This window comes from Rattus norvegicus, chromosome 7 (genome assembly GCF_036323735.1).
Source record: "Rattus norvegicus strain BN/NHsdMcwi chromosome 7, GRCr8, whole genome shotgun sequence".
Lineage (NCBI taxonomy): Eukaryota > Metazoa > Chordata > Mammalia > Rodentia > Muridae > Rattus > Rattus norvegicus.
Genome location: NC_086025.1, coordinates 14,242,814 through 14,314,902, shown reverse-complemented (window position 1 = coordinate 14,314,902; position 72,089 = coordinate 14,242,814). Strand labels below are relative to the sequence as shown.

At 37.9% G+C, this 72,089-nt stretch overlaps 1 long non-coding RNA gene and 1 pseudogene across 1 annotated transcript; one reads left to right on the top strand and one right to left on the bottom strand.

Annotated features, from left to right (window-relative positions):
• On the bottom strand, positions 33,547–58,271 carry Vom2r-ps84 (vomeronasal 2 receptor, pseudogene 84; annotated as a pseudogene).
• On the top strand, positions 58,218–60,116 carry LOC134479826 (uncharacterized). Its single transcript, XR_010053577.1, has 2 exons — positions 58,218–58,490; positions 59,941–60,116. It is a non-coding gene; the product is annotated as an uncharacterized LOC134479826 (long non-coding RNA).
• Positions 60,117–72,089: the final 11,973 nt, after the last annotated feature.

Here is a 72,089-nt window from a genome sequence, read left to right as displayed (position 1 = left end):
TCAAATTAACATTTCAATAGACACATAAAACCTATTTGATAACTTTCAACAATAGTCCCTGATTTAAAAAAAAACAATTTTATTTACTCTTATATTTTAAGTGTTTATTTTGTATTATGAGTGTTTTGCCAGCATGTATGTAGCATGGTTAGTTAAATATAACTGAGATGTTGACCAAAGGGATTCCCTGGGTATTTCCAAACAGCCCAGGCTTTTTTCAAGACTTCAGGTTGCTCTTCACAAACTGACAGCGAGGCCCCATTGCTGAAGACACCACCTATATAACTCATTGAACCTACAGAATTGAATTGATGCCCATATATAGCCTTCATCCCTATGTTCTAGTGTCTCTGACAGGAAGGTACTCCCCACACTACCAAAAAAACAATGAATGAAAACATCAACCCAGCTACAAACCCTTTGATCTACAATGGTTCCCCACCTGCAAAACATGCTAGGGCAACAGCAACACAAAGCTGTGGGAGCAACAAACCAATATCTGATTTGACTCCATGAGATGGAATCTAATCCTGACCCTGCTTGCATGACCAAGAGCCTGAGACTAGATGGTTTAGAGACCTAAGGTAAAACCAAATACCACTGTTTTAAAAATTTTTTTAAAAAGAAAAAAAGACCAAAAGTCTAGCAATAAAATGGCTCCTAATGACAGTTTGCTATACTCACAGATCAATATCTTAGTAGGCATCCTTAGAGAAGCTCTAAACAGGATGTCTGCATCAAATCCCTTCCTCTGGGTTCAGGAAACCCTACAGAAGAGGAAGCAGGCTTGAGATGGAGGAGACCAAGAAAACAAGGCCCTCTAAATCAGCACAGTCAATGCACGAATAAACTCACAGAGACTGAGGCAGGATGCACAGGGCCTGCACAGGTCTGCACTAAGTCTTCTGTGTACACATCATGGCTTCTAGGTTAGTGTATTAACTGTTTTCCTGCGTGTGTGAACACGTGGGTCTTTGATTTTTTTTATTTTTTTAAATTTATTTAATACTTAATAATAATTCTTTGGTTTCCGGGCAAACATCCCCCCCTCCCCTTCCTTATGGGTGTTCCCCTCCCAATCCTCCCCCCATTGCCGCCCTCCCCCCAACAGAAGAATTGGATTGGTATTTTGATGGGGATTGCATTCAAGTTTCTCTCCACATCAAACCAGACACACTCAAACTAATTTTATTTTTTTTTATTTTTTATTTTTATTAACTTGAGTATTTCTTATATACATTTCGAGTGTTATTCCCTTTCCCGGTTTCCGGGCAAAAATCCTCCTCCCCCTCCCCCCTCCCCTTCCTTATCGGTGTTCCCCTCCCAACCCTCCCCCCATTGCCGCCCTCCCCCCATAGACTAGTTCACTGGGGGTTCAGTCTTAGCAGGACCAAGGGCTTCCCCTTCCACTGGTGCTCTTACTAGGATATTCATTGCTACCTATGAGGTCAGAGTCCAGGGTCAGTCCATGCATAGTCTTTAGGTAGTGGCTTAGTCCCTGGAAGTTCTGGTTGCTTGGCATTGTTGTACATATGGGGTCTCGAGCCCCTTCAAGCTCTTCCAGTTCTTTCTCTGATTCCTTCAACAGGGGTCCTATTCTCAGTTCAGTGGTTCGCTGCTGGCATTCGCCTCTGTATTTGCTGTATTCTGGCTGTGTCTCTCAGGAGAGATCTACTTCCGGCTCCTGTCGGTCTGCACTTCTTTGCTTCATCCATCTTGTCTAATTGGGTGGCTGTATATGTATGGGCCACATGTGCGGCAGGCTCTGAATGGGAGTTCTTTAAGTCTCTGTTTTAATCTTTGCCTCTCTCTTCCCTGCCAAGGGTATTGTTGTTCCCCTTTTAGAGAAGGAGTGAAGCATTCATATTTTGATCATCCGTCTTGAGTTTCATTTGTTCTAGGTATCTAGGGTAATTCAAGCAATTGGGCTAATAGCCACTTATCAGTGAGTGCATACCATGTATGTCTTTCTGTGTTTGGGTTAGCTCACTCAGGATGATATTTTCCAGTTCCAACCATTTGCCAATGAATTTCATAAAGCCGTTGTTTTTGATAGCTGAGTAATATTCCATTGTGTAGATGTACCACATTTTCTGTACCCATTCTTCTGTTGAAGGGCATCTGGGTTCTTTCCAGGTTCTGGCTATTATAAATAAGGCTACTATTAACATAGTGGAACACCTGTCTTTATAATATGTTGGGGCATCATTTGGGTATATGCCCAAGGAGGTATAGCTGGATCCTCAGGCAGTTCAATGTCCAATTTTCTGAGGAACCTCCAGACTAATTTCCAGAATGGTTGTACCAGTCTGCAATCCCACCAACAATGGAGGAGTGTTCCTCTTTCTCCGCATCCTCGCCAGCATCTGCTGTCACCTGAGTTTTTGATCTTAGCCATTCTCACTGGTGTGAGGTGAAATCTCAGGGTTGTTTTGATTTGCAGTTCCCTTATGACTAAAGATGTTGAACATTTCTTTAGGTGTTTCTCAGCCATTCGGCATTCCTCAGCTGTGAATTCTTTGTTTAGCTCTGAATCCCATTTTTTAATAGGGTTATTTGTCTCCTTGCGCTCTAACTTCTTGAGTTCTTTGTATATTTTGGATATAAGGCCTCTATCTGTTGTAGGATTGTTAAAGATCTTTTCCCAATCTGTTGGTTGCCGATTTGTCCTAACCACAGTGTCCTTTGCCTTACAGAAGCTTTGCAGTTTTATGAGATCCCATTTGTTGATTCTTCATCATAGAGCATAAGCCATTGGTGTTTTGTTCAGGAAATTTTTCCAGTGCCCATGTGTTCCAGATGCTTCCCTAGTTTTTCTTCTATTAGTTTGAGTGTATCAGGTTTGATGTGGAGGTCCTTGATCCACTTGGACTTAAGCTTTGTACAGGGTGATAACCATGGATCAATCTGCATTCTTCTACATGTTGACGTCCAGTTGAACCAGCACCATTTGCTGAAAATGCTGTCTTTTTTCCATTGGATGGTTTTGGCTCCTTTGTCAAAAATCAAGTGACCATAGGTGTGTGCATTCATTTCTGGGTATTCAATTCTATTCCATTGGTCTATCTGTCTGTCTCTGTACCAATACCATGCAGTTTTTATCACTATTGCTCTGTAATACTGCTTGAGTTCAGGGATAGTGGTTCCCCCTGAAGTTCTTTTATTGTTGAGGATACTTTTAGCTATCCTGAGTTTTTGTTATTCCAGATGAATTTGCAAATTGTTCTGTCTATCTCTTTGAAGAATTGGATTGGTATTTTGATGGGGATTGCATTGAATCTGTAGATCGCTTTTGGCAAAATGGCCATTTTTACTATTTTAATCCTGCCAAACCATGAGCATGGGAGATCTTTCCATCTTCTGAGGTCTTCTTCAGTTTCTTTCTTCAATGTCTTGAAGTTCTTATTGTACAGATCTTTTACTTGCTTGGTTAAAGTCACACTGAAGTACTTTATATTATTTGGGTCTATTATGAAGGGTGTCATTTCCCTAATTTCTTTCTCGGCTTGTTTCTTTTTTGTGTAGAGGAAGGCTACTGATTTATTTGAGTTAAGTTTATACTCAGCCACTTTGCTGAAGTTGTTTATCAGCTTTAGTAGTTCTCTGGTGGAACTTTTGGGATCACTTAAATAAACTATCATATCATCTGCAAATAGTGATATTTTGACTTCTTTTCCGATCTGTATCCCCTTGACCTCCTTTTATTGTCTGATTGCTCTGGCTAGAACTTCAAGAACTGTATTGAATAAGTAGGGAGAGAGTGGGCAGCCTTGTCTAGTCCCTGATTTTAGTGGGAATGCTTCAAGTTTCTCTCCATTTAGTTTAATGTTAGCAACCGGTTTGCTGTATATGGCTTTTACTATGTTTAGGTATGGGCCTTGAATTCCATTCTTTCCAGGACTTTTATCATGACGGGGTGTTGAATTTTGTCAAATGCTTTCTCAGCATCTAATGAAATGATCATGTAGTTTTGTTCTTTCAGTTTGTTTATATAATGGATCACGTTGATGATTTTCCGTATATTAAAACATCCCTGCATGCCTGGGATGAAGCCTACTTGATCATGGTGGATGATTGTTTTGATGTGCTCTTGGATTCGGTTTGCCAGAATTTTATTGAATATTTTTGCGTCGATAGTCATAAGGGAAATTGGTCTGAAGTTCTCTTTCTTTGTTGGGTCTTTGTGTGGTTTAGGTATAAGAGTAATTGTGGCTTCATAGAAGGTATTCAGTAGTGATCCATCTGTTTCAATTTTGTGGAATAGTTTGGATAATATTGGTATGAGGTCTTCTATAAAGGTTTGATAGAATTCTGCACTAAAGCCATCTGGACCTGGGCTCTTTTTGGTTGGGAGAACATTAATGACTGCTTCTATTTCCTTAGGAGTTATGGGGTTGTTTTACTGGTTTATCTGTTCCTGATTAAACTTCGGTACCTGATATTTGTCTAGGAAATTGTCCATTTCCTCTAGATTTTCAAGTTTTGTTGGATATAGGCTTTTATAGTAAGATCTGATGATTTTTTGAATTTCCTCTGAATCTGTAGTTATGTCTCCCTTTTCATTTCTGATTTTGTTAATTTGGACGCACTGTCTGTGTCCTCTCGTTAGTCTGGCTAAGGGTTTATCTATCTTGTTGATTTTCTCAAAGAACCAACTTTTGGTTCTGTTGATTCTTTCTATGGTCCTTTTTGTTTCTGCTTGGTTGATTTCAGCTCTGAGTTTGATTATTTCCTGCCTTCTACTCCTCCTGGGTGTATTTGCTTCTTTTTGCTCTAGAGCTTTTAGGTGTGATGTCAAGCTGATGACATATGCTCTTTCCTGTTTCTTTCTGCAGGCACTCAGCGCTATGAATTTTCCTCTTAGCACAGCTTTCATTGTGTCCCATAAGTGTGGGTATGTTGTACCTTAAGTTTCATTCAATTCTAAAAAGTTTTTAATTTCTTTATTTCTTCCTTGACTAGGTTATCATTGAGTAGAGCATTGTTCAATTTCCACTTATATTTGGGCATTCTTCCCTTATTGTTATTGAAGACCAGTTTTAGGCCGTGGTGGTCTGGTAGCATGCATGGTATTATTTTTATCTTTCTGTACCTGTTGAGGCCCGTTTTTTGACCAACTATATGGTCAATTTTCGAGAAAGTACGATGAGGAGCTGAGAAGAAGGTATATCCTTTTGCTTTAGGATAGAATGTTCTATTAATATCTGTTAAGTCCATTGGCTCATGACTTCTCTTAGTCTGTCTATGTCTCTGTGTAATTTCTGTTTCCATGATCTGTCCATTGATGAGAGTGGGGTGTTGAAATCTCCCACTATTAATGTGTGAGGTGCAACGTGTGTTTTGAGCTTTAGTAAGGTTTCTTTTACGTATCTAGGTGCCCTTGTATTTGGGGCATAGATATTTAGGATTGAGAGTTCATCTTGGTGGATTTTTCCTTTGATGCATATGAAGTGTCCTTCCTTATCTTTTTTGATGACTTTTAATTGAAAATTGATTTTATTTGATATTAGAATGGCTACTCCAGCTTGCTTCTTCTGACCATTTGCTTGGAAAGTTGTTTTCTAGCCTTTCACTCTGAGGTAGTGTCTGTCTTTGTCTCTGAGGTTGTTTCCTGTAGGCAGCAGAATGCAGGGTCCTCTTTGCGTATCCAGTTCGTTAATCTATGTCTTTTTCTTGGGGAGTTGATACCATTGATGTTGAGAGATATTAAAGAATAGAGATTATTGCTTCCTGTTATATTCATATTTGGATGTGAGGTTATGTTTGTGTGCTTTTCTTCTCTTTGTTTTGTTGCCAAGACGATTAGTTTCTTGCTTCTTCTAGGGTATAGCTTGCCTCCTTATGTTGGGCTTTACCCTTTCTTATCCTTTGTACTGCTGGATTTGTAGAAAGATATTGTGTAAATTTGCTTTTCTCATGGAATATCTTGGTTTCTCAATCTCTGTTAGTTGAGAGTTTTGCAGGATACAGTAACCTGGGCTGGCACTTGTGTTTTCTTAGGGTCTGTATGACATCTGTCCAGGGTCTTCTGGCCTTCATAGTTTCTGGCGAAAAATCTGGTGTGATTCTGATAGGTCTGCCTTTATATGTTACTTGACCTTTTCCCCTTACTGCTTTTAATATTCTTTCTTTATTTTGTGCCTTTGGTGTTTTGACTATTATGTGACAGGAGGTGTTTCTTTTCTGGTCCAATCTATTTGGAGTTCTGTAGGCTTCTTGTATGCCTATGGGTATCTCTTTTTTTAGGTTAGGGAAGTTTTCTTCTATGATTTTGTTGAAGATATTTACTGGTCCTTTGAGCTGGGAGTCTTCACTCTCTTTTATACCTATTATCCTTAGGTTTGATCTTCTCATTGAGTCCTGGATTTCCTGTATGTTTTGGACCAGTAGCTTTTTCTGCTTTACATTATCTTTGACAGTTGAGTCAATGATTTCTAGGGAATCTTCTCCTCCCAAGATTCTCTTTTCCATCTCTTGTATTCTGTTGGTGAGGCTTCTATCTACAGCTCCTTGTCTCTTCTTTTGATTTTCTATATCCAGGCTTGTATCCATGTGTTCTTTCTTGATTGCTTCTATTTCCATTTTTAATTCCTTCAACTGTTTGTGTTTTCCTGGAATTCCTTCAGGCATTTTTGCGATTCCTCTCTGTAGGCTTCTACTTGTTCTCTAAGGGAGTTCTTCACGTCTTTCTTTAAGTCCTCCAGCATCATGATCAAATATGATTTTGAAACAAGATCTTGCTTTTCTGGTGTGTTTGGATATTCCATGTTTATTTTGGTGGGAGAATTGGGCTCCAATGATGCCATGTAGTCTTGGTTTCTGTTGCTTGGGTTCCTGCACTTGCCTCCCACCATCAGATTATCTCTAGTGTTACTTTGTTCTGCTATTTCTGACAGTGGCTAGACTGTCCTATAAGCCTGTGTGTCAGGAGTGCTGTAGACCTGTTTTCCTGTTTTCTTTCAGCCAGTTATGGGGACAGAGTGTTCTGCTTTCGGGCGTGTAGTTTTTCCTCTCTACAGGTCTTCAGCTGTTCCTGTGGGCTTGTGTCTTGAGTTCACCAGGCAGGTCACTTGCAGGGGAAAAGTTGGTCTTACCTGAGGTTCCGAGGCTCAAGTGTGCTCGTGGGGTACTGCCTAAGTCCTCTCTGCGGCGGCAACAACCAAGAAGATCTGCGCCGCTCTTTCCGGGAGCCTCCGCGCACCAGGGTTCCAGATGGCGCCTGATGTTTTCCTCTGGCCTGGACGTGCTCAGAGTGCAGTCTCCTCTGGTTTCCCAGACATGTCTGCTTCTCTGTAGGTCCAGCTCTCCCTCCCACGGGATTTGGGTGCAGAGAACTGTTTATCCATTCTGTTTCCTTCAGGTTCCGGCGGTGTCTCAGGCGCAGGGGCCCTGCCGCTCCTGGGCCCTCCCCTACGGGAACCCAGAGGCCTTATACAGTTTCCTCTTGGGCCAGGGATGAGGGCAGGGGTGGGCAGTGTTGGTGGTCTCCTCTGCTCTGCAGCCTCAGGAGTGCCCACCTGACCAGGCGGTGCAGTCTCTCAAGTCATTGTTTTTGATAACTGTGTAATATTCCATTGTGTACATGTACCACATTTTCTGTATCCATTCCTCTGTTGAAGGGCATCTGGGTCCTTTCCAGCTTCTGGCTATTATAAATAAGGCAGCGATGAACATAGTGGAGCACGTGTCTTTTTTATATGTTTCGGCATCTTTTGGGTATATGCCCAAGAGAGGTATAGCTGGATCCTCAGGCAGTTCAATGTCCAATTTTCTGAGGAACCTCCAGACTGATTTCCAGAATGGTTTTACCAGTCTGCAATCCCACCAACAGTGGAGGAGTTTTCATCTTTCTCCACATCCTTGCCAGCATCTGCTGTCACCTGAGTTTTGATCTTAGCCATTCTCACTGGTGTGAGGTGAAATCTCAGGGTTGTTTTGATTTGCATTTCCCTTATGACTAAAGATATTGAACATTTCTTTAGGTGTTTCTCAGCCATTCGGCATTCCTCAGCTGTGAATTCTTTGTTTAGCTCTGAAGGCCATTTTTTTAATAGGGTCATTTGTCTCCCTGTGGGCTAACTTCTTGAGTTCTTTGTATATTTTGGATATAAGGCCTCTATCTGTTGTGTGATTGGTAATGATCTTTTCCCAATCTTTTGGTTGCCGTTTTGTCCTCACCATAGTGTCCTTTGCCTTACAGAAGCTTTGCAGTTTTATGAGATCCCATTTGTCGATTCTTGATCTTAGAGCATAAGCCATTGGTGTTTTGTTCAGGAAATTTTTTCCAGTGCCCATGTGTTCCAGATGCTTCCCTAGTTTTTCTTCTATTAGTTTGAGTGTATCTGGTTTGATGTGGAGGTCCTTGACCCACTTGGACTTAAGCTTTGTACAGGGTGATAAGCATGGTTCGATCTGCATTCTTCTACATGTTGACCTCCAGTTGACCCAGCAACATTTGCTGAAAATGCTATCTTTTTTCCATTGAATGATTTTGGCTCCTTTGTCAAAAATCAATTGCCCATAGGTGTGTGGGTTCATTTCTGGGTCTTCATTTCTGTTCCATTGGTCTATCTGTCTGTCTCTGTACCAATACCATGCAGTTTTTATCACTATTGCTCTGTAATACTGCTTGAGTTCAGGGATAGTGATTCCCCCGGAAGTCCTTTTATTGTTGAGGATAGCTTTAGCTATCATGGGTTTTTTGTTATTCCAAATGAATTTGCAAATTGTTCTGTCTAACTCTTTGAAGAATTGGATTGGTATTTTGATGGGGATTGCATTGAATCTGTAGATTGCTTTTGGTAAAATGGCCATTTTTACTATATTAATCCTGCCAATCCATGAGCATGGGAGATCTTTCTGTCTTCTGAGGACTTCTTCAATTTTTTTCTTCAGAGTCTTGAAGTTCTTACTTTACAGATTTTTTACTTGCTTGGTTAAAGTCACACCGAGGTACTTTATATTATTTGGGTCTATTATGAAGGGTGTCGTTTCCCTAATTTCTTTCTCGGCTTGTTTCTCTTTTGTGTAGAGAAAGGCTACTGATTTATTTGAGTTAATTTTATACCCATCCACTTTGCTGAAGTTGTTTATCAGCTTTAGTAGTTCTCAGGTGGAACTTTTGGGATCACTTAAATATACTATCATATCATCTGCAAATAGTGATATTTTGACCTCTTCTTTTCCGATCTGTATCCCCTTGACCTCCTTTTGTTGTCTGATTGCTCTGGCTAGAACTTCAAGGACTATATTGAATAAGTAGGGAGAGAGTGGGCAGCCTTGTCTAGTCCCTGATATTAGTGGGATTGCTTCAAGTTTCTCTCCATTTAGGTTAATGTTAGCACCTGGTTTGCTGTATATGGCTTTTACTATGTTTAGGTATGGGCCTTGAATTCCATTCTTTCGAGGACTTTTATCATGAAGGGGTGTTGAATTTTGTCAAATACTTTCTCAGCATATAATGAAATGATCATGTGGTTTTGTTCTTTCAGTTTGTTTATATAATGGATCACGTTGATGGTTTTCCATATATTAAACCATCCCTGCATGCCTGGGATGAAGCCTACTTGATCATGGTGGATGATGATGATGTTTTGATGTGCTCTTGGAGTCGGTTTCCCAGAATTTTATTGAGTATTTTTGCTTCGATATTCATAAGAGAAATTCGTCTGAAGTTCTCAATCTTTGTTGGTTCTTTGTGTGGTTTAGGTATAGGAGTAATTGTGGCTTCATAGAAGGAATTCAGTAGTACTCCATCTGTTTCAATTTTGTGGAATAGTTTGGATAATATTGGTACGAGGTCTTCTATGAAGGTCTGATAGAATTCTGCACTAAACCTGTCTGGATCTGGGCTCTTTTTGTTTGGGAGACCTTTAATGACTGCTTCTATTTCCTTAGGAGTTATGGGGTTGTTTAACTGGTTTATCTATTCCTGATTTATGTTCAGTATCTGGTATCTGTCTAGGAAATTGTCCATTTCCTGTAGATTTTCAAGTTTTGTTGAATATAGGTTTTTATAGTAAGATCTGATGATTTCTTGAATTTCCTCTGAATCTGTAGTTATGTCTCCCTTTTCATTTATGATTTTGTTAATTTGGACACACTCTCTGGGTCCTCTCGTTAGTCTGGCTAAGGGTTTATCTATCTTGTTGATTTTCTCAAAGAACCAACTTTCGGTTCTGTTGATTCTTTCTATGGTCCTTTTTTTTCTACTTGGTTGATTTCAGCTCTGAGTTTGATTATTTCCTGCCTTCTACTCCTCCTGGGTGTATTTTCTTCTTTTTGATCTAGAACTTTTAGGTGTGCTGTCAAGCTGCTGACATATGCTCTTTCCTGTTTCTTTCTGCAGGCACTCAGCGCTATGAAATTTCCTCTTAGCACAGCTTTCATTGTGTCCCATAAGTTTGGGTATGTTGTACCTTCATTTTCATTAAATTCTAAAAAGTCTTTAATTTCTTTCTTTATTTCTCCCTTGACCAGGTTATCATTGAGTAGAGCATTGTTCAATTTCCACGTATATTTGGGCATTCTTCCCTTAGTGTTATTGAAGACCAGTTTTAGGCCGCGGTGGTCCGATTGCATGCATGGGATTATTTCTATCTTTCTGTACCTGTTGAGGCCCGTTTTTTGACCAATTATATGGTCAATTTTGGAGAAGGTACCATGAGGTGCTGAGAAGAAGGTATATCCTTTTGCTTTAGGATAGAATGTTCCATAAATATCTGTTAAGTCCATTTGGCTCATGACTTCTCTTAGTCTGTCTAAGTCTCTGTTTAATTTCTGTTTCCATTATCTGTCCATTGATGAGAGTGGGGTGTTGAAGTCTCCTACTATTAATGTGTGAGGTGCAACGTGTGTTTTGAGCTTTAGTAAGGTTTCTTTTACGTATGTAGGTGCCCTTGTATTTGGGGCATAGATATTTAGGATTGAGAGTTCATCCTGGTGGATTTTTCCTTTGATGAATATGAAGTGTCCTTCCTTATCTTTTTGATGGCTTTTAATTGAAAATTGATTTTATTTGATATTAGAATGGCTACTCCAGCTTGCTTCTTCTGACCATTTGCTTGGAAAGTTGTTTTCCAGCCTTTCACTCTGAGGTAGTGTCTGTCTTTTCTCTGAGGTGTGTTTCCTGTAGGCAGCAGAATGCAGGGTCCTCGTTGCGTTTCCAGTTTGTTAATCTATGTCTTTTTATTGGGGAGTTGAGTTCATTGATGTTGAGAGATATTAAGGAATAGTGATTATTGCTTCCTGTTATATTCATATTTGGATATGAGGTTATGTTTGTGTGCTTTTCTTCTCTTTGTTTTGTTGCCAAGATGATTAGTTTCTTGCTTCTTCTGGGGTGTAGCTTGCCTCCTTTTGTTGAGCTTTACCATGTATTATCCTTTGTAGTGCTGGATTTGTAGAAAGATATTGTGTAAATTTGGTTTTGTCGTCGAATATCTTGGTTTCTCCATTTATGTTAATTGAGAGTTTTGCAGGATACAGTAACCTGGGCTGGCATTTGTTTTCTCTTAGGGTCTGTATGACATATGTGCAGGATCTTCTGGCTTTCATAGTTTCTGGCGAAAAGTCTGGTATAATTCTGATTGGTCTGCCTTTATATATCAATTGACCTTTTTCGCTTACTGCTTTTAATATTCTCTCCTTATTTTGTGTGTTTGGTGTTTTGACTATTATGTGACGAGAGGTGTTTCTTTTCTGGTCCAATCTACTTGGAGTTCTGTAGGCTTCTTGTATGCCTATGGGTATCTCTTTTTTTTTAGGTTAGGGAAGTTTTCTTCTATGATTTTGTTGAAGATATTTACTGGTCCTCTGAGCTGGGAGTCTTCACTCTCTTCTATACCTATTATCCTTAGGTTTGATCTTCTCATTGAGTCCTGGATTTCCTGTATGTTTTGGACCAGTAGCTTTTTCTGCTTTACATTATCTTTGACAGTTGAGTCAATGATTTCTAGGGAATCTTCTGCTCCCGATATTCTCTCTTCCATCTCTTGTATTCTGTTGGTGAAGCTTGTATCTACAGCTCCTTGTCTTTTCTTTTGATTTTCTATGTCCAGGGTTGTTTCCATGTGTTCTTTCTTGATTGCTTCTATTTCCATTTTTAATTCCTTCAACTGTTTGATTGTGTTTTCCTGGAATTCTTTCAGGCATTTTTGCGATTCCTTTCTGTAGGCTTCTACTTGTTCTCTAAGGGAGTTCTTCACGTCTTTCTTTAAGTCCTCCAGCATCATGATCAAATATGATTTTGAAACTAGATCTTGCTTTTCTGGTGTGTTTGGATATTCCATGTTTATTTTGGTGGGAGAATTGGGCTCCAATGATGCCATGTAGTCTTGGTTTCTGTTGCTTGGGTTCCTGCACTTGCCTCCCACCATCAGATTATCTCTAGTGTTACTTTGTTCTGCTATTTCTGACAGTGGCTAGACTGCCCTATAAGCCTGTGTGTCAGGAGTGCTGTAGACCTGTTTTCCTGTTTTCTTTCAGCCAGTTATGGGGACAGTGTGTTCTGCTTTCGGGCGTGTAGTTTTTCCTCTCTACAGGTCTTCAGCTTTTCCTGTGGGCCTGTGTCTTGAGTTCACCAGGCAGGTCACTTGCAACAGAAAAGTTGGTCTTACCTGTGGTCACGAGGCTCAAGTTCGCTCGTGGGGTGCTGCCCATGAGCTCTCTGTGCCGGCAGCTACCAGGAAGATCTGTGCCGCCGTTTCCGGGAGCTTCAGTGTACCAGGGTTCCAGATGGCATTTGGTCTTTTCCTCTGGTGTCTGAGATGTGTGTGCAGAGTGCAGTCTCTTCTGGTTTCCCAGGCATGTCTGCCTCTCTGAAGGTTTAGCTCTCCCTCCCACGGGATTTGGGTGCAGAGAACTGTTTATCAGGTCTGTTTCCTTCAGGTTCCGGCGGTGTCTCAGACACAGCGGTCCTGCCGCTCCTGGGCCCTCCCCCACGGGAACCCAGAGGCCTTATACATTTTCCTCTTGGGCCAGGGATGTGGGCATGGGTGGGCAGTGGTGGTGGTCTCTTCCGCTCTGCAGCCTCAGGAGTGCCCACCTGACCAGGCTGTGGGGTCTCTCTCCAACAGAGTCTGGGAGCAGAGAGCTCGAACATATTCTTTCAAAACAAAGAGCATGGTGTTCACAGATAATACGCTTGAACATATTTGTACTCTGCTATGTACATCTGTCCTATCAGGACAGCAAATATAACAATCATGTATGACAGACTGCATGGCTCTCCAAACTCAAATACCATTGTCTGTTAACCCGGCCACATAGTCTGAGGTGTACACGTAATAGAGTGTAATTATACATGTTTGCCATAATAACATATAAACAAGTACTGTCACAGTGACATTAAAAATATAGAATAATGGAACTAGAGAGCAGAATCTGTAGTTAAGGGAAGTGATTACTCTGGAAGACACCCTGAGAAAGATTTCCAGCACACTCACCAGTTAGCCTAAAATGTATATCCACTGGACCCATATCCACAGGTCTGCTTACTGCAGGCACTGCATACACACAACATAATTCCATACACATTCATGCATATGTGCCATTTTTGAAAAGATATCTTCAAAATTTTAAACATATACAAAAGCCCATATTTATGGCATAAAAAAAAAAAGACTCGGGGGTTGGGGATTTACCTCAGTGGTAGAGTGCTTGCCTCGCAAAGCCCTGGGTTTGGTCCCCAGCTCCGAAAAAAAGAATAAAAAAAAGAAAAAGAAAAAAGAAGAAAAAGACTCTCTGAGGGGCTGAAGAGAAGTTGGGGAAGAAAAAGGAGAGAAGAACAATTAAACTGGGGGAATACTATAAGCAAATCATAGTCACAGTCACAGTCACACACACACACACACACACACACACACACACACACACGGACACGGACACATTTTTTTATTTATTTGTTTGCTTGTCTTATAAAGATTTTTTATTTTTTCATTTTTTACACTCCAGATTTTTTTATCCCCCCTGAACCACCCAGTTATTGTTCTACATCCCGTATCTCCTCCCAGTTCCCTGTCTCCAGAAGGATGTTCCCAGCCCAATCCCTCTCTTCAACAGACCTCTAAACTTCTCCAGACTCTTGAAGGTTAGGTGCATATTCTCTGACTGAACCCAGACCCAGGAGTCCTCTGTTTTATACGTGTTGGGAGCCTCATATCAACTGAGTTATTCTGCATGGTTGGTGATCCAGTATCTGTGATAACTGGGGTCCATGATAAACTGAAACTGCTGGTCCTCCTCCTAGGCTTTGTGCAGCTTTTTCTGAATTTTACCACAGGGATGAGCAGCTTCTGTTCATTAGTTGGGTGCAAATATATGCATCTGACTCTTTCAGCTACTTGTTGGGTCTTTCAGAAGGCAGTTGTAATAGTTCCCTTTTTGTGAGCACTCCATAGCATCAATGTATTGTCAATCTTTGGGACTCAAAGTGAAATGGATCCCACTTTGGGCCTGTTGCTGGACCTCCTTTTCTTCAGGCTCTTCTCTGTTTTCATCCCTGCCCTTCTTTCAGACAGGAACAATTATAAGTCAGAGTTTTGACTGGGTGAAAGTATCCCCATCCCAAACATGATGGTTTTCTTTCTCCTGGATATTGGTTCTAAATTTCCCTTTCCCAATTCTAGGGCATTTCACTTAGGGTCCTGCCTCCTTAGAGGCAGCTTCACTTAGAGTCTCTCACCTCCTACGTCCCCGGTACATACTTGAGGATACTTCCAAATTCTTACTTGACAAGGTTGTTTGTTTCCATTTTTATCACATGAAAGAAAACATTATTTATAATTGGTTTTACAGTGTACTTGCTTTTTCCTGTCAACTGAGGTTGATAATTTTCTCAATATAATAGTCTGGACGGCATCTGTGTTGTTTCTTAACTTGTAGAACATTTGTGCAAAGCCTGCTGGTTTTCATAGTCTCCACATAAATGTCAGGTCTCAGTCTGATGGTCCTGCCTCTCTCTATATTAATTAGTCCCTTTCCCTTGGAGCTAATGTTATCATTTCTTGGTTCCATTCATTTGTTGTTTTATTACATGTATGGTAATTTTTTCTGGTCCTGATTCTTGAGTGTTCTATTTTTTTTTTTTTTTGCATCTTGCTAGGGCATTCCTTTCTTTTTTTCTTTTTTTATTATTGGACATATTTCTTTATTTACATTTGAAATTTATTCCCTTTCCTGTTTTCCTGTCCATTACACCCTTATTCCCTTCCCCTCCCCATAAGGGTGCTTTCCCGTCTGCTCCTCCTACTACTGCCCACCCTGACATTCTCCTGCACTGGGGGTCCAACATTAGCAGGACCAAGGGCTTCTTCTTCCTCTGATGCCCAACAAGAGTACCATATGCAGTTGGAACCATGGGTCAGTCCATGTTTAGTCTTGGGTATTGGTTTAGTCCCTGGAATCTCTGTTTGGTTTGGCATTGTTGTTCTTATGGTGCTGCAAGCACCTTCAGCTCTTTCAATAGTTTCTCTAATTTGTCCAACAGGGGTCCCCTTCTCAGTATAGTGGTCTGCTAGGGTTTGTCTCTGTATTTGAAATGTTCTGGTTGTGTCTCTCAGGAGAGGTCTTTATCCAGTTCCTGTCAGCATGCATTCATTGCATCAGCAACCTATCTAGTCTTGGTGGATATATACATAAAATCTCGATGGGCTACATGTGGGGAAGGCTCTGAATGGCCATTCCTTCAGTCCCTTCTCTAAACTTTTCTTCCATAACACCTCCAATGGATATTTTTGTTCCCCCTTTTAAGAAGGTGTGAAGCATCTGCATTTTGGTCATGCTTCTTCTTGAGATTCATGTGTTCTGTGGATTATATCTTAGGTAATTTGAGCTTTTGGGCTAATATCCACTTACCAGTGAACACATACCATGTGTGTTTTTCTGTGATTGGGTTACCTCACTCAGGATGAACTAGAAAATATCATCCTGATAATGCTTGTGAATTTCATGAAATTATTGTTTTTGATCACTGCGTTGTACTCTGTTGTGTAAAAGTACCACATTTTCTAAATCCATTCCTCTATTGAAGGGCATTTGGTTTCTTTCCACCTTCTGGGTATTATAAATAAGGCTGCTATAAACATAATGGAGTATGTGTCTTGGTTGTATGTTGGAGCATCATTTAGGCATATGCCCAGGAGAGGTATAGCTGGGTCCAATTTTCTGAATAATCTCCAGACTGATTTCCAGAGTTGTTGTACCAATTTTCAATCCCACCAACAATGGAGGAGTGTTCCTAATTCATCACTTCCTGGCAAGCATCTGCTATCACATGAGTTTTTTATCTTAGGCATTCTGACTGGTATGAGGTGGTATCTCAGGGTTGTTTTGATTTGCATTTCCCTGATGACCAAGGATGTTGAACATTTCCTTATGTGATTCTCAGCCATTCAATATTCCTCAGCGGAGAATTATTTATTTATTTCTGTAGCCCATTGTTAATAGGCTTATTTGGCTCTCTGGAATCTTACTTCTTTTTTTGTATATTTTGGATATTAGCACTCAATCAGATGTAGGATTGGTAAAAAACATTTTCCCAATCTGTTGGTTGCCATTTTTTCCTAATGACAGTATCCTTCCTAATGCCTTATCCTTTGTTTTGGAGTTTTATGAGGTCTCTTTTGTTGATTCTTCATTTTAGAGCATAAGCCATTGGTGTTTTGTTCAGGAAATTTTCCCCAGGGACCATGTGTTCGAGATTCCTCCCTACTCTTTTTCTACTAGTTTGAGTTTATCTGATTTTGTGTGGAGGTCTTGATCAACTTGGACTTAAGCTTTGTACATTTTGATAAGAAGGGATTGATTTGGATTCTTCTATATGCTGACCTCAAGTTGAATCAGCACCATTTGCTGAAAATGCTTTTTCTTTTCTTTCTTTTTTTTTTCTTGTCATTGAATAATTTTTGCTCCTTTTTCAAAGGAAAGTGACCATAGGTGTGTGGTGTCATTTCTGGGTATTACATTCTATTCCAGTGATCAGTCGGCCTGTCTCTGTACCAATAGCATACAGTTTTTTTTTTTTTTTTAATGACTATTGCTCTGATAAACTGCTTAAGGTCAGAAGTTCCCCCAGAAGGCCTTTGATTGTTGAGTTTAGTTTTGTGTCCTGGGTTTTTTGTTATTACTAATGAATTTGCAAATTGCTCTTTCTATTTCTATGAAGAATTGAGTTTGAATGTTGAGGGTGTTGCACTGAATCTTTAGGTTGTTTTTGGTAAAATGGCCATTTTTACTGTGTTAATCCTTCCAATACATGAGCATGGGAGCTCTTTCTGTCTTCTGAGATCTTCAATTTCTTTCTTTAGAGACTTGATGTTCTTGTTATACAGATCTTTCACTAGCTTTGTTAAATTCACAATGAGGTATTTTATATAATTTGCAACTATTGTTTAGTATGTCATTTTCTTAATTTGTTTCTCAGCCTGTTTATCCTATGAGTAGAGGAAAGCTATTGATTTTCTTCATAGAAATAGAAAGAGCAATTTGCAAATTCATTAGTAATAACAAAAAACCCATTGATTTATTTGAGTTAACTTTTTACCCAGACACTTTGCTGAATTTGTTTATCAGGTTTAGTAGTTCTCTAATTAAGCTTCAAAAGCTCTAGTGTTAAATCATGTGTGTTCTTTACCTTATGCTAGTACCCACTTATCAGTGAGTACAAACCAGGGATGTACTTTTTGACCTGTGTTAAAACATTCATGGTGATATTTTCTCATTTGACCTATTTGACTGAAATATTAATGTTGGCATAATACTTAAAAGCTGAATAATGTCATTTTGTCAGTGAACAATATTATTTGTCCATTAATCAAATGAGATTTGGGATGTTTCCAGCTTCTGAACTTTACAAATAAGAGTACTATGAATATAGGAGTTGTGCTATAGTGCAACATCGTTTGGGTATATGTCCAAGAGAGGTATAGGTAGAAAAATTTATGTATATATTAGTGTTAAAGTAGAATTATTTCTAAATTTCTGAGGAAGCAGCAGATTGATTTCCGGTATTTATACTACTTTGCAATCCCATCAGCAACGGAGCAGTGTTCCTCTTTATCTACATTCTCCCTAGCATGTACTTTCAGAAGTGTGCTTTTTTAATTTTTTATTAAATACATTTCTTTTCTTACATTTCAAACGTTATTGTCCTTCCCTGTTTGCTGTCCATAATCCTCAATTCCCTCCCCTCCCTCACCCCATATGGGTATTCCCCCTGTACATCCCCCTTATTGCCTCCACCCCATATTCCCCTCTACTGGAGTTCCAACATTGGCAGGACCAAGGGCTTCCCCTTTCCCTGGTGCCCTAACATGGCTATTCTTTGCACATGTATTTTTGATATTAGCCCTCCATATTAATGAAAGGTATAATTTTATGTCATCATTTTGATTTGCCTTTTTCTGATGAGTAATGATGTTGAACATTTCTTTTTATTGTATATTTTAATTATTTACATTTGAAATTATATTCTCATTCCCCTCTGGACACCACATATCTTATCCTTACCCCTGCTTATGAGGGTTTGTCCCAAGCACCTACACACTCTCACCACCAAGCTCTGGCATTACCCTATACTGGAGAATCAAATCATCACAGAACCAAGGATCTCTCTTCCCACTGAATTCCAACAAGGCCTTGCTCTCCTCTATATACAGTTGAAGCCATGGGTCTGCTTTGTGTACTGTTTGGTTGGTGGTTTATTTTGCGGGAATTCTGAGGGTACTGGTTGGTTGAGATTAGTGTTCTTCCTATGGTGTTTCAAACAACTTCAGCTCACTCAGTCCTTTCCCTCAATGCCCCATTGAGGACCCTGTGCTCAGTTCAATGTTTGGCTGGGAGAAAATGCTTTTGTAATTGTTAGGCTCTGGCAGATACTCTCAGGGAACAGCTATATCAGGCTCTTGTCAGCATTCACTTCATTGTATCCACTGTAGTTAGTACTCCCAGGTCATTAGAGATTCCTTTGTTGGAAATTCTCTTTTTCTTAAACTGGATTATTTGACTTTTTGAAGTCAAAATTCTTGAATTCTTTGTATATTTTGGGTATTGATCCTGTATCAGATTTAGGGCTAGAGGAGATCATTTTCTAATTTATAATTTGCTGTTCTGTCCTATTGTCTGTTTCCTCCACTTTACCAAAGTTTTTCAGTTTCATGATGTCCTAGTTGTTGATTTTTGATCATAAAGCTTGAGTTGTTGGTTTCCTGTTCAAGAAAATGTCCCCTATGCCAATTAATTCAAGGTTCATTCCCATGTTCTATTCTATTAGATTCTTTCTTTTTAAAAAAAATTAGATATATTTCTTTACTTACATTTCAAAGGTTATTCTTCTTACCTGTTTCCTGTCCATAAGCCCCCATTTCCCTCCTGAACTCCTTGATCTACTTGTTCTTGACCTGCGTACAAGGTGATAAACATGCATTTATTTTTATTTTTCTACACGGATATCACCAGTTCGATTGGCACCATATGTGGAAATGCCTTTCTTTTATTCAACAGTATAAATTTGAATTTTTTTAAAATGAAGTGATCATAGGTATTTTTATGTCTTGGTGTTCAATTTTATTTCATTGATCGACTTCACTTTCTTTACATAGATAAAGTTGTCTTGCCTACAAAATATCTTACAACAATGGTAGTAAAATGTTTGGGGAGGGAAATAAAATGATATGTGAATTGTCTTAATAAAATTTCATCAGTGGACCCTTTATTTGATACTGCTAGAGTGAGCATTATCTGGAATCTTGATAGACCAGAGACCTAGAAAAAAACAAACTATTTCTAGTCTTTAACAAACATGTTAATGATATAAATTAAATCTGATGATATTCTGCCAAACTTGATTAGATAGGAACACATTCAGAAAGCAGACATTACAAAGAGAGTTAGATCTTGGAAAACACAGCTTTAAGAGTGAGGTCTAAATTACATTCCTCACCTCATAGCTGAAGTTCCCTACAGCACATGGATGAGAAAGAGGGTGTGTGTCAGAGTGGAAGGAGAATGCCACGAGAACAAGGGCCTGTAAATCCACTTAGAAAATCTTAAATTAACTCAAAGAATCTGAGGAAAAATGCACAGTGAACAGTATAGCATGGATGATATATACATCATACTAAAGTTACCTCATTTATGCTTGCGAATAGAACACTCTGAGTCCACATGAGCTCTTGTCTTTATACTTTAGTTCACTGCCATAACTTCAGTTTTAACACTGGATATTCTGATACGATCTACTCACAAAATTTCTGAAGGATTTTACAAACCCACAACTTGTTGACTCTGACCGGTAACAGGTTTTCCAATGAATTCTTCTTCCTTGGGGCCTCAATTTATTACTATATAAATGATATTACAGGAATAAAAACTTATTTACATTTCCTCAAATGTATTTTCCAATCCCCAAATTTTCACCTCTACTTTGGACTTTGGAGGCAGATCCCAAATGTAGAGTGTGACAGGCATTCCTCAGAGAATATAGCAAACTGTAAAGAACACCATCTCAAGTGAACTCTCCAGTGGCAGGGCTTGACATAACCATTGTATATACGACAGTGTCCATTTGATATAATGACCTCCATATACAATACACTCTCCATGGTTTTAGATGCATGTGAAGAATCTCACTGTAAGTTTTTAATATTTCTTCAGAATGTCTTGTACTTCATGCTGAATATCAACAAGAGTGATTTAGGAGAAGGAAGCAAATTGAACAATGGAAAAGACTCATAGTAAAATTTGTGCCTTACAGCTCTTAAAATTCATTTAAATTTATGATAGACATGCCATAGTTATATTAGTAATTTCTTTGTTAATTTGATTGTGGAAAATGAATACAACAACTGCAAATGGGCAGAGAATGCTGAATTTTGTTCATGTTCTTTCAACTGAAGTCCTATGTATATGTGGAAACCAAACTATGTTCTACTCAATGATAACTTGGTCAGGAAAGAAATAAAGAACAAAATTAAAGACTAATAGGAATTCTAGGAAAATTATGGCAAAACATACCCAATGGGGCACTGTGCTAGCAGTGCTAAGAGAGAAAAATTTACAACCCTACGTTCTCTTGTGAAATAATTCTAGGGATAGTATTCTAGGAATTTAATAGCACACCTGAGAGCTTTAAAACAAAAAGAAGCAAACAAATCCAAAAAGGAGTCAAATTCAGAGCCAAAATCAACTAAATAGAAACAATGACAAAGATACACAGAATAAATCACAACAAAATTTTGCTTTTTGAAAAATCAAGAAGATAGATAAATAATTCCCTAGCCAAACTAATTTGAGGGGCTCGAGGCAATATGCAAATTAAGAAAATCAGAAATCAAAAGGGAGACATAACAAGAGAAAAATTGGAAATTAAAAAGGAATCGTCAGATCCTACTAAAAATGCCTATACTCAACAAACAAACAAACAAACAAACAAACAAACAGAAAAACCCTGGAATATGCAGATGAAATGTTTGGTTTTCTAGTAGAAAATCCATAAACAGGACATATAGCACATATCGCTTATGGAAAAACAAGGGGTCATTAAGTACACAGACACACACACACACACACACAGACACACACACACTCACACACACACAGAGAGAGAGAGAGAGAGAGAGAGAGAGAGAGAGAGAGAGAGAGAGAGAGAGAACCCTCAGGACCAAAATGCTTTACTACAGAATTCTACCAGAACATCAAAGAAGATCCAACACCAACACCAGTATTTCTCAAATTATTCCATAAAATAACAACAGAAGGAACACTACCATATTTACTCTCTGAAGCTATAATAACTCTTATACATAATAATACATGAATACAACAAAGGGACTTTCAGACCAATTTCACTTAAGAATATCAATGCGAAAATACACAACATCCTTTCAAATAGAACCCAAGAACACATCAAAACAATCGTTCACCATGATCAAGTAGGCTTCAACCGAAGGATGCAAGGTTGGTTCAATATACAAACATCATTGAATATAATCTGCTATATAAAAAATCTCAATGAGGAGACACCGCCGGAACCTGAAGGAAACAGACCGGATAAACAGTTCTCTGCACCCAAATCCCGTGGGAGGGAGAGCTAAACCTACAGAGAGGCAGACACGCCTGGGAAACCAGAAGAGACTGCACTCTGCGCACATCCAGACGCCAGGGGAAAACACCAAAAGCCATCTGGAACCCTGGTGCACGGAGGCTCCCGGAAAGAGCGGCGCAGATCTTCTCGGTTGCTGCCGCTGCAGAGAAGACTTAGGCAGTACCCCACGAGCACACTTGAGCCTCGGAACCTCAGGTAGGCCCAACTTTTCCCCTGCAAGAAACCTGCCTGGTGAACTCAGGACACAAAGAGGCAAAATTCCTCTAGGACCGGGCACTTCCTGTGTTTACCGGAAGTCCCACACCAGCGGATCCCTGCCCGCAGCAGCTCTCTGCCCCCAAACACCGTGTGAGAGAGACCTCACCGCCTGGTCAGGTGGGCACTCCTGAGGCTGCAGAGCGGAGGAGACCACCAACACTGCCCACCCCTGCCCACATCCCTGGCCCAAGAGGAAACTGTATAAAACCTCTGGGTTCCCGTAGGGGAGGGCCCAGGAGCCGCAGGACCCCTGCACCTGAGACACCGCCGGAACCTGAAGGAAACAGACCAGATAAACAATTCTCTGCACCCAAATCCCGTGGGAGGGAGAGCTCAACCTACAGAGAGGCAGACACGCCTGGGAAAACAGAAGAGACTGCACTCTGCACACATCCAGACGCCAGAGGAAAACACCAAATGCCATCTGGCACCCTGGTGCAAGGAGGCTCCCGGAAAGAGCGGCGCAGATCTTTTTGGTTGCTGCCGCCACGGAGAGGACTTAGGCAGTACCCCACGAGCACACTTGAGCCTGGGAACCTCAGGTAGGACCAACTTTCCCCTGGAAGTGACCTGCCTGGTGAACTCAAGACACAGGCCCACAGGAACAGTTGAAAACCTTTAGAGAGGAAAAACTACACGCCCGAAGGCAGAACACTCTGTCCCCATAACTGGCTGAAAGAAAACAGGAAAACAGGTCTACAGCACTCCTGACACACAGGCTTATAGGACAGTCTAGCCACTGTCAGAAATAGCAGAACAAAGTAACACTAGAGATAATCTGATGGTGAGAGGCAAGCACAGGAACCCAAGCAACAGAAACCAAGACTAAATGGCAACATCAGAGCCCAATTCTCCCACCAAAATAAACATGGAATATCCAAACACACCAGAAAAGCAAGATCTAGTTTCAAAATCATATTTGATCATGATGCTGGAGGATTTCAAGAAAGACGTGAAGAACTCCCTTAGAGAACAAGTAGAAGCCTACAGAGAGGAATCGCAAAAATGCCTGAAAGAATTCCAGGAAAACATAAATAAACAAGTAGAAACCCATAGAGAGGAGACACAAAAATCCCTGAAAGAATTCCAGGAAAACACAATCAAACAGTTAAAGGAATTAAAAATGGAAATAGAAGCAATCAAGAAAGAACACATGGAAACAACCCTGGATATAGAAAATCAAAAGAAGAGACAAGGAGCTGTAGATAGAAGCTTCACCAACAGAATACAAGAGATGGAAGAGAGAATATCGGGAGCAGAAGATTCCCTAGAAATCATTGATTCAACTGTCAAAGATAATGTAAAGCAGAAAAAGCTACTGGTCCAAAACATACAGGAAATCCAGGACTCAATGAGAAGATCAAACCTAAGGATAATAGGTATGGAAGAGAGTGAAGACTCTCAGCTCAAAGGACCAGTAAATATCTTCAACAAAATCATGGAAGAAAACTTCCCTAACCTAAAAAAAGAGATACCCATAGGCATACAAGAAGCCTACAGAACTCCAAATAGATTGGACCAGAAAAGAAACACCTCCCGTCACATAATAGTCAAAACACCAAAGGCACAAAATAAAGAAAGAATATTAAAAGCAGTAAGGGAAAAAGGTCAAGTAACATATAAAGGCAGACCTATCAGAATCACACCAGACTTTTTGCCAGAAAATATGAAGGCCAGAAGATCCTGGACAGATGTCATACAGACCCTAAGAGAACACAAGTGCCAGTCCAGGTTACTCTATCCTGGAAAACTCTCAATTAACAGAGATTGAGAAACCAAGATATTCCATGACAAAACCAAATTTACACAATATCATTCTACAAATCCAGCACTATAAAGGATAATAAAGGGTAAAGCCCAACATAAGGAGGCAAGCTATACCCTAGAAGAAGCAAGAAACTAATCGTCTTGGCAACAAAACAAAGAGAAGAAAAGCACACAAACATAACCTCACATCCAAATATGAATATAACAGGAAGCAATAATCACTATTCCTTAATATCTCTCAACATCAATGGCCTCAACTCCCCAATAAAAAGACATAGATTAACAAACTGGATACGCAACGAGGACCCTGCATTCTGCTGCCTACAGGAAACACACCTCAGAGGCAAAGACAGACACTACCTCAGAGTGAAAGGCTGGAAAGCAACTTTCCAAGCAAATGGTCAGAAGAAGCAAGCTGGAGTAGCCATTCTAATATCAAATAAAATCAATTTTCAATTAAAAGCCATCAAAAAAAGATAAGGAAGGACACTTCATATTCATCAAAGGAAAAATCCACCAAGATGAACTCTCAATCCTAAATATCTATGCCCCAAATACAAGGGCACCTACATACTAAAAGAAACCTTACTAAAGCTCAAAACACACATTGCACCTCACACAATAATAGTGGGAGATTTCAACACCCCACTCTCATCAATGGACAGATCATGGAAACAGAAATTACACAGAGACGTACACAGACTAAGAGAAGTCATGAGCCAAATGGACTTAACAGATATTTATAGAACATTCTATCCTAAAGCAAAAGGATATACCTTCTTCTCAGCTCCTCATGGTACTTTCTCCAAAATTGACCATATAGTTGGTTGAAAAACGGGCCTCAACAGGTACAGAAAGATTGAAATAATCCCATGCGTGCTATCAGACCACCACGGCCTAAAACTTGTCTTCAATAACTATAAGAGAAGAATGCCCACATATACGTGGAAATTGAACAATACTCTACTCAATGATAACCTAGTCAAGGAAGAAATAAAGAAAGAAATTAAAAACTTTTTAGAATTTAATGAAAATGAAGGTACAACATACCCAAACCTATGTGACACAATGAAAGCTGTGCTAAGAGGAAAACTCATAGCGCTGTGTGCCTGCAGAAAGAAACAGGAAAGAGCATATGTCATCAGCTTGACAGCACACCTGAACGCTCTAGAACAAAAAGAAGCAAATACACCCAGGAGGAGTAGAAGGCAGGAAATAATCAAACTCAGAGCTGAAATCAACCAAGTAGAAACAAAAAGGACCATAGAAAGAATCAACAGAACCAAAAGTTGGTTCTTTGAGAAAATCAACAAGATAGATAAACCCTTAGCCAGACTAACAAGAGGACCCAGAGAGTGTTTCCAAATTAACAAAATCAGAAAAGAAAAGGCAGACATAACTACAGATTCAGAGGAAATTCAAGAAATCATCAGATCTTACTATAAAAGCCTATATTCAACAAAACTTGAAAATCTACAGGAAATGGTCAATTTCCTAGACAAATATCAGGTACCGAAGTTAAATCAGGAACAGATAAACCAGTTAAACAACCCCATAACTCCTAAGGAAATAGAAACAGTCATTAAAGGTCTCCCAACCAAAAAGAGCCCTGGTCCAGATGGGTTTAGTGCAGAATTCTATCAAACCTTCATAGAAGACGTCATACCAATATTATCCAAACTATTCCACAAAATTGAAACAGATGGATCACTCCCGAATTCCTTCTATGAAACCACAATTACTCTTATACCTAAACCACACAAAGACACAACAAAGAAAGAGAACTTCAGACCAATTTCCCTTATGAATATCGACACAAAAATACTCAATAAAATTCTGGCAAACCGAATCCAAGAGCACATCAAAACATCATCTACCATGATCAAGTAGGCTTCATCCCAGGCATTCAGGGATGATTTAATATATGGAAAACCATCAACATGATCCATTATATAAACAAACTGAAAGAACAAAACCACATGATCATTTCATTAGATGCTGAGAAAGCATTTGACAAAATTCAACACCCCTTCATGATAAAAGTCCTGGAAAGAATAGGAATTCAAGGCCCATACCTAAACATAGTAAAAGCCATATACAGCAAATCAGTTGCTAACATTAAACTAAATGGAGAGAAACTTGAAGCAATCCCACTAAAATCAGGGACTAGACAAGGCTGCCCACTCTCTCCCTACTTATTCAATATAGTTCTTGAAGTTCTAGCCAGAGCAATCAGAAAACAAAAAGAGGTCAAGGGGATACAGATCGGAAAAGAAGAAGTCAAAATATCACAATTTGCAGATGATATGATAGTTTATTTAAGTGATCCCAAAAGTTCCACCAGAGAACTACTAAAGCTGATAAACAACTTCAGCAAAGTGGCTGGGTATAAAATTAAATCAAACAAATCAGTAGCCTTCCTCTACACAAAAGAGAAACAAGCCGAGAAAGAAATTAGGGAAACGACACCCTTCATAATAGACCCAAATAATATAAAGTACCTCGGTGTGACTTTAACCAAGCAAGTAAAAGATCTGTACAATAAGAACTTCAAGACACTGAAGAAAGAAATTGAAGAAGACCTCAGAAGATGGAAAGATCTCCCATGCTCATGGATTGGCAGGATTAATATAGTAAAAATGGCCATTTTACCAAAAGCGATCTACAGATTCAATGCAATCCCCATCAAAATACCAATCCAATTCTTCAAAGAGTTAGACAGAACAATTTGAAAATTCATCTGGAATAACAAAAAACCCAGGATAGCTAAAACTATCCTCCACAATAAAAGGACTTCAGGGGGAATCACTATCCCTGAACTCAAGCAGTATTACAGAGCAATAGTGATAAAAACTGCATGGTATTGGTACAGAGACAGACAGATAGACCAATGGAATAGAATTGAAGACCCAGAAATGAACCCACACACCTATTGTCACTTGATTTTTGACAAAGGAGCCAAAACCATCCAATGGAAAAAAGATAGCATTTTCAGCAAATGGTGCTGGTTCAACTGGAGGTCAACATGTAGAAGAATGCAGATTGATCCATGCTTATCACCCTGTACAAAGCTTAAGTCCAAGTGGATCAAGGACCTCCACATCAAACCTGATACACTCAAACTAATAGAAGAAAAACTAGGGAAGCATCTGGAACACATGGGCACTGGAAAAAATTTCCTGAACAAAACACCAATGGCTTATGCTCTAAGATCAAGAATCGACAAATGGGATCTCATAAAACTGCAAAGCTTCTGTAAGGCAAAGGACACTGTGGTTAGGACAAATCGGCAACCAACAGATTGGGAAAAGATCTTTACCAATCCTACAACAGATAGAGGCCTTATATCCAAAATATACAAAGAACTCAAGAAGTTAGACCGCAGGGAAACAAATAACCCTATTAAAAAATGGGGTTTAGAGCTAAACAAAGAATTCACAGCTGAGGAATGCCGAATGGCTGAGAAACACCTAAAGAAATGTTCAACATCTTTAGTCATAAGGGAACTGCAAATCAAAACAACCCTGAGATTTCACCTCACGCCAGTGAGAATGGCTAAGGTCAAAAACTCATGTGACAGCAGATGCTGGCGAGGATGCGGAGAAAGAGGAACACTCCTCCATTGTTGGTGGGATTGTAGACTGGTACAACCATTCTGGAAATCAGTCTGGAGGTTCCTCAGAAAATTGGACATTGAACTGCCTGAGGATCCAGCTATACCTCTCTTGGGCATATACCCAAAAGATGCCCCAACATATAAAAAAGCCACGTGCTCCACTATGTTCATTGCAGCCTTATTTATAATAGCCAGAAGCTGGAAATAACCCAGATGCCCTTCAACAGAGGAATGGATACAGAAAATGTGGTACATCTACACAATGGAATATTACTCAGCTATCAAAAACAACGGCTTTATGAAATTTGTAGGCAAATGGTTGGAACTGGAAAATATCATCCTGAGTGAGCTAACCCAATCACAGAAAGACATACATGGTATGCACTCACTGATAAGTGGGTATTAGCCCAAATTCTTGAATTACCCTAGATGCCTAGAACAAATGAAACTCAAGACGGATGATCAAAATGTGAATGCTTCACTCCTTCTTTAAAAGGGGAACAAGATTAACCTTGGGAGGGAAGAGAGAGGCAAAGGTTAAAACAGACACAGAAGGAACCCCCATTCAGAGCCTGCCCCACATGTGGCCCATACATATACAGCCAATTAGACAAGATGGATGAAGCAAAGAAGTGCAGACTGACAGGAGCCGGATGTAGATCGCTCCTGAGAGACACAGCCAGAATACAGCAAATACAGAGGCGAATGCCAGCAGCAAACCACTGAACTGAGAATAGGACCCCCGTTGAAGGAATCAGAGAAAGAACTGGAAGAGCTTGAAGCCGCTCGAGACCCCATATGTACAACAATGCCAAGCAACCAGAGCTTCCAGGGACTAAGCCACTACCTAAAGACTATACATGGACTGACCCTGGACTCTGACCTCATAGGTAGCAATGAATATCCTAGTAAGAGCACCAGTGGAAGGGGAAGCCCTGGGTCCTGCTAAGACTGAACCCCCAATGAACTAGACTGTTGGGGGGAGGGCGGCAATAGGGGAAGGCTGGGAGGGGAACACCCATAAGGAAGGGGAGCTGGAGGGGATGTTTGCTCGGAAACCAAAGAATTATTATTAAGTATTAAATAAATAAAAAAACTGAAAATAATAGAAAAAAATCTCAATGAAAAAAATCACATGATCATCTGCTTAGATAGAAAAAAATCATTTGACAAAATACAATACCCCTTAATGGTAAAGGTATTGATTTGATTAGGAATTCAAGGTGAATAGTTAAGCATAATAAAAGCATTTTACTGCAAATCAACAGCCATTATCAAATTAATGGGAGAGAGACTTGAAGCAATTCCAAGAAAAAACTGAAAAAAAAATGGCCACTCTCCCCATATCTATTCAACAAAAAGAGACTCCGGAGTTCTCTTAAAATCAAGCAAATGTATCACTGTCTGTAGACGATATAATAAAATACGAATGCAACCTTAAATTCTCCCAGAGAACTTCAGCAGCTGAAAAACATCTTCAGAAATTAGGTGAATACAAAATGAACTAAAAAAAATCAATACCCTTCTTATATTCAGATAAAATAAAGAGGTTGAGGAAGAAATAAGGGAAATGACACCCTTTACAAAAGCCACAAATAATATAAAGTATCTTGGGGTAACTGTAAACAAGTGAAAGATCTGTATGACAATAACTTCAAGTCTCTCAAGAAAGAAATTTAAAATGGGGAGATCTCCCATGCTCATGGATCAGCAGAAGTAACATTCCTACCAAAGAAATCTCAGATCATTGCAATCTCCATCAAAATCAAAACAATTCTTCAAAGATATGGAAAAACAATTCTCAAATTCATCTGAAAATGCAAAAACAAACAAGCAAACAAACAACAAAAACCCAGAATAGTGAAAACAAGTATTTACAATGAAATAACTGCTAGAGAAATCACCATTCCTGACCTTAAACTATACTACAGAGCCATAGTTATAAAACCTGTATAGTATTGGTAAAGAGATGGAGTCTTTGATCATTGGAATAGAATTGAAGACCCAGAAAAGAAACCACATACTTAGAGATAGTAAATCTTTGACAAAAAAGACAAAAAATATAAAATGGAAAAAATAAAACATCTTCAATAAATGGTACTTGTCTACCTTGCAGTCACTATGTAGCAAAATTAAAATGGATCAATATTTGTAACCTTGCATAAAGCTCAATTCCAAGTGGATCAAGCACCTCAGCATAACACAACATACATTGAATCTAATAGAAGAAAAATTGGCACAGCACATTGGTTTTATTGGCTCAAGGGGAAATTTACAAAGTTTCTTAAGCAGAACTCCTATGGCTTAGACTCTAAGGTCTAGTTGATAAATGGCACCTCATGAAACTGGAAAATTTGTTAGAAAAAGGGCATAGTCAATAAGACAAATCTGCACTACAGATTGGAAAAATCTTCATGATTCCCACATCCAATAGAGGGATAATATCTAAAATATATAAAGATTTTAAGAAGCTATCAACCAAGAAACCAAAAACACAATACAAAAATGTGGTATAGAACTAGACAAAAAATTCACATCAGAGGAATCTAGTCTGGATGTGAATCACTTAAAGAAATGTTCAAAGTGCAAAGTGATCATGGAAATGCAAATCAAAACATCCTTGAGATTCCACCTAACACAAATGAGAATAGTTAATATCAAAACCTCAGGGGACAGCACATATTATTAAGGATGTGGAAAAGAAGAACACTTCTCCATTCCTGATGGAATTACAAATGAGTAAAACCACTTTAGAAATCAGTCTGGAGATTTCTCAGAAAATGGGAAGTAGAACTACCAGAAGATCCAGCTACTCTACTCTTGGGTATATACCCAAAAGCTGCCCCACAATGCCACAAGCCTATATGTTGCACTATGGTCATAGAGCCTTTTTTGTGATAGCCAGAAAGTAAAAACAACCCAGATGTCCCATAACAGAATAATGGATAGAGAATACATGGTTTATACAATGGGATACTATACAGATATTAAGAACAAGAACATCATGAGTTTCCACGGAAATTCATGGAACTAGAAAAATATCATTATGAGTGAGGTGACTCAGAACCAAAAGTACATGGATTGTATATAGTTGCTAATAATTGAATATTAGCAAAAATAATAGAGAAAACAGAATAAACACCACAGAACTCAAAAAAAAGTTGATAAACGAAAGTTCCCAATTTAGGATGCCTCGATACAACTTACGAAGAAGAATAAAGTTATTTAAATCCAGTGCCCTACAGTAGGAAGAGGGAAATTGTAGAGTCCACTTCCAGCAGAAAGGCAGTGAGGGATAGGGTCGTAATTTCATATTCAAACCTCTGACCCATAATTATTCCTTTCTAAAAGAATTGTAGAGACAAAAAGAGAGAGGATCCTGAGGAAAATTAGGTCCAGTTATAGGCCCAAAGTAGGATCTAGTTCAAGGGGAGACCCCATGGCCTTATACTTTTACTGAGTCTATGGTCTTCTCACAGAAAGGGGCCTATCATGACTGTCTTTTGAAAGACACATAAAGCATTCAGATGCTGACATTAGTACCCAACCAATGGAATTGGTTCAGAGCTACTGATGCATGTGTATATTAGTACGTGAAAGAATGAAGAAAGCTGAGGAGAGGAGGGCAACCATGTAGGATAATTAACAGTCTGAATTTACCTATATCCAGAGACCTCTCAGACACAGTACCATCAACTATATAGCATAACCAGCTAAGAAAAGGCCATAAAAAGTAGATGACAGCTGTGTCTTACTTAGTACAAGATGATGAGCTTAACCCTCAAGAGACATAAAGCCCCAGGGAATGGGGGTGGTCTGGTGAGGTGCAAGGTGGGGATGTGGTGGGGACATCCGCCTTAAAAAGGATCAGGAAGTATGGGATGTGGAACAATTGGAGCATGGACTGAGAAAGTAATAAAATCAGGAATGCAAAAAAATTAAACTTTAAAAAATTTACATCAAAAAAGACATATTCTGTGTGCAATTTTACTAGCAGCTTCTGTTTGTGTGCGGAAATAGGAACTGCGACTAAAACAATGGAGGTGTCTACTTCAAGAATAAGGTCATCAGTCTCTTAACTAGCAGTTTTTTTTTAATTTTAAAATTAATCATTTATCCTCTTCATTAATCTAACAGAGGTCTTAAATCTTGATATCCAGCATTCAACAAGTACAGTCCAGGTGACCTTTTGACATTTTCTGTTCTCCAAAGTCTCCTTCACTTACATGGTTACCAGAAAATATACAAGGGATTCATACTTAAATGTCAAAAAGAATAAGTAAATATTAATAAAATTCACGATGGGAATATAATATGAATGTAATTTTAGAGGAGATCAGATAGTGTTATAAATTTGTGCAGAAATCCCTTAAAACAGAGATTAAATACCAAATCTTTCATTGGAAAAATGACATTTTCCACACATTATCAGTGACAAAATGGGGATGTTATCGCAGAATGTATTCCTTCAGGGAACATTGTTAATAATCTATGAAAACTAAGGGAGGTGATTTATTTTTTTGTTAATGCTGATCTATTTGAGAACCATACAATATCCCATTGTAGGAGGAGAATTGACAAATGCGAAGGTTTAGTAGAGCTGCAAGAACACAATTGTCTTTTTGGAATATTCATTTTCTAGGAAGCAGCATACTCAAAGCAAGTGCCTCCCAATATCCATTCTTCCAGAATTTTGTGACACCAGGGCCTCAATTGGAACTGCACACCTAGGGCAGACTCTGAGAAAAATTAGGTATATACCGATATCAGGAGTTTCACCTATCCCTTCCATAACTACAATATAATAGCCTGTTAATATATCTACAAGTCTATTTAATTTAATTTTCTTAGTTCTTTATTCTTTTTTTAACCTTGTACTCATTATTCCTTTCCCACACTGCCCCCTGACACCTCCTCATCCCATAACTCTTTCCCTAGCTCAAGAGAAACTCTGCACCTCCCCAATACCCACACCTTCCAATTCCTTGAGCCTCATGTCTCTTGGGGGTTAAATGTGTCTTCTCTCACTGAGGCCAGATCAGGCTATCTTATGTTACATATGTGTTGGGGACATCATATCAGCTTTTGTATGCTGCTTAGTTATAGGTGCAGTGTTTGAGAATTCTTGATTGTCCATGTTAGTCAAGACTTCTGATCATCCTCTGGGTCACCCTCCTTCTCAGGATACTCCAATTATTCCCTAATTCAAACACAGTGGTCCCTGGCTTCTGTCCATTTTTGGATATAATATTTTTGTGTTTAAGATCAGAAAAAAAAACATTTCCCCCTTAGATCACTGACCAAACCTGGAAGAAGAACTGTACATACACACTGTATTTTGTCATGAATATGTACCTACTAGAAATCAGAAAATGTATTCTGATTTTTATCTTTGTGGATTCTTTAATTTATATTTAATCTGATTAATTGTTTGATTTGTGAGATGATTTCTATGTTTAACTCCTGTCTGTCCTGGAACTCATAACCTATATAAGGTTAAAGATTCAACTGCTGTAACATATGAATTTGATGTTACTAGGGAGGAAATCTCCATGAATGAATAATGTTGAATAAAATTTAATAACAATTTGAGAAATGTAGTTTTCCCAGAGGAAACTAAAGAGATGAATGAGTGCAAGATTATTATGGACAAGGTATACAAGGTTAGTAGATATACTACGTGTAGATATCACTAGCGGTTCCAGATAGAGTGATTCTAAAACTCTACATATGCACTAAAACCAAATAGTTGGTGGTTATATACCAACTTTATGTTTGACAGAATTCCTGAAATATTTATTCAGAAGTATGATTTCTCCCTGATCTTTTGGATAGAATTTCTGTCTGGTTTCATTAAAATGATGTAGATTTTGGGTGCAAAGATACATCCAAGCATCCCTGCACTCGATGCCAAGATGGAGAAGATTTCAACAGCAACCATAACCTTGCCCTTGGTGCTATGGTAGACAGGGAGGAAGGTGACCCAGACACTGCAGAACACTAGCATGCTGAAGGTCAAGAACTTGGCTTCATTGAATGTGTCAGGTAGATTCTTTGCCAAGAAAGCCATAGTGAAGCTTCCAAAGGCCAGGCAGGCCAAGTATCCCAGGACACAGTAGAATGCCACAATGGAGCCCTTGTTGCACACAATGATGATGTTGCCATGCTCAGAATGTTCATCAATGTCAACAAATGGTGGAGAAACTGCTAGCCAAATTGCACACAGAATACATTGCAACAAGGAACATGTAAGAATAATGTAGTTGGGTGCTCCAGATACTAGGAAGTTTCTTAACCTTCTTCCTGGGTCTGTGACTTTGAAAGCCAGAACCACAGTGATTGTTTTGGCGAGAACTGTGGAAACAGCCACAGTGAATACGATTCCAAATGTGATTTGCTGTAAGATACAGGTACCTCTATTAGGATGGCCAATGAAGAAAAAAGAGCACAGAAAACAGGACATGAGTGACATGATTAATATGTAGCTGAGGATTCTGTTATTGGCCTTCACAATAGGAGTGTCATGGTGCTTCATAAAGACCCAAAGTACCACAGCTGTGAAGGCAGACAAACAGAAGGCTATTAAGACAAGAGCCAGCCCCAAGGGATCTTCATAGCTTAGAAATGTCACAACTTTCTGAATGCACTTGTTCTTTTCTGTCTTGGCATACTGGTATTCTGGACAATTCACACACTGATCCATATCTGATGTCCAAAGAGATTTAGTTAGTACTACTTTAGAAACATTATTTACAAGGTATTTCAAGTAAGGGTGTTCATAGAAGCATGGCAATGTTGCCTTTGATGCTGACAATGTAATTTCGAGGGCATTGCTGCAAAACATTGCTATCCTTTCATAATGTTCATAAAGATGTAAGGAAAAATAATACCAAGAAATTATTTCTTTGTCTATTTAACTTTGTTGATTATATCATATTCAATGTTATCAGAAAGAAAAGATTTCCAAAACCAGTGTTTGTTCTATGTTGATATCAAGTTGAATATTGAACTGAGAGATGATACCTTCATAAACCAGACTTTTTTGGGTATATTTTATAAATACAAAACCTACACTCACTGTTTTCTGAGATAATTAACTGATTTATGAATTTATTCCTTGCGATATATTAGGACTCTGACTTTACTGCAGCAATACCTGTAATAGGTTCTTGATAATTCATTATCTCACAGTCATTGACATAGAAATAACACTCAATTGAACAGGTTTGCCTTGTGCATGTGTTCATATTTATAAGTATGTGTTCATGTAAAAGTAAAAATGACATTATTGAATTTAGGTGGTTAATTACATGATTCATAAGAAGGTAGAAAATGAGAGAAGATATAATATTGATGTTTGAAAAGTAGAAAACATTAAAAAAATAAACCGTTAGATGTCTCTTCATCTGGCAATAAATAAACAATAGTTCAGACTTCTGCTCCTGAGCTACACTAATATTAGCAATGAAGAAGAAATAGAAAACAAAATAAAAAAGAAACAAACAAACAAAAAAAACACTGTGTAAATACTTGGTACTAAGAAGTACTTCGCTTTGATCCCTTCTTCATTTGGAATGCTGAGCATTTTCATCCTTGCCTCACCTCCATTCCCTCAGTGCCTATGAATGTACTCAAGGATAAAATCAGTATTGAGATACAAATTCAGTAAAGTAACAGTGGAATCCTTGAGCAAGTATAGTAACCCAGGTTGTTTTTCCTTAAGCAATAACATCTCATTCTTAAGTTGTAATTCCCATCATGGCTAAAACATTAAGTGTGATTGTATTTTAAATTATTTTTTATGTCATTTCATAGTATGTTGTTGTGCTTCTTTGGTTTCCAGAATTCTTATCTAGAGCAATGCCTTTGTGGAGAGCTATTTGATAAGTTGTCTAAAACCTTAAGAAATTGGTTTAGCTCAAAAAAGAATGTTTTACTCTAGCAGAGAACCTAAGTTCAGATCCCAGGACTGTTTTCTCATGAGTGCATGTAAATTTTAACTACAGGAGTATTATTTCCTCTTATGTGTACCTGTACACATACATACATAGCAATTATTATAATGAAATGTTTTATGGAATTTTTGGAATTATTTGATGAAAATATTAATTATTTTGTTTTTAAATCTAAAAAAATTTCAGTATACTATTAGAAATTATTTTAGAGCATAGTGTAATGTTGGAATGCATGACTTCAAAAGAGACCTTCTGAGGACATTGCTTGGTTCTATTTCATGCATCATGGGAATTAAGTCAGATTGTAAACCTTAGCAACAAATGACTTAACTGCTATACCATCTCACAGGCATCATATGTCTTTTGATAATTTTAATTCATTATTTAAATTGAAAGGAAAAATAATTGAAAAGCTAACAACAAACTTTATGCATGTTGCCAATCCTAAATAATAATTTAATAATGAATGTGGATTGTAATGTGCTGAATATGAGTCTCATCATATATTCTAAATCATGGGTTATCCTTTATCCCTTGCTTTATCGACTCCTATCACATTTGGCTTTGAACATGATCCTCAGGATTTTACGTACTTAGCAGTTTCTCATAAATTTTCAAATACATTTATCTTCTATATTAATCATACAGAGAACATGGATTTTGTACCTAGCCATCTCATAACATAGTCCAGTAGATTTTCTATTATATTTATTCTTCATGTGCCCCTATATGTACATGGTGTGAATAATCATATACCATGATGGATGTATTGATGAAATTTAATTTTTTAAAAAAAGAGACTAAAATGTAATGTACATGGTTCTTTTTACAGTAGAATAATTATTGGAAAAAAAATCTTGAGTAGAATTCCCTCATATTGCAGTTCTTTTTCCTAAAGTATTTTTTTATGAAAATGTAATCTGCCATGAATTTTCTATGAGTCAATATGTGGTTCAATACACAAGTTATATGTGTTTGTTTGTTTGTTTGTTTTTGGCATGAGTTTGTTAATTATTTTTATATCTAAAACATATATTAGAAAAGTGATATATTTTATATTTACAGTTGCCTTTTAGTTGATTTTATAACCCCAGGAGGGGCACAAGAGTAATATATATTTGCAGGATTTTTCAGAGCATCAAACACTCACTTGTCTCATTAGAAATTTCATTTTCAGGGCATGGGCTACAAAGAAAACAGCAGGCTGCCATTCCCTCCTTCCAGATTTTTCTGAATCCAGGACTACAATCTGCACTGCACACAGAGGATGGCAACTGAGAAAAAAAATATACACACACTAATAATGAATTTTAGCTATTCCTTTTATGTTTTATATTAGTATATTAAGATTCAATGAGATTGTTTTATGTACACCAAATTATTGCCATTTCACCTGGTCTATTTTTATTTTTTCCCATCTTTATTAAATTGAATATTTCTTATTTGCATTTCGATTGTTATTCCCTTTCCCGGTTTCCGGGCCAACATCCCCCTAACCCCTCCCGCTGCCCGTCTTTATCGGTGTTCCCCTCCCCATCCTCCCCCCATTAACGCCCTCCCCCCAACAATGACATTCACTGGGGGTTCATTCTTGGCAGGACCAAGGGCTTCCCCTTCCACTGGTGCTCTTACTACGCTATTCATTGCTACCTATGAGGTTGGAGCCCAGGGTCAGTCCATGTATAATCTTTGGGTAGTGGCTTAGTCCTGGAAGCTCTGGTTGGTTGGCATTGTTGTTCATATGGGGTCTATTTTTAATGACCAGCTGTGAATAATGGAAATGTGTTGAAGAATTTGTAGATAATTCTCAATTTCTAGTTATTAAGAAAAAAAAGAGCTGATGGTGAGCTGTGTGTAAAAACTAGATATTACAACCTTCTTTTTTTTTAAAGTTAATTATTTTCAATTCTGCACGAAGTAATGTGAACAGACAGAGGGAACTTTAATTCAAATATTTTCTCAACCAACACTGGCCTGCCTTCATAAGTTTTTAGCATTTTCTTAACTGGCAATTGATATAAGATTGCATATCTCACTGTGGGCATTATTGCCAGTAAATAGTGTGCTTTTTAGATCTATGCCTTAGTTCCAGTCTGTAGATATCCATTCTTGTATTTCTCAGACTATAAACCATACATCAAATCACTCCTCACGTTCCTTATGATGTAATGTAATGAAAGCAATAGAGAAGCAAGTTAGTATTTGAAGACATTGAAAGAGGGACAGTGTGTCTTTTAATCTGATAAAAATATGATCTTGAATAAATTATCATTTTAAAGCATGAGAAATTTTATGTGAAAAAGTGGAATATGCAGATACTGGTTTAATATGGTTGAAAATAATAAAGTGCTAGGTAGTGACCTACAGGGTCTCACCATGAAGTACCCATAGATTAATTGGCAAAATACAGATCAGAGTATATCTTTCTCTTTTACACCTCACCATCATTTATGTTTACACTCTAATATTTTAAAGACTATTTTGAGTTACTGTCCTAGAAATGGCATACTTTTGTGCTTCAGGTTTATTTATTTTAAGTTAGTATCTCCATATCACACATGGCAGGATTAGACTTACAATATAGTACAGACTGATAAGTAAAAGTGATTTTTGCACCACTGCTCCTAAAGTGCTTGGATAAAAACATGAACCAATAAAACTACTTGTTATTTTATTTCTGATTTTCGTGGATAATAATTTTTTCTGTATATATTTTCAAGGTGTTTGTGAAAGAAAATATCATACCAATATATCTTCCTTCTGTTCTATCGCTTGTTTGATTTCTTTAACTCTGAATGAATTTTGGTCATGGTTAACAGCCTTTTCTGAATGTTTAAGGAAAATAATGCAATTCTATATTGTGCAATATATTACACTCAAATAATTTGCATATGTGGAACCATGCTTGCATCTCTGGATTTAATTCTCTCTGTTCTCAGAGTATGATCTTTGGTTGTGTGTTATATTCCTTTGTTAGATGTTTTAGTCAAGAATTATTCCATACTTATCAATCAATGATAATGTTATCTATTTTCCTTTTTTCTTATTACACATTTAAATGTTTACCTACAGTTTAATAAAGAAAAGTTCTCCTCTAGTATGTGAAAGATACTCCACATCTTCTGAAATTACCAAGGAATATTGTAAGATTAAAAAAGAAGCTTTTTGTCATTGATTTCATTTGGAGAATATTATAAAAATATTCAACTATAATTGAAACTTAATTTTTTTCTTTGGTTTGGTTGCTGTTGCTGCTGTATTTAATAGGTATTAGTAACTATTTCTTTGTCTGGTGTACTAGTCCTGTCTACTTATTCCTCTGAAATTTTGATCATCTAACTTAAAAGTGTGAAGGCGTTTTTTTAACTTTATGAAAAATTGATATTTCTGTGAATATGAATTTCTGAAATTGTATTCATTAGTGAACTTGGTATATGTCCTTCTATTTTATGGGAAAACATTTGTGAGTATAAGGACAAAGGTTAGAATTATGACTCTTAGTGTTTCATAACTGTAACATTAGTCTCACTAGTATCTATATATGTTCCAGAGGTTTAAGTTAAGGGAGGAGATTACTGTGTAATAACAACAATGATATGAAGAGAATATTGTTCACTTTAAAAAAAGAATATCAAACAGTGGTGAAGAACATTTTTATAGTCATTATATTTCAGAAAATGGTTCTGATGTGACAAACATATATTTATGCATGCATGAAATCTTTAGAGACTTATTAAAAATATGTTCAAAATGAAAAAAGGAAAGATAAAACAGGAGCCTCCAAATTGGTTCCTGATGTCATAAAATATTTCATTTCAATATTTTGCAGTGTTACTGCTGGGTAGCATAAATGAATAAGTTAGTACACACCCACCTTTTTACTTCCTATGGCCAAATCCATCATTTCTCCATATAAGAGAAAGGGTTCACCATGTGGAAAAGATGGGCTGAACTTTCCTATCTTCACCTTAATCTGAAGCTGTTGTGAGAAATTCTGAATATGAACAATGTCATAGTCTTCGTGCACTCTCTCTCTCTCTGTTTTAAAATCACTCTGTCCCCAAGAAGATTAGTAAAGTGGGTTTTTCTGAGAAAGGAGTTTAGCTGAAAGACAAGCATTGCACAAAAATGTACATACCATTCCTTCTAGTCATAAAATGTAAAATTATAATTTTGTAGTTAAGGCAACATCATTTAAAGAAAAAGAGAAAAATCATATAGTAATAGCAATTTGAGAAATGAAATTGGTTTTATGTGGAGGTCTTGAATTGAGCTATTTACATGGCAATAAAAATAGACTAATTTCCTTTCTTCTACATGCTGATTTCAAATTGAAACAGGATCACTTGTTGAAAATGCTGTCTTTTTTTCTACTGGATAGTGTTAGTTCCTTTGTCAAAGATGAAGTGAACATAGATGTGTGGGTTCATTTCTGGGTCATCAATTCTATTCCATTGATCTACCTGACTGATTCTTTCCTCACACCAGCCAGTATTTATTACTTTCTCTGTAATAAGGCTGGACTTTAGGGATGGTGGTTCACTCAGAAGTTCTTTAATTGTTGAGAGTAGTTTTTGCTATTCTTGTCTTTTTTTGTAATTCTTAATGAATATACAAATTTCTTTTTCTACCTCTGAAAAATTGACTTTGTATTTTCCAGAGTATTTATTTGAATCTCTTTATTGCTTTCAGCAAGGTGTCCATTATTACTATATAAATCCTGCTAATACATGTGCATGGGAGATATTTCTACCAACTGAGATCTTTTTCAATATATTTCTTCAGAGATTTGTATTTCTTGTCATATAGATCTTTCACATATTTGGTTAGAGTTACACCAAGGTATCTTGTATTAATTGTGACTATTGTGAAGGTTGTCATTTCCCTAATTTTATTCTCAGTCTGTTTAATCTTTGGGTAGAGGAAGTATACTGATTTGCTTGTGTTAATTTTATATCCAGGCAATTTGCTGTAGTTGTTTATGAGCTGTAGGAATTTTCCAGTGGAATTTTGTGGTCACTTAAGTATACTATCATATCATTTGCAAATACTGATATTTTAACTTATTTTTAATTTGCCTCTTTGACCTCTATTTGCTGCCTAATTGCTCTGGCTAGGACTTCAATTACTATATTGAAAAAAGAAGGAGAGAGTGGGCCAAGTGGATCAAGATCTTCCACCTAAAATCAAGTACATTGAAACTAATAGAAAAGAAATTGGTGAAGAACTTTAAACACATGGGCATAGGAGAAAATTTACTTTACAGAACACAAATAACATATGCTGAAGATCAAGAATGAACAAATGGTACCTCATAAAATTGCCAAGCTTCAATAGGAAAAAGGACATTGTCAGTAGAACAAAACATAAATAACTAATTGAGAAAAAAATCTTTTCCAATCCTATATCCAATATAGTATTGATACAAATATGTACAAAGACTTCAAGAAGTTAGGCTCCAGAGAATGAAATACACTTTAAAAGAATGTGCTACACAGTTCAAAAAAAAGAATTCTTGAGACACACCTGGGAAGCCAGAGGAGACTACTCTCTGCCCACATTTCAGACTCTAGAGGAAAACGCCTAGCCCCATCTGGACCCCCTGTGCACAGGGTCCCAGGCAAAGTCTGGGCAGGCCCTTCTGGTTGCTGCCCTCAGGGAGAGTTGAAACCAGGATCTGAGAAGCGACTCCAGGCTCTGTACAAGAGGTAAAACCAACTTTTCTGCTCCAAGTGACCTGCCTGGTGGACTCAGTAGTCACAGAGGCAAAATTCCTCCAGGACCCAGCACTTCCAGTTTCTAGCTGGAGCCTGAACCTCCCTGATCCAGACCCACAGCTCCATGCTCCCAAAACCCGTGGGAGAGAAAGCTCACCACCCAGAGAGGTGACCACTCCTGAAACTGCAGGGCAGGAGAGACATCCAGTACTGCCCACTCTTGTCCACATCCCTGTCCCACGAGGAAACTGTACAGGGCCTCTGGGAACAGGAAGATAGGGGCACTCAATGCTGAGGTCCAGACACCGCCATGATCTGAAAGGACCCGGGCAAACAGCTCCCTGCAACCAAATCCCATGGGAAGGAGAGCTAGAGCTTCAGAGGGGCAGACACACATGGGAAGCCAGAGGAGACTAGTCTCTGCCCACATTGCAGACTCTAGAGGAAAACGCTTGGTACCATCTGGGGCCTGTGTGTACAGGGTCCCGGGCAAAGGTGGGGCAGGCTCTTCTGGTTGCTGCACTCATAGAGAGCTGAAATCTGGCTCTGAGAAGCAACTCCCAGCCAGAGACCAGAGGTAAGTCCAAGTGACCTGCCTGGTGGACTCAGGAGACACACTCTCAGGAACACCTGAAGACCAGTAGACAAGAACGCCTACACACCTGAAAGCAGAATACTCTGTTCCCATAACTGGCTGAAAGAGAACAGGAAAACAGGTCTACAGCATTCTGGACACACAGACCTATAGGATGGTCTAAGCACTCTCAGAAATAGCAGAACAAGGTAACACCAGAGTCAACGAGATGGCAAGATGCAAGCACAGGAACCAAGCACCAGAAACCAAGACTACATAGCATCATCGGAGCCCACCTCTCCCACCAAAGCAAACACTGAATATTCAAACACACAAGAAAAACAAGATCTAGATTTAAAATCACATTTAATCATGATGATGGAGTACTTCAAGAAAAGACATAAGGAACTCCCTTAGAGAAAATCTGGAAAACACAAATAAACAGGGAGAAGCCTATAGAGAGGAAATGCAAAAATACCTGAAAGAATTATAGGAAAACACAATCAAACAGGTGAAGGAAATAAAAATGGAAATAGAAGCAATAAAGGAAGCACAGAGGGAGACAACCCTGGATAGAGAAAACCAAAGGAAGAAACAAGGAGCCGTAGATACAAGAATCATCAACAGAATGCAAGAGATAGAAGAGAGAATCTCAGGAGCAGAAGATTCCATAAAAATCATTGACACAACTTTCAGAGATAATGTAAAACAAAAAAAGCTAATGGCCCAAAACATACAGGAAATCCAGGACACAATGAGAAGAGCAAACCTAAGGATAATAGGTATAGAAGAGAGTGATGACTCACAACTCAGAGGACCAGTAAATATTTTTAAAAATTGATAGAAGAAAACTTCCCTAACCTAAAGAATTCCCATAAACATACAAGAAGCCTATAGAACTCCAAATTGATAGGACCAGAAAAGAAACTCCTCCTGCCACATAATAGTCAAACACCAAATGCAGAAAACAAAGAAAGAATATTAAAAGCAGTAAGGGAAAAATGTCAAGTGACATATAAAGGCAGAGCTATCAGAATCACACCAGACTTCCCAGCAGAGACTGTGATAGCCAGAAGATCCTGGACAGATTTCAGATGTCATAGAGACCCTAAGAGAACACAAATGCCAGCCCATTTTACTGTATTCTGCAAAACTCTCAACATAGATGGAGGAACCAAGATATTCCTTGACAAAACCAAATTTACACAAGATCTTTCTACAAATCCAGGCCTACAAAGGATAATAAATTGTAAAAACCCAACCCATGGAGGCAAGCTACACCATAGAAAAAGCAAGAAACTAATCATTCTGCAACAAAGCAAAGAGAAGACAAGCACCAACATAATCTCTCATCCAAACATGAATATAACAGGAAGCAACAATCACTATTCCTTAGTATCTTTCAACATCAGTGGACTAAATTCCCAAATAAAAAGACACAGATTAACAAACTGGATATGCAATGAAGACAGAACATTTTGATACCTACAGAAAACACACCTCAGAGGCAGACAGACATTAGCTCAAAGTAAAAGCTCCAAAACAACTTTCAAAGCAAATGGCCTGAAGAAGCAAGCTGGAGTAGCCATTCTAATATCGAATAAAATCGATTTTCAACCAAAAGTCATCAAAAAAGATAAAGAAGGACACTTCATATTCCTCAAAGGAAAAATCCACCAAGATGAACTCTCAATCCTAATATCTATGCTCCAAATACTAGGGCACCTACTTACATAAAGGAAACCTTACTAAAGCTCAAAGTACACATTGCACCTCACACAATAATAGGAGTTTTCAACATCCCACTCTCATCAATGGACAGATCATGGAAACAAAAATTAAACAGAGACATAGACAGACTAAGAGAAATCATGAACCAAATGGATTTAAAGATATTTATAGAACATTCTCTATTCTAAAACAAAAGGATATAACTTCTTCTCACCACCTCATGGTATTTTCTCCAAAATTGACCATATAATCAGTCATAAAACAGGCCTCACTAGATAGAGAAATATAGAAATAATTCCACGTGTCCTATCAGACCTCCACAGGCTAAAGCTGGTCCTCAATAACAATAAGGAAAGAATGGCCTCATATCCATGGAATGTGAACAATGCTCTCTACTCAATGACAACCTGCTCAAAGAAGAAATAAAGAGAGAATTTAATGAATTCTTAGAATTTAATGAATTCTTAGAATTTAATGAAAATGAAGGTACAACACACCCAAACTTGTGGGACACAATGAAAGCTGTGCCAAGAGGAAAACTGATACCTCTGAGTGCCTGCAGAAAGAAACAGGAGAAAGCATATATCAGCAGCTTGACAGTACACCTAAAAGCTCTAGAATAAAATGAAACAAGCATACCCAGGAGGAGTAGAAGGCAGGAAATAATCAAACTCAGAGCTGAAATCAACAAAGTAGAAACAAAAAGGACTATACTAAGAATTAACAGAACCAAAAGCTTGTTCTTTGAGAAAATCAACAAGATAGAAAAAAACCATTGGCCAGTCTAATCAGAGTACACACAGAGTGTCAAAATTAACAAAATCAGAAATGAAAAGGGAGACATAAGTACAGAGCCAGAGGAAATGAAAAAAAAAGCAAAAAAAAAAAGCAAACAAACATCAGATCCTACTACAAAAGCCTATATTCAACAAAACTTGAAAATCTGCAGGAAATGGACAATTTCCTAGAGAGATACCAGGTACCGAAGTTAAATCAGGAACAAATAACCCATAACACCTAAAGAAATAGAAGCAGTCATTAAAAGTCTCCCAACCAAAAAGTGCCCAGGTCAAGATGGGTTCCGTGCAGAATTCTATCAGACCTTAATAGAAGATCTCATACCAATACTATCCAAAGTATTCCACGAAATTGAAACAGATGAAGCGCTAACAAATTCCTTCTATGAAGCCACAATTACTCTTATACCTAAACCACACAAAGACCCAACAAAGAAAGAGAACTTCAGACCAATTTCCCTTACAAGAATTGAAGCAAAGATACTCAATAAAATTCTTGGGAACCGAATCATCAAAACAATCATCCATCATTATGAAATAGGCTTCATTCCAGGGATGCAGGGATGGTTTACTATATGGAAAATCATCCACACAATCCACTATATAAACAAACTGAAAGATAAAAACCACATGATCATTTCACTAGATGCAGAGAAAGCATTTGACAACATTCAACACCCCTTCATGATAAAAGTCCTGGAAAGAACAGAAACTCAAGGCCCATACCTAAACATCGTAAAAGCCATATACAGCAAACCAGAAACTAATATTAAACTACATGGAGAGAAAATTGAAGCAATCCCACTAACATCAGGGACTAGACAAGGCTGTCCACTCTCTCCCTACTTATTCAATATAGGTCTCGAAGTCCTAGCCAGAGCAATCAGACAACAAAAGGAGATCAAAGGGATATAGATTGAAAAGGAAGAAGTCAAAATACCACTGTTTGCAGACAATATGATTGTATACTTAAGTGATCCCAAAAGTTCTACTAGAGAACTACTAAACCTGATAAATACCTTCCGCAAAGTGACTGGGTATACAATTAACTCAAACAAATCAGTAGCCTTCCTCTACACAAAACAGAAACAATCCACGAAAGAAGTTAGGGAAGTGGTACCATTCATAATATTCCAAAATAATATAAAATCCCTCAATGTGACTTTAATCAAGTGAGTGAAAGATCTGTATGATAAGAACCTCAAGCCTCTGAAGAAAGAACTTGAAGATCTCAGAAGATGGAAAGATCTCCCATGCTCATGGATTGGCAGGAAGAATATAGTAAAAATGGCCATGTTACCAAAAGTGATATACAGAATCAGTGCAATCCTCATCAAAATTCCAACCCAATTCTTCATAGAGTTAGACAGAACAATTTGCACATTCATCTGCAATATCAAAAAATACAGGATAGCTCAAACTATCCTCAACAATATAAAGACCACCATGTGAATCACTATCCCTGAACTCAAGCAGTATCACAGAGCAATAGAGATAAAAACTGTATGGTATCGGTACAGAAACAGACAGATAGACCAGTGGAATAGACATGAAAACCCAGAAAGGAACCCACACATGTATGGTCACTTGATTTGTGACAAAGGAGACAACACTATGTAATGGGTAAAAGATAGAACTTTCAGCAAATGGTGCTGGTTCAACTGGAGGTCAGCATGGAGAAGAATGCAGATCGATCCATTCTTATCACCCTGTACAAAGATTAAGTCCAAATGGATCAAGGACCTCTACATCAAACCAGATACACTCAATCTAATAGAAGAAAAAGTGGAAAAGAATCTGGAACACATGGTTACTGGAGAAAATTTCCTAAACAAAACACCAATGGCTTATGCTCTAAGATCAAGAACTGACAAATGGTATCTCATGAAACTACAAAGCTTCTGGAACGTAAAGGACACTGTGGTTAGGACAAAACGGCAACCAACAGATTGGGAAAAGATATTTACCAATCCTACAACTGATAGTGGGCTTACATCCAAAATATACAGAGAACTCAAGAAGTTAGACAGCAGGGAGACAAATAACCCTATTAAAATATGTGGTTCAGAGCTAAAGAAAGAATTCACAGCTGAGGAATGCTGAATGGCTGAGAAACACTTAAGAAATGTTCAACATCTTTAGTCATAATGGAAATTCAAATCAAAACAACCCTGAGATTCCACCACACACCAGTGAGAATGGCTAAGATCAAAAGCTCAGGTGACAGTAGATGCTGGTGAGGATGTGGAGAATGAGGAACACTCTTCCATTGTTGGTGGAATTGCAGATTGGTACAACCATTCTGGAAATCAGTCTGGATGTTCCTCAGAAAATTGGACATTGAACTATCTGAGGACCCAGCTACACCTCTCTTGGGAATAAACCCAAAGCATACCCCAACATATAACAAAGACACATGCTCCAATATGTTCATAGCAGCCTTATTTATAATAGACAGAAGCTGGAAAGAAGCCAGATTCCCTTCAACAGAGGAATGGATACAGACAATGTGGTACATCTACACAATGAAATACTACTCCCCTATCAAAAACAATGACTTTATGAATTTCATAGGCAAACTGATGGTACTGAAAAACATCATCCTGAGTGAGGTATCCCAATCACAGACAAACACACATAGTATGCCCTCATTGATAACTGGATATTAGCCCAAATGCTCGAATTACCCTTGATGCACAGAACACATGAAACTCAACAAGAATGACCAAAATGTGAATGCTTCATTCCTTCTTTAAAAGGGGAAAAAGAATACCCTTGGGAGGGAATAGTGGGGCAAAGTTTAGAACAGAGGCTAAAGGAACACCCATTCAGAGCCTGCCCCACCTGTGGCCCATACATATACAGCCACCCAACTAGACAAGATGGATGAAGCAAAGAAGTGCAGGCTGACAGTAACCGGATGTAGATCTCTCCTGAGAGACACAGCCAGAATACAGCAAATACATAGGCTAATTGCAGCAGCAAACCACTGAACTGAGAATGGGACCCCCGTTGAAGGAATCTTAGAAAGGACTGAAAGAGCCTGAAGCGGCTCGAGACCCCATATGTACAACAATGCCAAGCAACCAGAACTTCCAGGCACTAAGCCACTACACAAAGACTATACATGGACTGATCATGTGCTCCAACTGCATAGGTAGCAATGAAAGCCTAGTAAGAGCACCAGTGGAAGGGGAAGCCTTTGGTCCTGCCAAGAGGAACCCCCAGTGAATGTGATTGTTGTGGGGAGGTCGGTAATGTGGGAGGATGGGGAGGGGAACACCCATATAGAATGGGAGCGGGAGGTGTTATGGGGATGTTGGCCCAGAAACCGGGAAAGGGAATAGCAGTTGAAATGTAAATAAGAAATACCCAAATTAATAAAGATGGAGAAAAAAATCTCAACTGAGGAATATCGAATACATGAGAAGCACCTAAAAATATTCATCATCCTTAGTCATCAGGTCAATGCAAATCAAAACAACTCTAAAATTCCACCCCACACAGGTCAGAATTTACAAGATTATATATTCAGGTAACAAAAGATTTTGGCAAGGCTGTGTAGAAGAGGAACATTCCTCCATTGTTGGTTGGATTGCCACCTGGTTCAACTACTCTGGATATCACTTGGGTGGCTCCTCCTATAATTGGTGTTAGTACTACCTGAGGTCCAAGTTATATCACTCCTGGACATATACCTTTAATGTTCTCCAACATATATCAATGACACGTGCTCCACTATGTTTAAAGTAGTTTATTTATAATAGCTAGAACATTAAAAAAATCCAACTATCTTTGAATAGAGGAGTGGATACAGAAAATGTGGTACACTTGCACAATTGAATACTACTCAGCTTTTAAAAACAATGTCTTCCTAAAATTCTTAAGTTAATGGAAATTGAAAATATCATCCTGAGTGATGTAACCAAATCACAAAATACTGTGCATGGTGTGCACTCATTTATAAGTAGCTATTTACCCAAAAGAATGGAATAATCAAAATACAATTCCCAGACCCCCTGAAACTCAGTAAGAAGGATGAACAAAGTGTGGCTGCTTTAGACCATCTTACATGGAGGAACAAAAACGCTCACCGGGGAAGTATTTTGATACATTTTGTAGCAGAATCTGATAGAAAGGCCATTTATAGATTATCACACCTGGGGAATCTATCCCATATACAGGTATCATCCCAGAAAATATTTTGGATGTCAGGAAGTACTTGTTGAGAAGAGCCTAATATAGCTGTCTCCTGAGAGCCTCTGCAAGAGCCTGTTATATACAGAGACAAATGCTTGTAGCCAACCTTTGAACTGAGAACAGGGTCCCCAATGTAGGAGTTAGAGAAAGTATTGAAGGAGCTGAAGAATTTGGCAACATTATAAGAAGAACAACACTATCAAGAGACCTTAAACCTCAGAAGTCCAAGGTTCGCAGGGATTCATCCACCATACCAAGAGTACAAATGGATGGACCAATGTCTCCAGTTGCAAATGTAACAGAGGATGGCTTTGTCAAACATCAATCCAAGGAGAACCCTTGGTCCTGTCAAGTCTTAATGCCTCAGTGTAAGGGAATGTCAGGTCGGGAAGCTGGGAGGTAGTGGGTGGTTGGGTGAGAGAGCAACTTTATAGAAGCTGGCTGAGGGTGGATGGGATATTGGGTTTCTGGTGGGGGAGTCAGAAAATGAGGATAATATTTAAAATGTAAATTAAAAATATCCTGTAAAAATATTCTATTCACAATATCTTTAATTACTCTCAGAAACCAAATGAGTTACCAGAGGCAATACTGTGGGCAGAATACTGGAGGACCTAATGAAAATCATTCCTTAGAATGATTTCCAAAAAAATTGATGAGTATATAGAAAAACTCGTATTCTCATCCTAGAGAAAATTCATGAAGAAGCAATGTTTATATTGAACATTGTAGGAGTATGCTGATGGATATGCATATGCTAACTAGGAAACTACACATTTTAATTGATAAACTGTGCCTTTGTTTTCCATTCCATTTATATAAGTCACTAAATTTCTTTTTCTTAAAAAATGTTCAGAAACCAATCTATTTTGGAAATTATTTCCTATTTCATTAAGTGTGTGCATTTGAGAGATTTTAAATGGCGATGCAATTGAAGACACGAACCATCATCTATTAGAAGAAACACTATATATCCCTGTCTCCATCTGCACCCAAAGCTAAGGTTCTCCTACAGCCTCCAGATCCATAACCTGCTCAGAGAGAGCTGGTCTTTCAGGAATGCACTCACTCCTAAGCCCACAAGTGAGTGCCCAGTTTTGCTATGATAACTGTACAAAGAAGGACCCTCGAGAACCACATAGGGCATAGGAACCATGGAGGAGCCTGTGATAGGATCCTTCTGGCCTGCAAGTCTTAGATACCCCAGCAGAGAAGAAAAAGAAAATTCATGTTTAAAAACACATTTCATGATAATGATATAAGGCTTTAAGAAGGACAAAAATAACTCCCATTAAAAAATACAGAAGAACACAATTAACAAGCATTAGCCCTAAAAGAGAAAACAGAAAAATCCCTTAAAGAGTTATTGGGAAACACAACCAATATGGTGAAGGAACTGAACAAAACCATCCAGGTTCTAAAAATAAAAATAGAAACAATAAGAAATCACAAAAGAAGACAACCCTGGATATAGAAATCCTAAGAAAGTGATCTGGAGTCATAGGCATATGATTCACCAATGAAATACAAGAGATAGAAGCAAGAATCTGAGGGGCAGAAGATACTGTAGAAAATATTGACATAATAGTCAAAAACAATGCAAAATATAAAAAGGCCCTAACCCAGAAAATTCAGGAAACCCAGGAAACCATGAGAAGATCAACACTAAGGATAATACATATAGAAGACAGTGAGGATTCCCAAATTAAAGGGCCAGTAAATATCTTCAACAAAATTATAGGGGAAAACTTGGCTAACCCAAAAACAGAGATCCCTAAGGAACATACAAGAAGCCTACAGAACTCCAAGTAGATTGGACAAGAAATATGTCTTAAAACACCAAAACCACAAAACAAAGACAGATTATTAAAATCAGTAAGGAAAAATAGTCAAGTAACATATAAAGACAGATCTATCAGTATTATGTGAGGCTTCTCAATAGAACGATCAATGCTAGGAGACCCTGGGCACAAGCCATACAGACCCTGTGAGACGAGAAATGTGAGCAAGGATACTATACCCAGCAAAAATCTCAATTAACAAAGATGGAGAAACCAAGACATTCCATAAAAAAACCAGATTTACACAATATCTTTTAACAAATCCAGGCTTACAATGAAAATAGATGGAAAACTGCAACACAAGTCAGGAAACTGCACTCTGGGATAACCAAGAAAGTAATCTTCATTTGACAAGCCAAAAATAAGATGGCCATACAAACATATTTCCACTTCTATCAACAAAAATAACAGGGAAGAACAATCACTGCTTCCTAATGTCTCTTATCAAGGTACTCAATTCCCCAATTAAAAGATATAGACTAGCATAGTGAATACATGAACAGGATTCCGCATTTTACTGTATAGAGGAAACACACTTCAGTGACAAAATCAGCCTGTACCTCAGAGTAAAAGGCTGGAAAACAAGGCCAAGCAAATGATCACAAGAAAAAAACTGGAGTAGCGATTCTAATATTTACTACAATCAACTTTCAACCAAAAGTTATCAAAAAAGTTAAGGAAGGCCATTTCTTCTACATCAAAGGAAAAACCAACCAAGATGAACTCTCAATTCTGAACATTTGTGCTCTAAATGCCATGGAACACACTATCATTAAATAAATTTACTAAAGCTAAATCATTCCTTGTATCACAAACAATAATAGTCAGACTTTAACACTGTACTCCCATCAATGGACAGATCCTCAAAACAGAAATTAAAGAGAGACACATTGAAACTCACAGAAGTTATGAACCAAATGGAATGAAAGATATCTGTAAAATACTTCATCCTAAAACAAAAAGAATATACCTTCTTCTCAGGATCTCATGGAACCTTCTCCAAAACTGACCATATAATCATTCATAAAAGAGGCCTCAACAGATAGAAGAAGATTGAAATAATCCCATGCATCCAATCAGATCACCATGGACTAAGGCTGGTCTTCAAAAAACAAACAAACGAACAAACAAACAAACAAAAAACAGGAAGCCCACATGCACATGAAAGATGAACAACACTATATTAAATGATAACTTGGTCACGAAAGAAATAAAGAAATTAAAATCTTTTGAGAATGTAATGGAAAAAAGGTACAATGTACCAAAATATTTTGGGCACAAAGAGCACAGTGCTAAGAGGAGATCTCATAGCTGGAGTGACTTAAAAAAAAGCAGAGCTAGCAGATTGACAGAGGTTGACAGCACACAAGAAAGCTCAAGAACAAGGGAAATAAATACACTCAAGAGGAATAGACAAAGGAAAAATCCAACTCAGGGCTGAAATCAACCAAGTAGAAACAAAAAGAACTATACAAGGATTAAACAAAACCAGGAGCTATTTCTTTGAGAAAAGCAACAAGATATACCTAAGCCGTTAGCCAGACTGTCCAATGAGCACAGAGACAGCATCCCAATTTACAAAATCAGAAATTAAAAGGGTGATATAAGAGAAACTGAAGAATTTAAAAAACCATCAGATCCTACTATAAAACCTATATTCCCCAAAACACGTAATTCTCTATGAGATGGAAAATGAGAGAGGTTGGGAGGGTGGGATCATCTTCATAGAATTAGGGAGAGGGCGGTTGGAAGTGAATGAAAGGATAACGTTTGAAATGTAAAGACAGAAAATATCCAATAAAAACAGGAAAAAGAATGAAACACTACCTTCAAGCAGTGAGTACTTGCTATTTTCCTATTTCTTATTTCCTCGTTATCAACTTCTTGCAGATTATTTTCATGGAGTGCATGTGCCATGGCATATACTGCATTGTATATACTATGACTCTTATCATTAAAGGCCATGTGAAACTTCTGTCCTGTTAGCCATTCCAATGAGGCGTTGGATGAAAAGTTCCTCAATATTTTACAGTTAGATGCTGAGATTTCATAGCTAAAGTATTTCCACTCTGGTATTAATAGATTTAAATCTCTGCTTCTGAGATGGTACCGTGTCTCTGCAAAATTTTTAAATCCAGAAATTTCACCATGGTTCTGTAGAAATGCCAGAGAGCCATAGAATGTGCCATGAGTTAAGTCTCTCTCACTTGTCGGGAAATCCAACTCTGATTTGGTGATCCAAATCCTCTGCATAACTGGAGATTTCCACATTCTGAAGCTCAATTCAGTAATACTCTCTGTTTCCCCATAAATGATAATAACATTTGTGGATGACATCACAATTTGTTTGTAGTACATTTCATTTTTATAATCAAATGAAAACTCATTGCTTTTCATCATATTCACAAAGGCAAAGCAAACTTCCTTGTTTTGGGTCTCTTTTCTTAATTCTAACAGAAATTGATTGCCTTCATCATTATCTGAGATGAGAAGGCCAACCCAGTTCCAGTTGAAGTAAAGTATGAAGGAGACCATTGCCAATGCTAGTGATGTGTCCTTTGGGGTCATCTGATAGAGATTGGGAAATTGGTCATTATCACTGAAGATGGTTTGGAAAGGTCCATAGGAAATCTGGAGGAACTACAATACAGAGAGCAGCATGAGTTATAGTTCACTTAAAAACATGTAATCATATTTACTCACAAACAGTTGATTATCTCTGACTTTTCCTCTCATCATTGATTCAAATGAGCAAAAGTGGAAGACTGATACATCTACTTTTAATGGGAACAGCAAGCATAGCTGTTTGAAAAAGATATAACAAAACATATTTGTATGTTATAATGACTTCTGTTCTGTCATACCGTTTTTGTCTTGATGTCTGTGTATTCAATGTTTGGAGAAATTTTAATATATTTACAACTTGTAGATATTTGGCTAATTTTTTTCAAAAAGTCATTTATGCCTCAATACAGAAATACTTCCTGTACTATTTAACAGGAAAATTTGATATATAATACTTCTTTAGTTTTTAGGAACACATATTTTTTTTTAATTTTTTATTAATTTGAGTATTTCTTTTTTCTTTCTTTTTTTTTCTTTTTTTTTTTTTTTCGGAGCTGGGGACCGAACCCAGGGCCTTGCGGTTGCTAGGCAAGCGCTCTACCACTGAGCCAAATCCCCAACCCCAACTTGAGTATTTCTTATTTACATTTCGAATGTTATTCCCTTTCCCAGTTCCCAGGCCAACATCCCCCAACCCCTCCCCCTGCCCGTCTTTATGGGTGTTCCCCTCCCCATCCTCCCCCCATTACCGCCCTCCCCGCAACAATCACATTCACTGGGGGTTCAGTCTTAGCAGGACCAAGGGCTTCCCCTTCCACCTGTGATCTTACTAGGCTATTCATTGCTACCTATGAGGTCAGAGTCCAGGGTCAGTCCATGTATAGACTTTAGGTAGTGGCTTAGTCCCTGGAAGCTCTGGTTGTTTGGCATTATTGTTCATATGGGGTCTCAAGCCCCTTCAAGCTCTTTCAGTCCTTTCTAATACTTATTCCTTCAACGGGGGTCCCGTTCTCAGTTCAGTGGTTTGCTGTTGGCATCAGCCTATGTATTTGCCATATTCTGGCTGTGTCTCTCAGGAGAGATCTACATCCAGTTACTGTCAGCCTGCACTTCTTTGCTTCATCCATATTATCTAGTTTGGTGGAGATATATATATATATATATATATATATATATATATATATATATATGTATGTATGCATGTATGTATATGTATGTACGTATGTATGTATGTATGTATGTATATATATATATTGGCCACACATGGGGCAGGCTCTTAATGGGTGTTCCTTTAGTCTCTGTTCTAAACTTTGCCTCACTATTCCCTGCCAAGGGTATTTTTGTTCCCCTTTTAAAGAAGGAGTGAAGCACTAGATAACCAAACAATTTTGCTGCAAAATATATTAGACTCGTAAGTTGTATTTCTTCATGCAATTAGACAGAAACAAAGTTAGATTGAATGGAGTTATCTCTAAAATACAAAGTATATTATAATGATGGAAAAATAATCATTTGGAAAGATACGAAAGAAGGAGTCATCAGAACCACATAACCCCTCTTTCTTAGAAAAGTTCACTTATGAATGTCCACTCTTGTATCTTATGAGGAGGAAGTTAATGAAAAGCAAGATAAGACATAGCAAAATGTAAATAAATGTAAATGTTAGTAAAATGGCTAACATAACAAATTGTTATGACCTTCCAGGCTAAAAATGGTTTGTCCTCATGCCTTTGGAAAAAAAGTATTCCAGATAATTAAAAGTTGACTTATAGAGAAAATGTTTGTAAAATAAAATTCTGATTCATCACAGTTCATCACTGATAACTAAACTTATAACACCACTATGATGGTAAGTGATAAATGTGTTATTTGAAATGTTAACAATGATATCTAAACTAAAGATGAAGATAGCAGATATCTGGGGATAGAGATAATATTTTCTAGTTTTTGGAACAACATCAATAAATCATTGGTTAATGAGATTTTTATAAATTAAGAAACATTCTGACTGCTAGTCAGTCAAGGCTGTAAGTTTCTCACTGACACCATGCCAGACTCAGTTCTTTGTGGTATCCTCTATTCTTCCTTTCTGGAATCTGTCAAATTCAGGGAGTCACGCCTAGTAGAAGGTCTATCATATCTCTGATTAGGAAGTACTGTTGAACTATATAGATTGATATCAGTACAAGTACAACCTCATCTATTAATTTTCATAATATCTATTAAAGTCTCCCAAAGAAAAATGATGTGAAGAATTCCTTGCCTATGATAACTCACACATGGAAATAAGAAGGTGTCCAAGTTGCTGAAAAGTGTTATAGATGTCCTCCAAACCATTCCTGTGAGCAGAAATGAGCACACAGTCTCTTCATTACACATATAATTAGGAAAGGGCTTATAAAATTTTTCTTTATATATATGGAGTGCAGTATTTCCATCACAATAGCTCAAAGTATGTTTTATAACCAAAGACATATTTGGTAAAAGTTTATGATTCCTGTTGATTTCATCCAATGAAAAGGCTAATGCCAAGGTATATTTGTTGGTTTTAGTTCTTTTTCTGTAAAACAGCAGTTTTTATTATGGACAGATGTTTATATATGATCAATTATACTCAATATAAGTACCATTCTGTACTGGATATTTCTGCATCTGACTTGTAAAGAAGGAAACAGCTGTCTTTCATTGTGATATTGAGTTGACATGATAACCTAGAAAATAACAAACACTTCAAAAGCTCATGTCAGTGTGTCTCCCATAAATAAGATATTGTATTTACATCCTTTACAGAGAGGATATCCATCTTTGCTTTTCAGTGTTTGACTAGAAAGGAAAGAAAAAACAAAAGATATGGACAAAACATATGTAGCTGGAGTCATGTGGATTAGTCCCTCGGAGCATTGGTTGTTTGGCACTGTTGCTCTTATGGGGTTGCAAGCCCCTTCAGCACTTTCAGTCCTTTCTCTAATCTTCTAACTGGGATCCCACTCTCAGTTCAATTTTTAGTTGCTAGCATTCACCTCTGTATTTGACATGCTCTGTATGTGCCTCTCAGGAGACAGCTATATTACTTTTCTGTCAGCATGCACTTCTTAGCTTCATCAATTTTATCTGAGTGTTTTATAAGATACTTTACTACATGCTATACTCACTTCAAATGTGCAGCTATACACTTGTACCAGGTACTTAGGGCAGTAATTAAGGGTTTGCCCTACCACCCAAGCAACATTCACCTACTTTCTATTTACAAAGGACTGTGATATACTCACTCTGGGTACTTCTCATCATTATAACTTAATTTATAGTACATGTCTTTGACAACCTTTCCAGTTACAATAAAATAATGCTAGCATCCTACTGAGAACAAGGAAAATAAATAAATTGCAGGGATACTTGTATTTTCCAGTATTATATGTTTATAATATAGAAGAAATTTTGATGTAATATGTTCATTTTTTTTGTAATTAAAGTGGGCCACAAGACAGTGTGAGTGAAATAATGCTACATTGTGTTTATGTTTATGTAATGAATAATATCTCCAATGTCATCCTTGTCATTTAATATAATCTGATCTATAAACAGCAAACATATTTCTCTATATTTAGTGATTAAATTTGAGGTAAATACAATTAGGTTTTCATCAAAAATTGTATCTCTTTTTTGTTTTCATTCTATATTCTATAAAATTGGCAATTTTACGATGTTCTCTATTACCACACACAAAATTTTCAATTAAACATTTTACTAATATAAAAAAGTAACTTAAGAATAAAACTTATGCAGTGCTCAAACTACTTCCTTCAGTGAAATTTTAGGAAACATCAGTTACTTAAGCTGTCTGTGTAGCCTAGCATTCTAAAGGGCTATGTTTTAAAACAACTCTCAGCAACTCACTAAAATGATTATTGATATCACATTGGTAATATGTGAACCTATATGTTCTAACATAACTGCAAAAAGTCTCTTAAGATATAAATATCATAAAGGGATCAAAGATTAACCAACATAGACATGCAAAAAAGTAGACATGTTTCTAAAACAATGACAAAAATCTAATCTGTTCTCAAATTTTACAACTGTCCCACTCCACAAATGTAACCTATGCCTGTGAGAAGGGACATAAGCCATCACCACTGTTATTGATAGCCTCACTATACCAAGAATGTAAACATATCATTTAATTCCATATGTTTCAAATATATTTTACTCAAAAGACAGAGTGCCAAACTGTGGTTTATAAAAGACAAAAGCCAGTGATTGTACATGAATACTGTAAAGCACACAGTCACAGGTCTTTCTGATTTTATCTTTTAAAGCAAATGGATGTCTTGCCCTCTAATGAGCTAAATATTCCATGCTCATTACGTGCAAACATATACATCCATATATTCATATGAAATACGAATTTCTGAGTGTAAAGATCTTCTCTTTCCAAAATTGATGAAGCATTGTAGGCAAGAAGTGACCACATGCAATGAAATTGAAAGGGTTAGTTTGCATGTATGTAAAGTTTTTGATAACCAGAGGCACCATGAATATTACTGGAATCAGCATATGCTCTAGGAGAAAGATATTGATGGAAGAATTGTAAGCAGAATTTATGATCATTTATTTGCAAGTACTTGGGATAAAACATTATGGCATCAAATTCAATAAGTCATCACTCTCTAGTGTGAAACATAAACTGTTTTTAGGAGGGATTTAAGTGAAAGATCCATGTAGATATTCCTTTATTCCTAAACTTCCAGTTATTAAGTAAGAAAAACAATACTTTCACTGGAATAATTAAAAGGAGAAAATAGGATTGGATCTGTAAAATAATTAAGCTTGTTTTGTGGTGTTCAGACTAAGAAACATGGCAAAAAACTCAATGATTTACCTAACATTCATATTCAGAACACTCAAGAAATATGGAAGATGTCATTTACATTGAAAATAAAAATGCACTTACAGGACATTCAAAGTCTCATTGAAATAATCTTTCTCCACAGGCAACTGAACTGCTCCAATGATGAAAGCACAACTTATATCCAATTTTTTTTCCTTGACTTTACTCAAATTTATTCTCCAAAAGCACCTGGGATCAATGAAATTTGCCATGAGAAGTGGAAGGTTGAGGAGGAAAAATACTACCATCAAAATAAACATATTTTTCCTGACTTAAACCTAGGCAGTGTGGCTTGTGATGTGCGGTGCCTATCAGCACATCAAATTTCTACCATCTTTTATTACTCTGTGTAAAGAAGTGATTGCATATTCATGAATCATTTTGTTTTTCCAGACTGCTTCTGAGCCCTGGAGGAAGGTTAAGCACTTTCTTGCCTGGAGCTCTGCAACTGGTGACTACAGCTCATGTAACACAGATTGGTAAATACTTTGGAGAATTATTCATTCTCAGTCTCCATGATATCAGTCATGTTTCTTAATGCATGAAAGGAAGTATTTGTTCTTATTTGGTTGTGGAAGTTTTTAAGCAGGTTATTATATAGACACATTTAGAAATGATGTCAGTGAATTGTATCAGAACATTCACAGTGAGAAATCCAGTAATGGTACAATTAGAGCTACTGGAGACACACAGAACATTGTATTACAAGGTACAAGACAGGGATAGGCAGTATCATGTTTATACAGACCATGCACAATATTGACTATGTCACACCAGTGGAACAAACAGAGTATCAAAACAATGCCTCTACTTCCATTTTCTTAAAAATCAATAAACAACCTAAGGCAGAAATATATTCAAGTTAATTCTATCCAAAATTATTCAGTTCTTCACTGTTCCACAGATAATTTGCATGATAAAGATTGTATACTTAAGTTTCAAGAATATCCAGAGAGGATGTCATGATCTGTGCATTCTTCCTTTTTTCTTTCTTTCCCTTGGTCATTATAATTATTTACTTTTCAATTTTTATCCCCCTTCCCAGTTTCTCCTCTACAAATCCCTATCCCATCTGCTTCTCCTGTCTCTCTGAGGGTTCTGATCCATAAACCCCACACAATCCTGGCCCAGTTCCTTAGCATTCCCGTACACTGCATCATGGAGCCCCCATAGGAGTAAGGGATACCCTCACCAGCTATGCTTGATAAGGCACTCCTCTACTAAAATTCCAGCTGTAGCTATGGGACTCCAATTTGTACTCTTAAGTTGGTAGTTTAGTCCCTTTAACTCTACATTCTAAACATTCAATACTAATGAAAAAGTAATGTAATCTAAATATTGGAATTCAAAATCATGATTTCCACCCTGATTCTCATGCTTTTTTTTCAATTTAAAAACTTGTGCTGTCCAACCTATTCTACATTACCTTTATTTTTCTGCATATTTTTGTCCATTTTCAATGCAGTAGTAGCTGTGAGGAAGTATTGTTTGGAAACATCTTTTTTTGTATCTTAGAAGCAACTAGTGACTAGGAAGCAACACTGTGTTCTAGTGTTACAAGTCTATAGGACCATCATGATAGATGAAGAAGAAAAGTGTTATATTTTTCTTGTGGTAGGTGACTCCTAGAAAACAGGAGTTTTGCACAAGAGAACACTTTCATATGTTAATTAACTTGCTATAACTCTATACAAAATATCTGCAAAATATTAGCAAAACATCAACATAGAAATATACCAGTTAAGTGGAGATGGTCAAGAAGTTTGACTCCTACTTGAAGACCTCATGGCTATTGATGGTTTCTGAGAGTAACTATCAGATTTCCTTAAGATTTCCACATTTTAGAGATTCTTCATATACCTGTGCCCTAGTCATATACTAGCTTCTCTAAATATACTTATAGATTTTGTTGTTATTATTTTGTTTAAGGAACACAAGAAATTCAGTGGGAACTGTGGTGGATGCTTAAGAAAAGAAAGGAAGAGGAAACAATAATTTATAGATGAGTAAAATATGCATGCCCATGTAAATCACTCAAATATCTTAAATAGTTTATATTGTGAATCTAAAAATTAAATATGTTAATTTGTGTTGAAATAAGTTAAGTGAAGACTGGAATCCAAATCAATACAGAGACTTCTCTAACTTTCTCAAGAATCTGACATCAACATTTCTAGAACTTCTATAGTTCACCTGGTTATACTTTGTGGATCTTAAAACACAATCACTACTAAAAACACCTTATCCCTTAAGATCAAGTATAGTATCCCTTTGGAAAAAAGTGTTTATGTTAAATAACAACTAGAATAATCTTGCCTCAAAGCCAGTGATTTATTGAAGCTATACGTGAAATGAAACCTACAATTCCGGAAGGTGGTGGGGTCAGATACACTCACCAAATGCTCAATATCATTCACTTATAGCACTGCTTATAAGTGAATCTGAATCTGCTCGGTGGACCAACCATCCTAGAGAGGCAAGGATCCATGTGAGTGGTTTGTATTTCAGTCTGAGTAGCAAAGTCAGCAAAGTAGAGAGTCCTAGGCAAATGTTCACATCTGCAAATAGGAAACTGATATAGAATGAGATCTATGGAATGGGCAGAGAAGGACAACAATAATTCCATAACTGAGAGATGATTGAAAAATTAGAACTGGTTCTGACCATGTACCAGTCCCTGTCATTTTTACTGGAATATAATTCCCCTGCTAAGAGTAACTGTGGATAACACAGGGTGGTGCAGCCCATTTTTGAAGGTGATGGAATATTATGAAAATAAATCAATATGACAACTCACCTTACCTTACACAAAATTATTAGGTTAGTAAATAGCAATGAAAAGAAAATCCCAGTACTAATGTGCATAAACAAAGAACATAAAACATGCTGGTATTTTCCAGACATCTATAGAAAAGACAAATTTTCATGACAACTACAAACCTCAAAAATATCTATTCTTAAGGTACATCTCATCCAGAATTAAATGGTGGGTAATAAAAATTGATGTTACCATTTGGAACATTTCTATACTCTTGGTTAAATAAATTTGATTAATTGTATAAAACACATTCAAATGATATTTCAAGGGACAACACATATATTACTAGGTTAAGCATTAGCTGTTGTGCAAAGTCATACCACATACACACACATGTTTATGTACTTAACACAGGGCTGTGATTTAAGGTGCTGGGGGACATCAAGTGTGATGAAATCTCACAGTATTTCAATCAAATACAAATAGGGGAAAATCAGATGCAACATTATGGAAAAGGACAAAATCTGCTGGATGATAGCTAGAGAGGAAACACTGTGTGTCTCTATTAAAACTATATGAGGGTTAATCATGCACCACTCAGTATATTATAATGGAAATGGTGGGAAAGATGGCAATAAATTTGTCAACCTATCCATGCAGTACCCTGGGGGAAATTCCCTTGACACTATACTTTATGCCTCCAAGTAAAGTTGTGAGAAAATTTTATTTCATGTCAGGAGAGTACCCATGGCAGAATTTGACAGTAGCAGTTTTGACTAAGCACCAAGCCCACTCATGACCTCCAATGGGAAAAAGGTTGCTCTACATTCTCATCAGTTGTGAACCATGAGCTGGACAATCAAGAACAGAGGCAGCATTGACAGTGAAGTCTGGGACTTGAAGAAAATTAACTGAGACATTAGGGACAGCCAGATACTTACTGTCTCCCCTTGCCCATCAACTGTCACTATAGAATATCCTATTCCAGGGCTTCTGACACAGAATTTTTGCCTTTGAGGGCAATGCATTCTTATATATATTCAAGAAAAATATGTTTGCTCTGTTAATTCGGCCAATCCATAAGCATGGGAGATCTCTCCATTTTCTGAGATCTTTTATTTCTTTCTTGAGATACTTAGAGTTATTTTCATACACATCTTTTACTTGCTTTGTTAGAGTGACTTCAAGATATTTTATATTTGTGATTATCATGAAGGGAGTTGTTTCCCCCAATTTCTTTCTCAGCATGCTTATAATTTGTATAATGGAAGTCTACTGATTTATTTCAGTTCTTTTTTATCCAATCAGTTTGCTGAAGTTATGAGCTGTTGAAATTCTGTGGTAGAATTTTTGTAGTGGCCTATGTATACTATTATATCATCTGCAAATAGTGACAGCTTTATTTCTTCATTGCCAAATTGTATCCCCTTGATCTCTTTTTGTTTTCTTACTGTTCTAGCTAGAATTTTGAGTAGTATATTGAATAGATATGGAGAGAGTGGGCATCATTTTCTTCTATTTGAATGGGATATCTTTAAGTATCTCATCATTTAATTTGTAATTGGCTGTTGGTTTGCAGTGAATTGTGTCTGTTACATTTAGTTATGGGCCTTGAATTCCTGATTTTGTCAAAACTTTTAACATAAAGAGACATTATATTTTTCAAATGCTTTTTCTGCATCTACGTAGATGATCCTGTGATATTTTTCATTTGAGTTTGTTTATATAATGGATTAGTTTATTAGATTTTCATATATTGTACCGAGATTGTATTCCTGTGTTGAGGCCTATTTAATTGTGGAGAATGATGATTTTGATGTGATATTGTATTCGATTTGCAAGAATTTTATTAAGTATTTTTGCATCGATATTCATAAGCAAGTGTGGTTTAAAACTCTCTTTTTGTATTTTAGGTATCAGAGTACTTGTGGCTACAAAGAATGAATTAGGTAGTGTCCCTTTTGTTTCTGTTTTATGTAGTTGATTGACGAATATTGTTATTAGGTCTTCTTTGAAGATCTGGTAGAATTCTGACTAAAGCCATCTGACCCAGTGATTTTATTGGTTGGGAGATTTTTAATGACTTCTTCTGAATCCTTGTAGGATATGGTACTGTTTAGATAGTTTTTCTGCTCTTGGTTTAAATTTGGTATATGGTATCTTTCAAGAGAACCACCAATTTCATCTATGATTCTCAGCTTTGTTGACCACAGGCTTTTGTAGTAGTATCCGATGATATTTTTTTTAATTTCCTCTGTTTCTGTTGTTGTCACTTTTATTTTATTTCTGATTTTGTTAATTCAGATACTGGTTCTGGGCCTTTTTAGAAATCTCCAGAACCGCCGGCCTGCAGCAGCTCTCTGCTCTCAGACCCCGTGAGAGAGAGAGACACAACCGCCTGGTCAGGTAGGCACTCCTGAGGCTGCAGAGCAGAAGAGACCACCAACACTGCCCATCCCTGCCCACATCTCTGGCTCAAGAGGAAACTGTATAAGGCCTCTGGGCTCCCCTGGGGGAGGGCCCAGGAGCGGCAGGACCCCTGCCTGAGACACCGCTGGAACCTGAAGGAAACAGACCAGATAAACAGTTCTCTGCACCCAAATCCCGTGGGAGGGAGAGCTAAACCTTCAGAGAGGCAGACAAGCCTGGGAAACCAGAAGACACTGCCCTCTGCACATACATCTCCGACGCCAGAGGAAAACACCAAAGGCCATCTGGAACCCTGATGCACTGAAGCTCCCAGAAAGAGCGGCGCAGATCTTCCTGGTTGCTGCCACCACAGAGAGCCCGAGGGCAGCACCCCGCGAGCAAACTTGAGCCTCAGGACCACAGGTAAGACCAACTTTTCTGCTGCAAGTGACCTGCCTGGTGAACTCAAGACACAGGCCCACAGGAAAAGCTGAAGACCTGTAGAGAGGAAAAACTACACACCTGAAAGCAGAACACTCTGTCCCCATAACTGACTGAAAGAGAGGAAAACAGGTCTACAGCACTCCTGACACACAGGCTTATAGGACAGTCTAGCCACTGTCAGAAATAGCAGAACAAAGGAACACTAGAGATAATCTGATGGCGAGAGGCAAGCGCAGGAACCAAAGCAACAGAAGCCAAGACTACATGGCATCATCGGAGCCCAATTCTCCCACCAAAACAAACATGGAATATACAAACACACCAGAAAAGCAAGATCTAGTTTCAAAATCATATTTGATCATGATGCTGGAGGACTTCAAGAAAGACGTGAAGAACTCCCTTAGAGAAATACAGGAAAACATTAATAAACAAGTAGAAGCCTACAGAGAGGAATCGCAAAAAACCATGAAAGAATTCCAGGAAAACATAAATAAACAAGTAGAAGCCCATAGAGAGGAGACACAAAAATCCCTGAAAGAAATCCAGGAAAACACAATCAAACAGTTGAAGGAATTAAAAATGGAAATAGAAGCAATCAAGAAAGAACACATGGAAAGAAACCTGGATATAGAAAACCAAAAGAAGAGACAAGGAGCTGTAGATACAAGCTTCACCAACAGAATACAAGAGATAGAAGAGGGAATCTCAGGAGCAGAACATTCCATAGAAATCATTGACTCAACTGTCAAAGATAATGTAAAGCAGAAAAAGCTACTGGTCCAAAACATACAGGAAATCCAGGACTCAATGAGAAGATCAAACCTAAGGATAATAGGTATAGAAGAGAGTGAAAACTCCCAGCTCAAAGGACCAGTAAATATCTTCAACAAAATCATAGAAGAAAACTTCCCTAACCTAAAAAAAGAGATACCCATAGACATACAAGAAGCCTGCAGAACTCCAAATAGATTGGACCAGAAAAGAAACACCTCCCGTCACATAATAGTCAAAACACCAAACGCACAAAATAAAGAAAGAATATTAAAAGCAGTAAGGGAAAAAGGTCAAGTAACATATAAAGGCAGACCTATCAGAATCACACTAGACTTCTCGCCAGAAACTATGAAGGCCAGAAGATCCTGGACTGATGTCATACAGACCCTAAGAGAACACAAATGCCAGCCCAGGTTACTGTATCCTGCAAAACTCTCAATTAACAGAGATTGAGAAACCAAGATATTCCATGACAAAACCAAATTTACACAATATCTTTCTACAAATCCAGCACTACAAAGGATAATAAATGGTAAAGCCCAACATAAGGAGGCAAGCTATACCCTAGAAGAAGCAAAAAACTAATCGTCTTGGCAACAAAACAAAGAGAATGAAAGCACACAAACATAACCTCACATCCAAATATGAATATAACGGGAAGCAATAATCACTATTCCTTAATATCTCTTAACATCAATGGCCTCAACTCCCCAATAAAAAGAAATAGATTAACAAACTGGATACGCAACGAGGACCCTGTATTCTACTGCCTACAGGAAACACACCTCACAGACAAAGACAGACACTACCTCAGAGTGAAAGGCTGGAAAACAACTTTCCAAGCAAAAGGTCAGAAGAAGCAAGCTGGAGTAGCATTCTAATATCAAATAAAATCAATTTTCAACTAAAAGTCATCAAAAAAGATAAGGAAGGACAATTCATATTCATCTAGGAAAAATCCACCAAGATGAACTCTCAATCCTAAATATGTATGCCCCAAATACAAGGGCACCTACATATGTAAAAGAAACCTTACTAAAGCTCAAAACACACATTGCACCTCACACAATAATAGTAGGAGATTTCAACACCCCACTCTCATCAATGGACAGATCATGGAAACAGAAATTAAACAGAGATGTAGACAGATTAAGAGAAGTCATGAGCCAAATGGACTTAACGGATATTTATAGAACACTCTATCCTAAAGCAAAAGGATATACCTTCTTCTCAGCTCCTCATGGTACTTTCTCCAAAATTGACCATATAATTGGTCAAGAAACGGGCCTCAACAGGTACAGAAAGATAGAAATAATCCCATGCGTGCTATCGGACCACCACGGCCTAAAACTGGTCTTCAATAACAATAAGGGAAGAATGCCCACATATACGTGGAAATTGAACAATGCTCTACTCAATGATAACCTGGTCAAGGGAGAAATAAAGAAAGAAATTAAAAACTTTTTAGAATTTAATGAAAATGAAGGTACAACATACACAAAGTTATGGGACACAATGAAATCTGTGCTAAGAGGAAAACTCATAGCACTGAGTGCCTGCAGAAAGAAACAGGAAAGAGCATATGTCAGCAGCTTGACAGCACACCTAAAAGCTCTAGAACAAAAAGAAGAAAATACACCCAGGAGGAGTAGAAGGCAGGAAGTAATCAAACTCAGAGCTGAAATAAACCAAGTAGAAACAAAAAGGACCAAGGATCAACAGAACCAAAAGTTGGTTCTTTGAGAAAATCAACAAGATAGATAAACCCTTACCCAGACTAACGAGACGACCCAGAGAGTGTGTCCAAATTAACAAAATCAGAAATGAAAACGGAGACATAACTACAGATTCAGAGGAAATTCAAAAAATCATCAGATCTTACTATAAAAACCTATATTCAACAAAATTTGAAAATCTTCAGGAAATGGACAATTTCCTAGACAGATACCAGGTATCGAAGTTAAATCAGGAACAGATAAACCAGTTAAACAACCCCATAACTCCTAAGGAAATAGAAGCAGTCATTAAAGGTCTCCCAACCAAAAAGAGCCCAGGTCCAGATGGGTTTAGTGCAGAATTCTATCAAACCTTCATAGAAGACCTCATACCAATATTATCCAAACTATTCCACAAAATTGAAACAGATGGAGCACTACCAAATTCCTTCTATGAAGCCACAATTACTCTTATACCTAAACCACACAAAGACCCAACAAAGAAAGAGAACTTCAGACCAATTTCCCTTATGAATATCGACGCAAAAATACTCAATAAAATTCTGGCAAACCGAATCCAAGAGCACATCAAAACAATCATCCACCATGATCAAGTAGGCTTCATCCCAGGCATGCAGGGATGGTTTAATATACGGAAAACCATCAATGTGATCCATTATATAAACAAACTGAAAGAACAAAACCACATGATCATTTCATTAGATGCTGAGAAAGCATTTGACAAAATTCAACACCCCATCATTATAAAAGTCCTGGAAAGAATAGGAATTCAAGGCCCATACCTAAACATAGTAAAAGCCATATACTGCAAACCAGTTGCTAACATTAAACTAAATGGAGAGAAACTTGAAGCAATCCCACTAAAATCAGGGACTAGACCAGGATGACCACTTTCTCCCTACTTATTCAATACAGTTCTTGAAGTTCTAGCCAGAGAAATCAGACAACAAAAGGAGATCAAGTTGATACAGATCGGAAAAGAAGAGGTCAAAATATCATTATTTGCAGATGATATGATAGTATATTTAAGTGATCCCAAAAGTTCCCTCAGGAACTACTAAAGCTGATATACAACTTCAGCAAAGTGGCTGGGTATAAAATTAACACAAATAAATCAGTTGCCTTCCTCTATACAAAAGAGAAACAAGCCGAGAAACAAATTAGGGAAACGACACCCTTCATAATAGACCCAAATAATATGAAGTACCTCGGTGTGACTTTAACCAAGCAAGTAAAAGATCTGTACAATATGAACTTCAAGACACTGAGGAAAGAAATTGAAGAAGACCTCAGAAGATGGAAAGATCTCCCATGCTCATGGATTGGCAGGATTAATATAGTAAAAATGGCCATTTTACCAAAAGCAATCTACAGATTCAATGCAATCCCCATCAAAATACCAATCCAATTCTTCAAAGAGTTAGACAGAACAATTTGCAAATTCATGTGGAATAACAAAAAACCCAGGATAGCTAAAGCTATCCTCAACAATAAAAGGACTTCAGGGGGAATCACTATCCCTGAACTCAAGCAGTATTACAGAGCAATAGTGATAAAAACTGCATGGTATTGGTACAGAGACAGACAGATAGACCAATGGAATAGAATTGAAGACCCAGAAATGAACCCACACACCTATGGGCAATTGATTTTTGACAAAGGAGCCAAAACCATCCAATGGAAAAAAGATAGCATTTTCAGCAAATGGTGCTGGTTCAACTGGAGGTCAATATGTATAAGAATGCAGATCGACCCATGCTTATCACCCTGTACAAAGCTTAAGTCCAAGTGGATCAAGGACCTCCACATCAAACCAGACACACTCAAACTAATAGAAGAAAAACAAGGGAAGCATCTGGAACACATGGGCACTGGAAAAAATTTCCTGAACAAAACACCAATGGCTTACGCTCTAAGATCAAGAATCGACAAATGGGATCTCATAAAACTGTAAAGCTTCTGTAAGGCAAAGGACACTGTGGTTAGGACAAAACGGCAACCAACAGATTGGGAAAAGATCTTTACCAATCCTACAACAGATAGAGGGCTTATATCCAAAATATACAAAGAACTCAAGAAGTTAGCCCACAGGGAGACAAATAACCCTATTAAAAAATGGTGTTCAGAGCTAAACAAAGAATTCACAGATGAGGAATGCCGAATGGCTGAAAAACACCTAAAGAAATGTTCAACATCTTTAGTCATAAGGGAAATGCAAATCAAAACAACCCTGAGATTTCACCTCACACCAGTGAGAATGGCTAAGATCAAAAACTCAGGTGACAGCAGATGCTGGCGAGGATGTGGAGAAAGAGGAACACTCCTCCATTGTTGGTGGGATTGCAGACTGGTAAAACCATTCTGGAAATCAGTCTGGAGGTTCCTCAAAAAATTGGACATTGAACTGCCTGAGGATCCACCTATACCTCTCTTGGGCATATACCCAAAAGATGCCTCAACATATAAAAGAGACACGTGCTCCACTATGTTCATTGCAGCCTTATTTATAATAGCCAGAAACTGGAAAGAACCCAGATGCCCTTCAACAGAGGAATGGCTACAGAAAATATGGTACATCTACACAATGGAATATTACTCAGCTATCCAAAACAACGAGTTTATGAATTTCGTAGGCCAATGGTTGGAACTGGAAAATATCATCCTGAGTGAGCTAACCCAATCACAGAAAGACATACATTCTATGCACTCATTGATAAGTGGCTATTAGCCCAAATGCTTGAATTACCCTAGATCCCTAGAACAAACGAAACTCAAGACGGATGAGCAAAATGTGAATGCTTCACTCCTTCTTTAAATGAGGAAATAGAATACCCTTGGCAGGGAAGGGAGAGGCCAAGATTAAAACAGAGACTGAAGGAACACCCATTCAGAGCCTGCCCCACATATGGCCCATACATATACAGCCACCCAATTAGACAAGATGGATGAAGCAAAGAAGTGCAGACTGACAGGAGCCGGATGTAGATCGCTCCTGAGAGACGCAGCCAGAATACAGCAAATACAGAGGCGAATGCCAGCAGCAAACCACTGAACTGAGAATAGGACCCCCATTGAAGGAATCAGAGAAAGAACTGGAAGAGCTTGAAGCGGCTCGAGACCCCATATGTACAACAATGCCAAGCAACCAGAGCTTCCAGGGACTAAGCCACTACCTAAAGACCATACATGGACTGACCCTGGACTCTGACCTCATAGGTAGCAATGAATATCCTAGTAAGAGCACCAGTGGAAGGGGAAGCCCTGGGTCCTGCTAAGATTGAACCCCCAGTGAACTAGACTGTGGGGGGGTGGGCGGCAATGGGGGGAGGGTTGGGAGGGGAACACCCATAGGGAAGGGGAGGGGGGTGGGGGACGTTTGCCCAGAAACCGGGAAAGGGAAAAGCACTCGAAATGTATATAAGAAATACTCAATAAAAAAAAAAATCTCCAGAACCAATGCGATCCCCATCAAAATCCTAGCACAAATCTTCAAAGACATGGAATGAGCATTTCTCAAAAATACATCTGGAAAGTCACAAAAACTAGATAATCAGAAACAAGCTTAATAATAAAAGAACTGCTGGGAAAATTGCCATCCCTGTCATCAAGCAATACTACACAGCATTAGTGATAAAATCTGTACTGTATTGGTACAGAGAAAGACACATTTGTCAATGGAATAAAATTGAAGATCCAGAAATAAAATGATAGACTTACAGACATTTGATCTTTCACAAAGAAGCCAAAAAATATACAATAGTAAAAAGAAAGCAACTTAAATAAGTGGTTCTGATCTTACTGTCTGGCTTCAAATAGAAAAATTTTAAAAAAGACCCATATTTGTCACCCTGCACAAAGCTCAAGTTCAAGGTCGTCAACATAAAACCAAATTCAATGAATGTAATAGAAGAGTAATTGGGAAAGAACCTTGAATTCATTGGCACAGGGGGAAATTTCCTAAAGAGAACTCCAGTGCTAATGTTCTAAGATCAGGAATTGATTATCAGGACCTCATGAAACTGAAAAGCTTCTGTAAGAATAAAGCACATAGTTGATAGGACAAACTGGCAACCTACAGTTTGCATTGATTCAAACAACCCAATCAAAAAGTGTAATATAAACAGAGAATTCACAGCAGAGGAATATCAAATGGCTGAGAAGCAGCTTAAGACATGTTCAAAGTCCTTAGTGATCACGGTGATGAGGAAAATGTAAATCGAACTGACCCTGAGATTCCACCTTACACCAATAAGAGTGTCTAAAATGAAAAACTCAGGTGACAGCATATATTGGTAAGGATGTGGAGAAAAAGGCAAACCCCTCCTTTGCTAGTGGGATGGAAAACTGGCACAACCACTCTGGAAATCAATCTGGAGATTCCACAGAAATTTGGAAATTGATCTAACTGTAGAACTAACTATCAAACTCATGGGCATATAACCCAAATATATCCTACAATAACACAGGGTCACATGTTCCACTCTGTTCATAGTGGCCTTGTTTGTGATATCTAGAGGGCGGAAACAACACAGATGTCCCACAACAGAAGAATGTATACAGAAAATGTGGTCTATTTTCATAATGGACTTATACTTCACTATTTAAAATAATGACATTCTAAGTTTTGAAGGCAAATGCAGTGGATGGAACTAAATAATATCATCCTGAGTGAGGTAACTCAAACATAAAAAGTCATACATCACATGAACTCACTAATAATTGCCCTTAGCCAAAATAAAGTACAGAATACCCAGGTTACAGTCCACAGAACTCGAAAAGTTTATCAAGTCGAAGGGCCCAAGTCAGGACACCTCAATCCCACTGGGGAGGGTGAAGAAAACAATCTCAGGAGGGGGATGGAGGAAGGGACAGAGGAGGGGAAGGAGGTAAGTATAGGGGTGCAAGAAGTGGGGAACATTGTCTGGTAGTTGTTGTGGGGAAAGGACTGATGCCATGAGGGCAAGCAGAATGACTGGGAACAGAAAACATCAAGAGGTAGGAGGCAGCAGGACCCAGAGGAATGTACAAGAGACATGGGTGGTGAGAGAATTCCTGGAACTCAAATAAGGGACCGTAGAGGATATCCTCTTCATTGGAGAAAGGGAACTTGTAAGCTCACCTGCATAAGGGCATCAATTGAGAAGTGGGGTTTCTATCCAATAATCAAAAACTCTGGCCTATAATTGTTCCTTTCTAAAATAATTGCAGGGACTAAATAGAGAAGAGTCTGAGGAGAAGGAGGTCCAGAGACAGGCCCAAAGTAGGATCAGCTCAAGGGGAGGCACCAAGGTCTGATAATATTACTGAGTTTATGGAATGCTCACAAAAATATTACTTATCAGGGCAGCCATCCAAAAGACTCAAAAAGCAGCTGAAAGAGTCAGATGCAGAAATTCACACTCAACCAATGAAATATACCTGCTAACCCCTGTGGTTGAATTAGGGAAAAGCTGGAAGAAGCTGAGGAGGAGGGTGAACTTGTAGGACGACCAACAGTCTCAATTTACCTGGACCTCTGAGATATCTCAGACACTGGACCACCAACCAGGTAGCATACAGTAGCTGATATGAGGACCCCAACACATATAAACCAGAGCACAACCAGACCTGGGTTCAGTGAGAGAATATGCACCCAACCCTCAGGATACATTAGTCCCCAGGAAGTGGAGAGATCTGTTGGGTTTGAGAGTGGGGGATGGGGAGTGGGGACATCCCTCTGGAGACAAGGGGCTGGCAGGAGGTTTGTGCTATGGAACAATCTGAGAGTGAACCTCGAGGGGGATAAAATCTGGAGTGTAAAGTAAAAGTAAATAAAATTGTAAAAAAAAAAGAAAAAAATAATTTCTAGACTGTAAGACTACATTGATGTGTTCAAATGGTTTTGATATAGAAAGTGTTCTATTAGGAGGTATTGCATTCCTGAAGGAGGTATGGTGTTGTTCAAAGAAGTGTGCAAA